We start from the raw sequence: 71,551 nt of genomic DNA, 5'->3' as shown, positions 1-71,551 counted from the left end.
GACACTTTATATGTTCACTCCTTTAGACAATTTTACAGAGAGTGCGACATTTATGGGACCATAGATTTCATATTTGGAAATGCAGCAGTGATTTTTCAAGACTGTAACATCATATCAAGAAAGCCATTGCCTGGGCAATTCACTGTGATCACTGCACAATCCAGAGATAGCCCAGATGAGGACACTGGCATCTCAATCCAGAACTGTTCAATCATAGCTACCCTTGATCTGTATTCCAACTCTAGCAGTTTCAAGAGCTTCCTTGGGAGGCCATGGAGGGTCTATTCTCGCACTGTTTACCTCGAGTCTTACATTGATAACTTCATTGATCCAAAGGGTTGGACAAAGTGGTCTGGTGAACAACCTTTGGACACATTGTACTATGGAGAATATGACAACTATGGACCTGGTTCCACCATAGATAATCGTGTGCAATGGTTGGGCTTCCATTTGATGGATTATGGTGATGCATATAATTTCACAGTTTCGCAGTTCATCAATGGAGATGGTTGGCTTGATACTACTTTGGTACCTTATGATAACGGGATTTGAGGAAATTAGAATAGTGTTATTTTGTTAATGGTTAATCAAGTTTCTTACGATTGTTACTTTCCTCTGCCTCAAGGCCTGTTTGAAAGTCTTATTTACTGGGTTGGCTTATTTGAAATGAGTATGACCAACAGTTAACAAAAATTTAACAGTTAGAAATTGAAGTATGAAGTTCTGAAACTCATTGAATTCTCTTGTATACATTACCTTCTCCCTCATTATATTCAAATCTCTTCAATTAGGTAAACACTGTTTTAAACGGATAGCAGTATACTGAGTGTGAAAAAGCTTATGAAAAAGAAATGACAACAATCAGAGATTATTGGGGGAATTTTGACAACATTTATTCATCAAACGTTAATCAATTTTTGAAATAATAGGGGTTTATTTTTCAAAATGGAAATCTCTAAACGAATTTAGAAAAAAAATGAAAAAACTTTTGAAAATATGGGAAGAAAAGGACCATTATATACTATTTTCTTTTTTCATTTATAAGAAAAAACAATTTTACCCAACATTTTAAGATAATGGTAAAGGTCAATATAATAATATAAATATCAATTTCAAAAATCTAATATGTTTAATTAATATTTTTTTGGAATCGGTAAAAAGTTTCAATATAATACAAAATATATAAATATTATTAAAATTAATATTTAACGTATTTTTAATGATTAAAAAACATATATGAAGTTTAAAGTATCACAATTATCTTTATTATTACAAAACGTTTTGAATCTATGATAATATTAACAGATGATACGAAACTCAAGTTTTAATTTCTCAAATGGTACCTATTTTGATATATGTATCAATTTGGTATTCGTTCTTAAAAAATATCAATTGTGTTTCAACGAGAAGTGTTTCAATTAGGACATTTTTAAAATAAAATAATTAACGCTATTAAAGGTGTGCCACATCTCGATATCTGATTTTTTCCAATTTTTGCAAAAAATTCCGCAACAAAAAAATTGCAACAAATTGACATGTGACACGCCGTTAACGGCGTTAACTAAAATTTTCTAAAATATACCTAATTGAGACACTTCTCAAAAGTTAGGACGCAATTGATAATTTTTTAAGGGTGGATACCAAATTGACATAGGAATACGAAAGTGGGTATCATGAGTAATTAACCAAAACTCAATTAATAATGACCATAGTAATTTGCAATTTAAGTTATTGTATATAGATTTTTGTTGAATTATTATGAAAATTTGTTTTCATCTCTTCAATCCTTTCATCTTGACTACATTATCTTGGTTTATCTTGATTTATTGCAACACTGATTGCTATAAACTTACATTCTTAATCAATGTTTTTATCAAGAAAGCTTTCTTTATAAAAAAAAAATATTCTTTTACCACCCCACCATTTCTGGGTTAAAATTTAATCTATTTATTTTCTTTACAATTGGTATCTCAAATGGTTGGTCACTCACAAACATGAGGGTGCATTTATAAACATACCTCCACTCTTTCTAGAGAAAAATATCTTTTTAAAAAATAATATAAAAAAATATGTTTAACTTTTTCTTTTCTTTTCTTTTTAAGTTTGAGTATTTTTTTTCAACATATCATAAACAAAAACCATTTTATATTTATTTAAAAGTACACTACTATATATATGCGCGTTATAATAACGAGACAAATGATATATGCAACATTATTATAAAATGCGATTTCCTCTGAATCAAAAGAATTTGTTAATAAAATAAAAATATCGCAAAAGTCATGGGTCCAGTAATTTGTGTCTTCAAAACGTTCCAATAAACCTAAAGTAGGAGTCCGCAACGGTGCAGCAATGGCAGCAGTTGTTGTTTTTATGTTCTGCACCAGTTTTCGAACTGAAGCATATTAGGACGAGGTTAAAAGGTGAAGGCTTTTGGCCTTGAGTGTGACTAGAAGTCATAGATTCACGTTTATGCTTCGGTTATCCTAGAAACTGAGACTATAGAGTCTCTAAATTTTTAGAGATTCACTGCAACGAACCTCACCACCGTTTGTCGCAGCGAACTTCACCACCATTGCCTCGTCGCGAACTCCACTGCAGCGAACCTCACCACCGTTCGAAACCCTAATCACTGCGCTGCCTCCATCTTCAACGCAAGAACGATCCAGATTGCGCTTGAACCACCTCTACACCACGAATAGAAGAACGCGAGTTCTTCTCTGCCACAAACACGAACTTTGCACCTCTTAACCACCTCCATAGCACACCTTCAAACCTTTATCGGAGCAACCACATCAGACCATTGCGGGAGCAACCCCTGAATTGTGTACAACCTCATTCTTCTCCGCCACGAACACGAACTCACTGGAACGAACCCACCTTCCTGCACCGTTGATGTATAGCCACAACGCCACAACAAAGTGGTACGGAGCAGTGACAACCTTCGTCGGAGCACAATGGTGGTTGTGGTGGACGGTGGCGCAATGGTGTGACGTAGTGTGGTGGAGTTCGCGTAGGGATGAACAACAACTTCAAGTTTGGGACGAAGATAAACAATGTTGGGTTCGCGAATTTGGAACCCTAAATAAGGGATATGACCTCAGTTCAATTAATAACCGAGGCAATAGGCCTCAGTCCTATTTCACTCGAGGCCAAAACCTCTACTGTTAGTGACAATTTTGAAAATTTGGGGAACCCTGATGCGTTATAGGCCTCGGTTGAGTGATAATCGAAGCATAAAAGTCCTTATATGCTTTGGTTGGATTGGGACCCGAGGCAAAAAGGTTTAAAAATTTTCAAAAATTTTACCGCGTCGTTATAGGCTTCGGTTCCGCAATAACCGAGGCCTATAAGGCAATGTAAAACCGTGATTTTGCACTAGTGTTGGTTTCTCTGCTCAACATTAAAAACACACTATTTTGGTATTTTCAAGATACTTTTAATATATTTTAAAATTTTAAAATTAATGACCATTAGTGTATTTTGAAGGCACAACAGAGGAACAATAGAAAAAAAAGGAAAAAGTTACTTTGACACCACCATTCCCAAATAACTACCATTTGACACCAACTTTTCCTAATAAAATATTATTATTTAAATAAAATATTAATTTATATGAGTGTCAAATGAGAGTATTGGTGTCAAAGTACCACCTACCACCATAAAAAAAAAGTAGAGAAAACAAACTCCCTAAAGTAGATATTTCATGTATTTGGATTGGTCTATAACCACTTTATCAATCTTTGAATCATTGGACCCCGATCGGGATGATACATGAATATATGACTAAGGAGTGTTCTTTACACTTAATTTATTAAGCATAATATCCACTTATTTAATTTCTTTTAAAAATTCAAAATATTCTGAGGTCAATCCTTGTCAAGTTCATTTCTTAAAAATCCAAAATATTCTAAAATCATTTTCCCAAATAGTTTTTTTCTACAATTACGTGGTCTTGATTTTTCATTGTGAATGAAAATACGTATGACTGAGGTTAATCCTTGTCGGGTCCCAAAAATTAAAAAATATGTATTTTATTTCTTTTATACACTCTTTTATTTTTATTTGTAGGGGAAAATAAACATTTATAAACATCACATCCTTTTTGCATATTTAATTAAAGGTACCGTCTTATGACGGATGTTATAGGATGCTAATATCTTCCTTACACATAATTGACTTTCGGACCCATAATCTGATTTTCGTAGACCATGTCTTATTTTATAGTTTTTTCTGTAATTTTTCAGAATAAACTATGATGGTGACTTCAAACTTTATTTTCAACTATTTATCCTTTTGTCGTCGTCCCGTCGTGATTTAGATTGCGACATGTATTAATATTTATCCTTTTGTCGTTGTCCCATCATAATTTAGGTTGTGACACATATTAATCAGATAGCAGAGTGGAATCAATCCTTGTCATCGTAAAAGGAAAGTTAAGCTAATTGGCTGGTGTGGTTTGTAACTATACAAATAATGTTGAATCTCTTACACCTAAAAAAAAACTTCTTCTTGTTCTTTTATGTGGAAAATATGGGCACATCTACATAATCAATATGCCAATGGAGAAAACAAGAACTTTATGCTATGGATGTTAAACAAAGGTTAAAATACCTTTTTGGTCCCAATTTTCGTCAAGTTTTTTTAAATAAGTCATAATTTTGGTTTTGTGTTCAAATAGGTCTCAATTTTTGTCAATTTTGTTCAATTGAGTCCTTTTTTGCTAACACCGTTTAAATTAGAGATGGCAAATAAACCTGTTCCCGTGGGTATTGTCCGAACTCGTTTTTGTTTTGATGGGAAATCCCCGCGTTGACTGGGTATGGGGAATCCCCGACTTTTTCAATTGGATATGGGGATGGGTATGGGGATGTACATATCCCCGCCATAATACCCGTCCCCGTTTAAATTATTAAAATATTCTCAATTAATTATATAACTATATATATATATATATATATATATATATATATATATATTATTTTTTATTTCTTTTAATTATTTGATTTGTCATGAAACTCATTCGCATCTTAATTATATTTTTCATCTTATCATAACCTTTATGTAATTATGTTAAAAAATGTATGTCAATTAAAATTCTTTATGTCTCACATTTGAATATTTCTATTATTTTTTAATATTTTTATTTATTGTATATTTTCCTTTTAAATGAGAATGTTTAATATTCTCAATTTAAGTATTTAATAGAACAAACATTTCATTTACTAGGTAATATAAAAAAAAATCATTTACTTATTATTATTATTATTATTAGTTTTTGTTTCATTTGAAGAACTCTTTTGTTTCACTAAAATATTTTTTGTTATTTCTCAACCACTGAGTATATGTTGATATTTGAAAAGTTTTCTTAGATCTCTAAGATATTTTTCAACTTATCATACCTTTAATTATACATTTGTTTTTCTTTATGCGATTTCTTTCTACAGTCTCTCAAATTGTTTGGAAACATTTGTTAATTTTTTAATATTTTTATTTCTTGTTTATTTTCATTATGTAAAATACTATTTCGATATATTTTATCTAATTATTTTTTATTTTCTAACTCATTATCAATCATACTGTAATCTTTTCAATATAATTGTATAAATAACTTTTATTTACTACAATATAAAAATTTAATCTAATTGTCATGAATATTTTTTTATCACCATCCAACATAATCGAAGTTTAAAAGATACAAGATTTATGTTAAATTATGATTATTATTTGTTCTTTGTATCATTTTGATCAAGTAATGTATTATAACTTTTATTAGTGTATAAAAAAGATATTCATTAGAATTTAAAAGATTGAAGTAAACAAACATTTAAAATATATTTTAATTTCAATATTTGTTTTCCTTTTATATTTTTAAAAAAATATTTTTAAATTTTATCAACTATGTTTCATTAATGTTTGTAAATTTAATAAATGTGTTGGTTCTCATGAAATTTTATTTGGTATTATAATCTAAAATGTAAACAATTATAATTTATTTTAAACTTTTATTACAATTATTATTTGTTCTTTGTATCATTTTGATCAAATGATGTATTATAAATTTTATTAGTGTATAAAAAAGAGATTTATTAGAATTTAAAAGATTGAAGTAAACAAACATTTAAAATATATTTTAATTTGAATATTTGTTTTTCTTTTATATTTTTAAAAAAATATTTTTAAATTTTATCAACTATGTTTCATTAATATTTGCAAATTTAATAATTATTTTGGTTCTTATGAAATTTTATTTGGTATTTAAAATGTAAACAATTATAATTTATTTTACAAGATTTGATATCGAAGAAACAATCATCCTTCTAATATTGAATATTTGATAATATTATGTTTCTTTTATCATAATTTTTTATTATTTTATAAAAATTAATTAAAATTAATATTGAAGTAGTAAGAAAATGGGTATGGGTATGGGTACCAGATTATACCCGTTACCCGGTGGAGATGGGGATGAGACGAAAGTTTGATACCCGTTGGATTTGGGTATGAGGATGGGGATGAATTTTTTTACGAGGATGGGTATGGGATAGTGAAACCCGTGCCCGCCCTACCCCGTTGCCATCCCTAGTTTAAATCATTAACGGCCATGAACAGTGACTGCCACGTGTCACTTCGTGGTTTTTTTTATTCTTTTTTTGAATTTTTTTAAATTTTGTTTAAAATTTTTAAATTTTTTTTTTAAAATTTTTTAAATGTACACGTGTCAACCCAAGAGCGTGCCACGTGTCACTTCATGGTTTTTTTGAATTTTTTATTTTTTATTTTTATTTTTGAATTTATTTTTGAATTTTTAAATTTTTTTAAATGTCCACGTGTCAACTCAGTAGTGTGCCACGTGTTAAAGTCAATATTCTATATTCAATTTGGTCCCTATATTTGTTATTTTTGTTCAATTAGGTCCCAATTTTTATTAAAATTAACCAATTTGGTCTCTATCGAAGATGTGACCAAATTTAATTTTTATATCAAAGTTATAATGACGTGAATTTTAATATATTATATAAAAATGTTTAATAAAAAATGTGAATTTTAATATAAAAGTTAAATTTGATTTTAATTTGGAGAGGGACCAAATTGGTTAATGTTAACAAAAATTGGGACCTAATTGAACAAAAATAACGAATATAGGGACCAAATTGAATTTAGAACATTGACTTTGACATGTGACATGCTATTGGGTTGATACGTGGACATTTAAAAAAATTGTAAAAAAATTTAAAAGAAAATTAAAAAAAACCATGAAGTGACACGTGGCATGTCCTGGGTTGACATATGTACATTTTAAAAAAATTTTAAAACATTTTAAAAAAATTCAAAAAAATCACGAAGTGACACGTGGCAGTCACTATTCATGGCCGTTAATGATTTAAACGGTGTTAGAAAAAAAGGACCAAATTGAACAATATTGACAAAAATTGGGACCTATTTGAACACAACCAAAATTAGGACTTATTTGAAAAAACTTGACAAAAATTGGGATCAAAAAAGTATTTTAACCTTAAACAAATATAGACAGCTGAAACAAACCATCGAGAATTAAGGCAAGAATGATGGACTTTATGCCTCGATTTATATTTAGGCTTAATTAGTTGAATAATACCCACTTTCATTCAAAAGTTTCAGTTTGGTACTCACTTTTAAAAATGTTTCAATTTCGTTCCAACTTTTGAAAAAGTGTTTTAATTAGGTCCTTTTTAGAAAAAAAATTTATTAACGCCGCTAACGACATGCCACGTGTCATTCTCTGGTTTTTTAATTTTTTTAATTTTTTTTAGAAAAAAAATTGTCATGTGTCAAATCCTTGGTGTGACACATGACATTGTTAATGCCATGTGGCAAGGTACCGACACGTGGCAAGGTACCTACCAAGTGTCATTGTCTTGATTTCAATTTAGTTTCCACATGTGTCTATTTGTTTCAATTTAGTACTCATATATTTTTATTTGTTTCAATTTATTCCACGTTCTATTTATTTCAATTTTGTCCAAATATTTTTTTACAAAATAGAGAAATATTGTCTCTTCCTTAAGACCAAATTTATTATTTATATAAATGTTATATTGATATTTGTTATTAAAAATAACTTACAAAATTAATTACTCATATTTATATTAAAATTTAATAGTAAAAGTCATAAATAACAAAATATGAGTATAACAATTTCAATAATACTCATATTTTTTTATTAAAAATGACGTATTACATTTTTTTCTTAATTGTTAACCCATGTTTTGTTATTCATGACTTTTACCACTAAACTTCAATATAAATATCAATACACTCATGAAAAAAGGAGAATCTATGACGACTTATTATGACAGGTATAAGTCACCTATCATAATAAGCTGATCGGTGGAATTTTTGTAATAAAAGTAACAGTTACTTTGACTGGTAAAAAGGGATCTATCATAATAAGTGATAAGGGAAAATTTATTATGACAGGTGCAGAGGACCTATCATAGTATATGGGCACGGTGGCAAAATTGAAATTATGTTAAAAATATATTATGACAGATTTAGAGAAACCTGTCATAATATCTTTAAATCCCTAATTTTTTCCTTCCCTCTTTTCTCTTTCTCTTTCTCGTCCCATTATTTCTCCAGAAGTATACTTTCTTTCTCAAACAGTCACGTTACCTTCTTATTTCGTGTTGCTGTCATCGCTTCATTGGCCACTCCGTTCGCCGCTTTGTTCGCTGCTCCGTTTTGTCCCTTGAGGCAGTGTAGGAATGCTTCACCAAAAACCAACATCGTCTGGCGAACCGACCTCGCTTCCTCGCTGACAAGTACATCGGCTACAACAACACCACCGTCACGGTGTCGCCCTACGGCGACCACTGGCGCAACCTTCGCCGCATCGTGTCGCTCGAGGTTTTCTCAATGCACCGTTTGAACTGCTTCTCGAAAATCTGAACGGACGAGAGCATGAGGCTCGTGCGAAAGCTCGCTCACGACTCGTGCGAAAGCTCGCTCACGACTCGTGCGAAAGCTCGCTCACGACTCGTGCAACGCCTTCGCCAAAGTGGAACTCAAATCTAGGTAAATTTGGCGATAGAATTAAATTAGGTATAAATTATTGAAGACTACATAGCAAAATTTTGATTGTACTCCATATTTTTTAAATTTTTATTATTATTTGTATAATTTATTGAAGCTTTTCAGAAATGACTTTTAACAGTATAATGAGGATGGTGTCTGGGAAGAGGTATTACAGTGAAGATTGTTGGTGGCTTTGGGAGGGGCAAATAACCCTAGAGACTTTTTGGCTTTACTGAGGTGGTTTGATTTTGAGGATTTGGAGAAGAAGCTGAAGAGAATCAATATGTTATGTTAGGTGTAGAAATACTTATGAATGGAGGAAAATTGAAAACATTAAAAAAAATACCCACTTATTATGTTAGGTGTAGAAATACCTATCATAGTAAGTTAGACTTACTATGACAAATTTTCACGATGTCATAGAAAAAGTGCATTTTTTATGACTCCTGCAACTATGATGCCAACATACCTGTCATAATAAATCCTTTTTACCTGTCATAATAAGCTCTTTTTGCACTAGTGATACTTAATTTTGTAAGTCATTTTTTAGTAACAAATATCATTATAACAATTATATAATGATATTTAACACGTGGTGGTACTTTGCCACATGGCACTAACAATGCCACGTATTACACAAAGGATTTGACACGTGGCAATTTTTTTTTTTCTAAAAAAAGGTTAAAAAAATCAGAGGCTGACATGTGGCACGTCGATAACTGTGTTAATAATTTTTTTTTTTTAAAAGAACCTAATTGAAACACTTTTTCAAAAGTTATGATGAAATTGAAACTTTTTTAAAAGCGGGTATCAAACTAAAAGTTTTGAACGAAAGTGGATACTATTCGACTAATTGAGTCTATATTTTATTTTACTTAAGATATTACCTTATATTAAATTAAATCATAAATGAGGATTGCTATCATACTCATGGAAATTTAAGGGGAAATGAAGTTACTTTATAACTTTCGTTCTTTAAATTCAACAAGTTTAAGAAGATTTACAATAATTTATACATCTTTCTCTCTTAGCTCCACTTTATGAGAAATAGTTTCACAATTCTATATGAAATCATCCTCCTCCAGTATAATTTTATCTATAATTATACATTTATTCTTATAATTTATTCTTCATTCTTTTTAACTTATTCTTATCTTCACAATAGTTTAAACTATCAACATTTACAATACACAAACACAATCCATTTTTTATTGGTTAAATAATGCAAATGAGTATTTATCTTTTACTATTTATTTGGGTTCTTTATCTTTTAAATCTTTATTTAGTTTCATTTTTATAATTTTTACTTGATTCAAAATGACTTTTTTGGGTTTGAAATTAATTTTATTAATGTCTTCCTTTCTCATTAATTATAGTGACCGTTTTTCTTTTTCCTCTCTTTACATTTCTTTAGGATGAAAAAATGAACTGGGTCTGACGGACCAGTTCGTCAATTCGTTTAAAATGGGACAGTTTAAATTGGGACAAACCAGGTTAAGAATTTTAATCCATCGATTCATTTTGGTCTGGTCCGTTCAATTCATCAATTTAACAAACCAATTTATTGGTCAATTTGTTTCAGTTGTTGGTCCGTTTTTTTTTTATAATTAAAAAATAATTTAAAAGATTAATTTTTTATATTATATTTTTCAAAAGTGTAAATTTATTATAGTATTATAATTTAAATCATTATCACTTACAAATTAAATTCCAACTAATAATTAGTTATAATAGAGTAATTTAACATATAAATTCAATAATTAATTTAATTTATGTAACTAAAAACATTAACTAATCGATTAAGAGTTCAGAGAATATTCTTGTACTTAAAGAAAGAAGAGAATGAGATGATAATTTCAATAATATATTTCTATCCAAGTATTTTTCTTTTTTAAAAAATCCCAAAAATAATGCAGTGTTTCTTTCTATGCTCTCTTTTGAGTTTTTGTTATTTCATCTGAAAATATTCTTGTACTTAATGAAAGAAGAGAATGAGATGATAATTTCAATAATATATTTCTATCCAAATATTTTTCTTTTTTTAAAAAATCCCAAAAATAATGTAGTGTTTCTTTCTATGTTCTCTTTTAAGTTTTTGTTATTTCATCTTGATTCATGTTTTATTGTTTATTTTATGTCTAGTAAAATAAAGTTAGTTTAGTTTCTATCATTATCCAAGTTTATGAAGATTTGATATTCTTAGTTACTTTTAAACTATTGATAACAATGATGCACATGTCAAAAAGTCAACAATTACAATTTAAAAACAAAAATAGTTACTCGACGTAAAGTGTTACATATATATTACGAGCAATTAGCAGTCAACCTTGCTTATTTACTACCTTAAGCCAAAGGGCAGTGACAATTTCTAGTAGCATAACAATTACCAAACTAAATATATTCTATGATCAGATTCCTAAATCAAAAGGAAAATGAGTAACCTGAAGCCAATCATCGTCATTGATGAACTTTGAAACTGTGAAATTGTTGGCGTCCTCATCGGTCATTACATGGTACCCAGACCATTTTACACGATTGTCTGTGCTGGAACCAGGTCCATAATTCTCAAACTCTCCGTAATACAAGGTGTCCAATCTTTTCTTATCATCATTCCACTCTGTCCAACCCTTTGGGTCAATGAAGCCATCAATGAAGGACTCGAGGTAAACGGTGCGAGAATAGTTCCTCCATGGCCTACCAAGGTAGCTCTTAACACTACTGCTATCAAAGCTAGCATTGATGTTGCATGATTGGATTACGATGCCACTGGGCTCATTTGGGTCATCTCTGGACTGTGCAGTGATGACAGTGGCTTGGCCATGCAATGGTTCTTTCGATATAATGTTACATTCTTGTAGAACCACTGCTGCATTCCCAAATATGAAATCTATGGTCCCAGAAATGTCACACTCTTTGTAAAATTGTCTCCAGGAGTGAACATATAAAGTGTCTTGGTAACCATCCATTGCACACCTGTAAAAGGCAGCAAGTTCTGCACTTACCCTCAAGGCAACTGCTTGTGACTTTGGCCCTGCGCTGTTCTTGAACGCTATATCACGTGCCAGAAATCCTTTACCATTAACCGCTGAAAATCAGACAGCACAATAATCATGTAATTGCATTTTGGCCACATCATAGAAAAACTACCGTAACAACATGAATGAGTTTCACTGACACTACTTCAAGATTTTGATATTGAGTTAGAAAACAATGTTATAAAAAGAAGATCTTTTCATTGATCGATATAATGAATTGCAGAAAAATCAGAAAGGGGTAAAAGGGTTCACCTAGAGTTGCAGATCTGAAAGTGGTCCAGCCATCACCAACGCTTCTGTTACCAGTTATGACAGTGACATCACTTCCATCGCCAATCATCACAATGTTGGTCCTATTGCATGGGATTTCCACGTTTTCCTCATAAATCCCTTCTTTGACATAGATCACTATTCTCTCCATGCTGTTAATTGGAGCAGAGTTGATGGCTTCAGTGATGGTTCGAAAATCCCCGGTTCCATCTACAGCCACAACAAGTTTTTCTTTTGGGTCATACTCATCACCATGCGAGTCATCGAAGAAGCTTTGGTCAGTGCTTGTTAGCCACTCTGGATCACCCTTCAAAGGGTTGTTTTCAGGATCAGTCCCCATCGCTGGGTTAGAGAGGATTGCCAGAGAGTTACTTGCATGCTTGTAAGTGTTGATCACAGCCTTCACCAGAACGGGCTTCATGGTGCCAGTAGCAGAATCCAGGCCTTCTAAACATGTGTTCTTGTTGGTGAGGACTGCACTGAGGTAGATTGCTACGTCAGTTGTGTCCATGTCGGAGGAACGGATGCCTGATATGGATTCTTCCAAAGAAGCCAATGAGGATTGATGGAGTTCCCGACAGTCTCGAAGTCCACCTCCTCCTCTTTGCTTGTCTATGATGTTTGGTTTTCCGACATTGTTGAAGAGATTTATGAGGTTTGTGGTTTCAGATACTGCTTTTTGGAGGGAGTGAATGAGGTAGTCGTTTATGTTTGGATTTGGAGATGGAGATGGAGATGGAGATGCAGACGGAGATGGGTCTATTGAGATGTTGAGTGAACTTAAGCAAAGGTTTGGGTATGGGGTGGTTGCGCACAAATATCTTAGGAAAGAGAGGTCAACTTCAACTCCTACGGAAGCATCGGAAGAGTGGACACAAGTAGTTGAGAAGAAGAGTAGACATAGAAGGGAAAATAGTTTATGAGATGAATCAGCCATGAATAGAATAAGGAGATATAATGGAAAGAAAGCTGAGATGAAGATGTTGAGTATTTTACTTCCTTAAATAAGGCACTTGGGGTAGGGAAGTGTGGAGACATTGTTTTTTAGCTGGAATTAATATTTTTAGCTTCATGATATTTTTTCTTTCGAGTCAAGTTTTGTTAATTTTGTTTCAGTGTTTTTCTTGGAAGACTTTTTTTTTATATAAGATAGTTTCTGAAAATTGTTTGTATTTATTTGTAATATCCTTTCTAATTGAATAATACATGTAAAAATTACATCAAGTCAATATATATTTCATGTTCTCTATATCTTATTGATGAAATTTAATTCTTTTTATACATCGTATTAATGAGATAGCAGAGTGGAATAAGTCCTTGTCATCGTAAAAGGAACGTTAAGCTAATTGGCTGGTGTGGTTTCTAATTATACATATAATTTGGAATCTTTTACACTTCAAAAAGACTTGTTCTTTTTTCTGTGGAAAATATTGGCACATATATACATAATCAATGCGCCAATGGAGAAAACAAGAACTTTATGCTATGGATGTTAAACAAATATAGACAGCTGAAACAAACCATCGAGAATTAAGGCAAGAATGATGGAGTTATGCCTCGAATTATATTTTCTTTATTAAGATATTACCTTATGTTAAATTAAATCATAAATGATTGCTATGATATTCATGTTAATTTAAGGGGAAATGAAGTTACTTTATAACTTTTGTTCTTTAAATTCAACAAGTTTAAGAAGATTTACAATAATTTATACATCTTTCTCTCTTAGCTCCACTTCTTGATAAATGATTTTACAATTCTATATGAAATCATCCTCCTTCAGTATATTTTTATCTATAATTATACATATAAATGGATACATTTATTCTTATAACTTTATTCTTCATTCTTTTTGACTTATTCTTATCTTCACAACGGTTTAAACTATCTAAATTTACTATACACAGACACAAACCATTTTTGTATGGGTTAAATCATGCAAATGGTTATTTATCTTTTGCGTTTTTTATTCGGGTTTTTTATCTTTTAAATCTCAATTTAGTTTATTCTTTTATATAATAATTCAAAATGACTTCTTCTTTTTTTCGGCTTGAAATTGATTTTAGTAATGTCTTTCTTTCCTCATTAAATATACCGACCCGATTTTCTTTCTTTTCTCCTCATACTTATTTAGGAATAATAAAACAGATTGAGTCTAACAGGTTAGTTTGTTAAATTCGTTCAAAATGGAACGGATTGGGTTACGAATTTCAACCTATCAACACGATTTGGTTCGATCCGTAAATTGACAAACCAGAATGCAGGCCAGTCCGATTCAACCGTTGGTCCATTCTTTTTATAATTAAAAATTAAAATAAAAAATAATTTAAAAGATTAACTTTTTATATTATATTCTTTTAAAAGTGTAAATATATTATAATATTGTAATTTACATCATTATAACTTATAAATTAAGTTCTAACTATTATTTGTAATAGAGTAATTTAATATGTAAATTTAATAATTCATTTAATTTTTTGACTAAAAACATAAACATTTCAATTAAAAGTTTAGAAAATATTTAATATGATTAAATATGCTTTTAATATTCATTTATATATATATATATATATATATAAACAAATTATTGAAAGAAATTAAAACATAAAACAAGAAAAAAAGTAACGGTCTGGCCCATTAGTCCATCATAATGAGAACGAATTGTTATTAGTGGCCCATTTTTATTTGACAAGCTAATGTGACCATTTTTTAACTAGTCATTGACATATTTGGCCAAACGGATCGGACTAGTATGTTTCCTCTTACAGTTCCTAAATTCATAGTCCAACTCAAATAACATGAGATAGAAAAAAAGTTATTTGACACTATTTGACAACCATTTCACAAATTTTCTAAGAGTAAAATAGTTTTTATAAAATTTAACTTATATAGTTTTAAAAGGAAAAGAAAGTGAATAATAATGAGGCATAATGTCAGATGGTAGTAAAGAAAAAAATAGTATCAAAATATCATTGTCCCATAAGATAAACCTAATTTTCATTGTAATTTTTGGCAAAAAAATATAAGGTAAGACATACAGTTGTTACGGCATTAATGGTGTTTCAATTCTAGAAGTAAAACTGGTGTTTTAGAAGACAAATGTCACCAAATGCTAATATAAAAGAAAACAAAACCTTCCAATACTACTATAATCCCATCGAATTATTTGATCTCAAAGGACTACAAAACTCGAAATGAAATTAAAATTGAAAAGAAATCAAAATATAAAAATAAAAGCCACCTGGAATTGCCAAGACTGATTAAAATGGGATAAGAGAAAATATGGATCAAAATATCATTGCATCACAAAACTTGCATGAATATTTGGGTTTTCATGATGGTAAAACAGAAGTTTCTATTTTGGTAAAAGTGGTATAACAATTCTGCATGCTGCAAGGTTGTGTTTCTGATACTATCTCCCCTTTCCTCAACTTGTCTTCACCAGTAAGCTACTTAATAAAAAAATCATTACTTTGTTCTTCAGATCAAACCAAAGTGGTGGATTTTTTTTTATCAAATTTACAAAAATGGTTATGGTTTTAAGAAGAATTTATTTTCAACAAATAATCTGGGTTGAAGTCGTGCTTTAGAGTACCGTTTCACTAATTTTTTTTATTTTGTTGACTTATTTAATGGAAGTCGTGTGCAGGAGTTTACATTTTTTTTATCTCAATGTTAGAGTCATGCTAATAAGCTCACATTCAATTTGAAATTTTTTAAAATTTATTTAGGAAAATCGTGTTTAAATGCATGTGTATAAATTATTTATTTTTCTTAGTTATTTTGGTCAAACGTTGTTTCAAACTCAAGATGAGACAATGCAATTGGAGTCGTACAATAAAAAATAAACACAAAAACACAAACCATTATATTCGTGTTAAGCACGATTTTACCAAAAAAATATTTAAATACTTTTTTTAGAGGGTATGTTAAAGCTTATTGAAATATGCAGATTTTAATGAGCATTATTCTAAACCTTATACTTTAAAATCACTATATTGGGAAGAAGAATGAATTATAATGCCCAAACTACCAAAGTACCAAAGTTATTATATATACATTATTCATTATAAATCGCACCTTTATTTAACACTTAATAAATATTTATAATTGTTTATTCTCATCACATATATTTGTAATACCTCCACTCAATTCTAATTTTGATTCTTATATTTTATATAATTTAATTTTGGTTTCTAATTTTCATTTTTTACCTTAATTTTAATCCTCCCTAATTTTGGTTGTCCAAAATTTTACACAATTTTAATTCTTGAATGTTGAACTATTTGTGTCGGTACAAGATAACAACTAAATTTTTGTAAAAAATGAAAATTAGTCAAATTGTGAATAATTAAAAGGATCAAAATTATGTAAAAAGGAATGAAAAAGCCAAAATTATGAATGACTATACAGAAAAAAAATAAAAGTAAATTTACTAAAGCAAATCAGAGAAAAATATTACAAATATTGTAAAATATAAGCAGATGTCTATAATTTTATTTCCGTTATTTGATGTTAATATATCAATTTTTCCTTATCTTGATATATACCATGTTTGTTGTTGTGTTTTTGCCGGTGTCCATGGTGGAACGTGGTTGATGCAAGTGTTGAAGATGGCAACAGAAGAGACTAATTCGGACCACTCGTAACCGCATTAATCTATGAACCCTATGAAGAAGTTCCGAAAATAGAATAGAAACGGAAAAAACTCTGGTCTCCACGTGCGTGCATGCATGCAGAAAGAGTATAAATTCGAGGAAGCTGATGCAAGAAAGCAAAGGGGAAAGAGCCAAAGAATAAAACCTGCTTTACAGCAGAGTCCCCCTAAACGGTTCTCTTTTCTCCTTTGCCATATCCACTGTCTCTTGAGTCTAGGGCAGAGTCCCTCTCTGCCTTAGACACTAACAACCCACCCAATAATGGCCTTCCAGGATTTCGAGCTCATCTCGGAGCGCCGAAGAAACGAGAACAAACTCAGGCTCAGGAAGAAGATCCTCATCAGCGTCGTCTCCGCCGTTCTTCTTGCATGCGTGGTTGCCGCCGCCACATTCGTGGTGGTCCAGAGAACCGGTGGTTCGTCCACGAAAACTGGAACCCCAATAGAAGAAGCCTCCGAGAGGCCACACGTGGACCAAAACTCGAGGCTGGTGGAAATGATCTGCAGCTCCGCGGAGTACAAAGAGAAATGCCAGAAAACCCTCGGCGAGGCTCTGGAGAAGGACCCCAAGCTCACGGAGCCCAAGGACCTGCTCATGGTGTCCTTTATAATTGCCGAGAACGAGGTGAACAAAGCCTTCAACCAAACCACGAGAATGGACATCGCGTCGGAAGATGAGAAAGGCGCGTACAGTGACTGCAAGGAGATGTTCGATGACGCCAAGGAAGAGCTGAAACGTGCGATCGACGAGGTCGGAGAAAACGATGCCAAAGTACTCTCCACGAAAGCTGCGGAAATCAACAACTGGCTCAGCGCGGTTATGGGCTACCAGCAAACCTGCATCGACGGGATTCCCGAAGGGAAGATGAAGCAAGACTTCGACAAGCTGTTCAAGGAGTCAAGGGAGCTTGTGAGCAATTGCCTTGCCGTTATGGCGCAGTTTGCTTCGTTCTTTTCGATCTTCGAAGGAGCTGGGAACATTCACCTTCCATGGGAAACCGACAATAATGATGCACCTGCCCCTGCTTCTGGTTCTTCTGCTTCTGCTCCCGGTGTTGCCCCTGCAGGTTCTGCTCTTGCTCCTGGTTCCGCTCCTCGTCCGGCTCCGGTCCCAGTTCCTTCCATTGATGATCCACTTCCAACTCTGCCTATTCCTACTTGGGCTGGCCCTTCTGAGTTCAAAGGATCAAATGAGAAACCCACACCCAATGTCACCGTCGCACAAGATGGCAGCGGAGACTTCAAAACCATCTCCGAAGCCTTGGCTGCCATCCAGACACCATACGAGGGAAGGTACACCAGTCTTTTCTCTTTCGATTATTTTAAGGAAATATTTGTTATCTGTGGATTGGATTCTCATCATGCAAAGCATTCACTTTTAATGCATGGCAGGTACGTGGTTTACGTTAAAGCTGGAATTTACGATGAGACCGTGACAGTGACAAAGAAATTGACAAACCTAACCATGTACGGTGACGGAGGTGACAAGAGCATCATCACTGGCAACAAAAATTTCGTTGATGGAGTCAGAACTTTCCAAACTGCATCATTCGGTAAGAGAAAACTCGAAAACCCTTGGATTTCTTGAAGGCTATGTTGCTGAACAAAACTGACCAATTTAACATGCACGTTGCAGTGGTACTGGGAGATGGATTCTTGGGCAAAGAGATGCAATTCAGAAACACTGCCGGAGCAGAGAAGCATCAAGCGGTGGCTGCAAGAGTGCAAGCCGATCAAGCAATGTTTTTCAACTGTGTCTTTGACGGTTACCAAGACACTCTCTACGCCCAAACCCACAGACAGTTCTACCGCGACTGCACGATCACCGGCACCATCGACTTCATCTTCGGGGACGCATCGGCGGTGTTTCAAAACTGCACGATGATGGTGAAGAAGCCCCTTCAGAACCAGCAGAACATTGTGACTGCACAAGGGAGACTGGACAAGCAAGAGAACACAGGGTTCGTTCTGCAGAAGTGTGTGATCAAAGCTGCTGATGACTTGGTCCCGTTGAAGGGAACGGTGAGGAACTACCTCGGAAGGCCATGGAAGGAGTACTCAAGAACCATCATCATGGAGACTCAAATCGATGACTTGATTCACCCAGATGGGTGGCTTCCATGGGAAGGGGACTTTGCACTCAAAACGCTGTACTATGGTGAGTTCAACAACAATGGAGGAGGTGCCAGCACCAGCGCTAGGGTGAATTGGCCTAACCGCAAAGACATTGATAGGGATGAGGCAACCAGGTACACGGTTGAGGCTTTCTTGCAAGGGACATGGATCAATGGCACAGGAGTCCCAGCTCAACTGGGCTTGTATTCTTAAACCCTTTATTCTCTTCAATCATGATTCATGAATATACCTCCATATTTATGATCAATTTTTGCATGAGATTATTAATGCTTTTATCTTTCATTCGTAAATAGAAATATTCATAAAAAAAAAAAAAACAAGAAAACTATAGATGTGGGACAAGTATGATTAAACTTAAAAGTAACTACTTCTAAAATAAACATATTTAAAAAACAAAATCACTTGTCCGAAACACAGGAAACTTATTATTTTAAAAGAGGCTATATTAGTAAAATATATAAAATAACTCATAAAATTGGTTATTTTATTAAAAACAAATTTTTTTCAAATAAATATAAACAAACTCACTACTAGTTAATAAAAATGTCACTTATATATGCTATACTTTTTAAATCCTGTGTGTAGAGGTATAAAAATTGTGGAGATTCCCTATATAGTATTTAAGTGGTATATGTAATTTAAGTCTATGTCTATTTTTAAAAACTAAGTATATTAATAAATGATTATCAGCTATTCTCATTTACTATTATTCTTGATTAAAATACAAACTCCGAAACTTAAATGTCAGCATTTTTATTGATTTTCTGTGACCATATTCTTAGTTGTGAACAAGAACCTAATTCAAAAAAATTTGTTAAAAGTGTAAACAAACACTATTCAGGAAGGAAGAAAGAGAAAAAGCACTAAAGGCAAAAGGCATAAAACTATTATTTCTCTCTGTTTTTTTAATAGCCATGGAGTGGTTTATTTATACAAGGGTTTAGACTTAAAACAGATAAAACTAACCAAACAGAAACTGAAAATCCTACAAAGAAATTTAAATATAAGTCTAAATCTTGCGTTAAAATAGAGATGGAACGGTTGAACTTCATATAAAAGAAAATTTATAAAGTTATTGTCTAAATAAAATTGTATCTTTCTATGAGTTCTTCTTCGAAAGACTTACCAAATTGTAACTATGTTGAATTACCACAACAACAAAAATTGAAGAAAAAAATAATATAATAAATTAATAAAGATGACTAATGAACTGTATAAAACTATAGATACATTTGGTGTATACATATGTAGCAATTAGTAATATTTAACTATAAGCCTGACATATATTGTAAAGTGCAATGGCCCACTATCTATGTGATGAGAAATCCTTGGTGTTGTAAAGAGATTTGTGGATTGATGTAAAAGGCAACAAAAAATGAAGAAAAACACAAAGGCAATAATGGACATGAAACACTCCAGAGAGATCGATGCAGCAAACAAAACAACAAAGTTTTGCAATTAATTAAGCCAAAAAAGTTCATACTACCAAATACTTACACGTACACTTTTGGGCCACTTATTCACGAACCTTGTAAGATACCAATACTGCATCATAACGTTCCAACATATCTTCGACAACACGTGTCATATATACTGAAAAAATATTTTGTAGATACCCATGTTCCCCAACCTTAGTGCAAATTAAGAATAATCACTAAAAGTTTGTTCTTCAATAAATGTCTTAGATAAATTTTCTGAGCGTCAAATATTTATGTACAATGATTTTTTTATATAAACAAAGAATGAATTTATTCATAGTAGAAACATTTTGGATCCTCTAACCCATTTATATACTATGTATACACTTTGTTCTTCCATCGTACATTAGGAATAGAGTGTTCTCATCAAAACCATTCAAATCCAAATGCAATACATGTCCTTCAAAATAAAAAAACAAAATGTGTTGTCTATTTCAAAATGTGAGTTCAAATCCAAGTATAGTATCCAAATATCACTATTCCAGTTACCCTATTTCACACTTAACGTTAATTTTCTTGTTCACAAACTATATTATTTCAGTATTATACTTCTATCATCTGATTCTAACTGTTTACTTTGCAGTCGTGTAAAATTTATTTGTATTTTCCTAATCCCTTGCCATAAATTTCTTTGGAGCTTTAGAAAAATGATATAGATGATTGAGGTAGTGCTAATATATATAACAGACTTAATAAAAGAAATACGACCTACAAAAGACAAAAACCTTGATTCTTAAATGGAGTTTTTCTATGACTGCAATTTCGTTTGAGGTTAAAAAGTACTTGTATACATCAATTGGTTGGAAAACTTTGATGAAAAAGTTCTACAACTTTAATTTCTTTTAAAATATTTTATCAAATAACATATTTGTTATAAAATATTTTAAATTTTCTATAAAAATAAATTACTCTTTAAAAATTTCTTAATAAAATACATTATTAGTATGTTTTCTAGTAAAAATCATGTAAGTGGTAAGTAGGGGATGGAATCCAGTGTAAAAGGTGTAAAATTAACTTGAAATTCCTTCATGTATGTTTGTTTGGACATACTTTTCCATAACAACTTTAATGAGACAAAAAAAACGTTAATGGAAAAGTAAATAAACTGTTTTCTAGGATAAAATTTATGTACATAATATATATATATATATATATATATATATATATATATATATATATATATATATATATATATATATAATGGAACTTCGATGAAATAGTTTATACATAAAATAGTTTTATCTTACAAAAAGGTTAATTTATATTTTGTCTCTCTTAAAAATTCTAATGAAATAATCATTCAAACAAAGAGTGCCAGTTAACATTTTTCAATTTCTACTTAGGGATTAATTAAAGGGACTCTATTCCTTGAATTGGTTCCTAGTTCACTCCAAAGAATTGTCCAATAACTATATCTCTAAGGTAAACTACTCCTAAACGAATTTGAAGTAAAAACGATAATCAGCTAAAAGATTATAAAGTGAAGAAATATCATCAAAGATGACGAAAAATTGTAAAGGAAAGTTACAGCTCAACAACAAAAAATCAATCGACAAAGATTAATAATGTAATGACTTGAACATCATATGTATTTGTCATATGGTCACAGCAAAAAGTATAATATTAAAGATAATTTTAAAAAAAACATAAAAGTCCTCTTTTATATATAAAAAGTATAAAATCATATTTAAATTATATATTCTAACGTAAGACTAAAAATTAAGATATTAATTTGACAGTGACTATTTCAACCTGAAGCAGACAAAAAGATAAGAGTCATCAAAGCCTTTGGTGACAAGTAGTAAAATTTAGTTGTTGTTTGATAATTTGTACGAACAAATAAAGGATTTAAGAGGATCAATGAAGTGTGTTCGTATTATTACTTCAAATATAAATGCTGCAGCGGAAAATGGGACCATAAACAGATTTATCCATGTAGCAAATCAGAAGTAAACATCAAATAGAGATTTGAACTCTAAATAATTGAACAAGTATCGAAGAACTAAGAAATAAACTTGAAAAAAAGGAAGCAGTATTACAAATAAAGACACTATATTTACTTTTTGTGCCACCTTAAATAAATAGAATCATATATAATTGAACTTTTCAACTTATGCTACATAGGGTTCATAAGTTCATTGAATTTTTACGTAATGAGTCGACATACGTAAAAATTTGACGCTTCTTAGCACAAGATCAATAGATAATACTTGACAATATAAAGGTTAGTATTTTCTTGTAAACATTTATTTTGTGAATCATTAGCAAAAAGTGTTGATAAATTATATTAGAGAGCTTTCATTGTAATCTCTACAAACAAAGTTTATTTTAAGCCATAAGTAACGAATATAAAATACTTAAGTAAAAATAACTTCATATCAAACAATACTTGTGTTTTATCTCATTAAATATTAAGTGTAAATAAATAAAAAAAAAAACATTTTTTTAAGATAAAAGCAATACAAACTCTATAAAATATTAAAAGTGTAACGTAAAACATTAAATAAAGATTAGAGGCTATAAAAAGCTATCCAAGTAAACTTTGACCTTTTTCTTATCGACAAAAACAAATATAATTAAATAAATAATTATGGTATCCTGACCCATATAAAAAGTAGTAAAAAACAAACTAAAATAAGATAAAATTGTCCCTACAAAATCTTATTAATACAATCTTATGTAAATGTTGTTGCCTGATGTATAAAATGGTAATAGACCAAGTCATATAAAAAACTCAGAACCATACAATAACATCTTTACTTATAAACTCCATTGTCTTATCCACTCTTCAATGATACCTTCTATCTCCTGTCCTTAATTGTTAGTTGGATACGTGTCACTTATGTTCACTTATATCGGAACACACCAGACCTACATTTATACTTAACCATCCATATATATATACATTAAAATTCCATTAATTTAATATCTCTGCTCATTTCAAAAGCAAAACAGATATTTGTGTATATGTATGTTATTAACATTATAGATAATTGGTCTATAAGACCAAAAACATATACCAAAGCAAAATATAGATGGCAACACCTACTTCATACCACACCTTGACCATATATATTATGTTAGTCTCGCATAGAAGTATTTCACATTAATCTTTCGTATGTTGTTGAGTTTTAAAATTATATTAATTTATTTCTTGGTTGATTTATTTCAAGGTAACGAGATTGGGAATGAATTGTGACATTTGATGTGAATATTTGTGGATTGACTATATGTGTGTGTGTTTTTTATAGTTTAGTTTTAATATCACTGTGTGTGTTTTATATAATTTAGTTTAATATCACTGAATTTAAATTTATTAATTTATCTTTGGTATAATTACCGATTTATTCCCTAATTTTTTGGTTTAGTTTAATTTCGTTTTTTTATTATTGGTTGGTTCAATTTAGTACACCAATTATCTATCATGTGTTAGGTTATTGTCGTGACACGTGGCAGTGGTAATAGTTGTTTTCAATTTAATCTTTTAGTTAAATGTTTTTGTTCAATTTAGTACCCATATTCTTTAAAATCATCCAATTTTGTCATCTCCAATTTGAGATCAAATTAGTAAATAAGCTTAATTACAACTTTTATATATATATATATATATATATATATATATATATATATATATATATATATATATATATATGTTACAATAATATTTTTTAATATTCACATCAAATCACTTTACCTAAATACTCAAATTATTTTATTTTTTACATTTTTATCTTTGTAATTTTTTACACTTGTAAAAAATAAAATAATTTGAATATTTAGATGTAGTGATTTGATGTGTAAATGTTGTTAGTTCCATGTCGCATAACCCAAAATTCTATGTAAAAAATGGGCGATGGTATTTTCATAAATATTTCGTCCAAATTCGCGTCGAACCCCTTCACAATAGATGTTAAATTGAAAATTGACGTCAGCTCTAGGGCCAAGGCGTTAAAAAACGTTGGACTACCATAGGTCCGATGTTAATTTCCAAATTGACGTCTGTTGTGAGGGGGTTCGACGTCAATTTGCGTTTTAAAATTTCAAAAATAGCATCAGTGTCCTAACCTTTCTCTTTCTTGTTTGCACAATACCTACCACGAAAGTGCAAAAATGACGGTGCCAACCTCCTAGGAAGAATTTCTTCAACCCATTTCACTCCATTTTGGCGTTATGGTGCTCGTTTGGCTCAAGTTTCCATTCTCTTCGATTCCATTTCGCATTAAGATTGGTGTTTAGCCACTGTTGTGTACCCTAAGGTTGTGTTTTTGCATGTTTTTTGGTTAACTCTATTTTTGTAAAATTCACTAAAAATCCATCGTTTAAGGGAATTGGTGAGACATCGCGCTGGCCAATGCCCAAAGAGAATTGGGGTTTTGAAATTTTCAATAATCCATCGTTGAAGATGTTATTTATTTTCTTTGTATTTTTCACTGATTTTTCAATACTTTACGGCTATATTTGAGATACCCATGCTACTTAGAGAATTTTTCACCAATTCTTAGTATTCTTGGTTTGTATATTGATTTTTCATGGTTTTAGTTTAGTGGAAGAAAATATTGACAAATCTTTTAAAAAAATACGCCACAAATCAATGTTTGTTATCTTTGCAATAGACTTAATTAATGTCTATTATAAATTCAACAGACATTAATTGACATTTGTTAAAGGAAAACAAACATTAATTTGACTTCTGCCACTATAATGACGGATATCTAATTGACGTTAAAAGACTAAAATAACATACGTTAAAGACTTTTTTGTGTTAGTGAAGCTTTATAAATTCTATTTATTTTGTTATTAAATCCTTAGAATGTCGTGGAAGAGACCCCTTTTGGCCCTACGAGCACACCTAGTGAGGTATCCTACCTTAAGTTGGTAACGGAGGATATTCCACTAAAATACTCTTTTAATGATCACTTCCACTTTTTTGTATATCACTTTGTGCGGGAACCAACATTGAGAGCATGCCCTAAATAATAGTGAGACTCAATATATGATATATAACAATGATTAGAGTGACGACCATCATTACCAAGTTCACTCTAATTACAAAACTGTCACTACATTTTATTTTACTATGTAACCGTATCAATACATGTTGTTATTTTTTACTAGTGAACATTAGGGCGGGCAAAATTAATCTAACTGTACTAAATTATAGTTAACTATATTATAATAAACTAAAATAAACTTAACCGTTTGAAATAATAATTGTACTTAACTGTTTTAAGGTACAATTTTAAATAACTAAACTTGTATCAGTTAATTACTAACTGAACTGACTTCCCTTTTATTTTTTTCCTTTCTCTTCTACACGAAATTGACACCTGTTTGATCTGTATAAAAATAAAAATATTTTCTTCTAACTAGAAGAGACTTCATGGGCTAATTCTTGTGACACTTCCATATTTCTCGTAAATATAAAACTTATCACTTTTCCTTTCTCAAATATGTAATATAACAGTTAAATGATGTTTAGAAGTGTATAATTTAAAAAAAAGATTACATTATATAATTAGAAAAAAATGAAATCATATAATTAGAAAGTTATTTATTTTTTACTTTTAAACATAATTTATAAAGTTATGAATATCTTTTAAATTGTATAATAAAAAGAAAAAAAGTCATTTCTGTATTATAGAATTTTGTAATCCATTTCATTTTTTGGTTGTACCTTACTTTCGATCTCAATTAATTAATTCACTAATTCTTTTATTCCTTTATACGTGTAGTCGTCGAAGCAAATCACAAACAGGTTATTTTAGATTATACAATTTGAAAATAAAAAACAACTTTTTTATTTTATGATCTATTTTTTATTTTTAAACTACACAAATGACAAAGTAATAAAAAATACCTTACATTTGAAGATGTATTTTTGAGTAGAGACATATCTTTCTTACCTATTTAGTTTTATGTTTTTTTTAGTTTATGAGAAACCTATATTATGAATGAAGTGGGTAAATACTATCTTTTATAGTTTTAATTGAAATGCAATGTTAGTTGAATAATTTAATTAAACAATTCAGAAATAGTACACAACTAGTTAGGTTCAAAAATATTGTAGTTCGATTCAAAATTAGTGTAGTTTGATTAAAACATAGTACATTTCATTTCAAAAATAGTACAATCCAATTCAAAATAATGTAGTTCAGTTAAAAAATAGTGCAATTTAATTCAAAATTAGTGTAATTAAGTTCAAAATTAGTGTAGTTCGGTTAAAAAATAATGCAATTCGGTTCAAAATTAGTGTAGTTAAGTTAAAAAATAATGTAGTACGGTTAAAAAATAATGCAATTTGGTTCAAAAATAGTGCAGTTTGAAAAAAAGTTCAATTCACAGCAGTTTAGTTCATATTGCAATTCAGTTTATTGCAGTTCAGTTCAATTCAGTTTGTTAAAATAAAAAACAATTCAGTTCGATTTGTCTGAACTGTTTTTCAGTTCAGTGCGGTTCATGTGAACCATTTTTTAGTTCAGTACATTTTTTAATAGTTCAATGCAGTTTAGTATAATTTGGCCAGCCTTACTCAACATCGATTTGATTGACACTTATATATTAATGAAAAATATATTTTTGGAACATTAGTTAGCACACATTCTATTAAATGTTATTAGTTAATTTACATCTATATATTTAGAATGAGTTTAAATTCACTCTATTCTTTATATTTTATATTATGTCGAATCGATTTAACTAATTCTATTAATATCTTTTCTTTTATCATTACTATTTAATGAAAGCTAATATCAGATATTTTGTAGTGAATTAGTTTCGATATAAAAAATTATGGATGTTATAGTCTTTCGACATGGGTCTCTGCTCTCTCTACATAACATAAAGATGGACTAGGGTTCCTCTATTTATCTATATATTACTTTATAAGTATTTTATGTTGCAATGTGAGTGATTTTCTTTTTATGAAATAATAAGAATGAATATTTGTATTTGTTAGTATATACTAAATTTTGAAGCATAGAAACCCCACAAACCTGATCTTATTATCTGCTCATTTCCCTCTTCTTTTTCTGTGTCATTAAATTTCTCTGTTATTATTCTATGATATGTATGCATAAAACATTATCCTAAAAGTGAAAATGTAGTATTATGGTGTCACTTGTTTGTAGGTATACAGTGTGAAACATACACACCGACAGCTATAGAGTTATATATTTAGATTGAAGAAAAGTGGATAATGAGGGTCCCTCAGCTATTAAAAGTAGCAGTGGGAAAGCAATGGAATTGACAACATTAATATGTGTCATTTTCTTGCCTATCAAGCTTTTAAATGGCTTATTTTTTAGATAAAAAGCAATTCGCATTGTGTTAATTATGTGTGTGGTCATGTTTATCAACTCAGATATAATCAGCTTTTTCTTTCATTAATACTCAGAATTTCAAATATAAATATAAATTATAAGTTATATATACTTTTCTTTTAATTTCAATAATTTCAAGAAGAATTTGTTTATTTGTACATTAAGAAACATTCTAAATTTATTAGAAAAATGTATATTAACACACAATTATTTACTATTGTAAATTTTTAGTTAAGAAAATGATTGTAATACTTTCTCTCTGTTTAGAATTTTTTATCATACATTTTTTGTTATTAAAAAATTATCTTTCATTGATTGTCAGTGATACGTAATTGCCCAAATATAAATATAAATTAAGACATATTATTTCTTAATATCTTCATAACAAATTAGCTATATATATGCAAAACTTTATTGTAGAATTTGTTAATAGACATTATTTCTATGTAATTAATTGATCAAGAAGTTAAAAAAGAAAAAGAAAAAGATTTGTCAAAAATTAACTTGCATATGGATGTTTATTATGTTATAAATTTCGGTAAATCTCACTTTATATTTACCTAGTTTAAGTACTAATAATATTTTATGTTTTTTATTTATAAAATTGATCATATTTTAAAAGGTATTTTAACACTCAACAATTTGTACACAAACTTTACTTCCTCTATTTTACTCTTTAATCTCTTTTTTTCTATTTTACAAATGTAAAAGCTAACTTTGACCAAAATATTTCTAAAAGTGAATTGTTAACAAGAGAAACATTTTCCTATTTTAAAATAGTTTACGATAACCCACACACTTTATTTTGTTAACTGAATTAAAGTAACACTTTTAATAATTTAGTTTGAGTGAAATATAAATTAATTAAAACTTTCAATATTTTAGTTAGAATGATTGGATAAATAATATTTTTAGAGAAATAACTATTTATTAATTTTTATCAACGTTTTGAAAACCGTTGTTCCAAAAAAAAAAACAAAAACAATCATTTTCACATCTTTAAATAAATTATTTTTAATACTTCTTAAATAATTAATTACAGGCTGCATTAGACCAACCTTACTGTTTAGGTCGAATAGTCCACCATAATTGACAACCAAACCAAAACCATGCCATGCCCTTTAACATTATAAATTCCATTGGAAAAACCACGAAAATGTTAAGATATAATATAACAGGATTCATTTTAATGCAATATCAACATAGACTCATTCTAAATATAATTATTGTAAAATTTAACAATCCCTAATTATATGATGATTGAATGTCAAGAAAATTAAATCAGTATACTATAATAAGGATCAAAAGAAATAAATCATTATAGTATAAAAGTTATTTGTGATTCTATGTTACGGAATTCAATGTCAAACCTTTTATCTATTTTTATTAATTTAATGTGAAATTATGAGAAGCTACTACAGTTCTACACTCTCACTATAAATACAACCCCCTCTCTCTCAAATTTATCAAACCAGGACATTCTTTAATCATTGCTATGGATAAAATTAGCCATTGTTGTCCTTTTCTTCATCTGAGACTCAGAACTCAGCAATTTGTGGTAACCCTTTCAGTATTAGCCACTGCACTGTCGTGGATCACCACTTCTCATGCTCACAATGATTGCAGTCTTACCAGATATCCCAATCTCTGTGCTCAAACCTTGATGGAATTTGGTTCATCCAATCAAACTGTTGATCATAACATTTTGGTTCTTCTCCACAAATCCATTTTAGAAACTAATTTGCCAAGTTCATATTTTTCTGAATTCAAGACCAATGCTGAAGATGTAGCCCATTCTGTCATTGCAGGTAACTCGTATCTTTTCATATATTTTCATCTCACAAAACAGTTTATATTTTACGAATTTCAGATCAATTTAATGTCGTACGTGCATCTCTGAAATGTCTGGTAACAAGAAAGTTGTATTTGATTAAACTCGTTAATTCTGTCGTCATTCACGTTTGATATGGTATTGATCATGGACGTAAATCAAAATTGTGGTTATGGTGATATGAAAATCTGTGACCTCAATTTTAAGATCATGTTCATCAAAACAAATAATACTGAAAATAATTCTCCAACACTACATGCATTATTTAGGAATTGTTCTATTTTACAACATGGCTCAACCCAATTTCTACGTTGGAAAGGAACAAAACACACACACACACACACATATATATATATATATATATATATATATATATATATATATATATATATATATATATATTCATGCGAATACTGATAAATGGAAATTGATGGTGTTACGCCTTTTAATTCTTGATTGTGATGATACACACACAGATTACTGTGAAGAGCTTAATGGCATGTCATTGAAAAGGTTAGATCAATCCCTGAGAGCACTGAAATCCCCTACAAGAAACAACGATGACATTCAAACATGGTTAAGTGCTTCCATAACTTTCCAACAATCTTGTAAAGACTATGCAGATGCACAGAACAAAACATCCTCTGCAGATGGTCGTATGCAAAGAATGTCCGAAAAAATGGAGTATCTGTCTCAACTGGGAAGCAATTCATTAGCACTTGTTAACCATGTGAGCGAAAAAGGTATCCTCAAAGGGAACACCAACAAAGAGGGACATGAATTTCCGAAGTGGGTATCAGCCAAAGGACGTAAACTGCTTCAAGATGGCACCATAAAAGCAAATGCCGTAGTTGCAAAAGATGGTTCAGGAGATTACAAGACAGTTTCTGAAGCCATTAAGGCTGCTTCAGGGAAAAGGTTTGTGATTTATGTTAAGGAAGGGATTTATAAGGAGAAGATTAAAACCAGCAAAGATGGTATCACGTTAATTGGAGATGGAAAATACTCTACTCTTATTGTTGGAGATGACAGCGTTGGCGAGGGTTCTTCCTTAACTGGTTCAGCCACGTTTAGTGAGTCCTCTCTCTAACTCTCACTTTCCTCATACTAAGATATAAATTAGCAATTACTTGGTACTACTACATTTATAACATTAAACTTTCCTTAAAAATTGAATGCAGTGGTCTGTTATATCTGATAATAATATCACTATTGATTGAAATTAAGAAAATGACTTTGGCATATAGTAATTTAGAAACTGGTGGGGACACCTAAACAATAATATATAAAGAAAAAGTGCATTAGAATTTACTGCTTCCAACATAAACAATTCTTGGATAAATACGATGTAACAATCAACGTTGGCACCATTGGCAGCAATCACCGGCGATGGCTTTATCGCACGTGACATCGGATTCCAGAACAACGCCGGCCCACAAGGCGAACAAGCGGTGGCTCTGAACATTGCCTCCGACCATTCCGTGCTCTACCGGTGCAGCGTATCAGGGTACCAAGACACCCTCTACGCCCTCGCCCTGCGCCAGTTCTACGCAGAATGCGACATTTACGGCACAATAGACTTCATCTTCGGCAACGCCGCCGCTGTCTTCCAGCGGTGCAACCTCCTCCTCCGGCGCCCTCGCAGCTCCGGCTACGACGCCATTCTGGCCAACGGGCGAACTGACCCTGGCCAGAACACCGGGTTCTCCGTTCACAAGTGCATCATATCGCCGACCTCAGACTTTAAGCAGTCGCGCAATGCGTTTCTGGGGAGACCCTGGAAGGAGTATTCGAGATCGGTGGTGATGCAGAGTAGAATCGACAGTGTGATTGCGGCGAAAGGGTGGGTGGCGTGGCCTGGATATGGAAGCTCCGTGTTGAAGACTTTGTATTTCGCGGAGTATGGTAATGAAGGACCTGGTGCTGGAACCTCGGGGAGGGTGGAGTGGAAGGGTTTTCATGTTCTTAAGTCGCAAGATGCCACCAAATTCACTGTTGCTAGTTTTATTTCTGGAAACTCGTGGATTCCCTCTGGAGTTAATTTCATTTCAGGGCTTAATTAACTCTGCACCAGTAGCAGTAGCAGTAGCAGCATCTAGAAGAAGAAGATAAAGATGAATAGTATAGCAGTAGCAGCATTTAGAAGAAAAAAGAAGATGATGATGATGAATAGTGGCAGTAAGGAAATTGTTAAGACTTTTAATATTGATGATTTACAATAAATTCAAATATATGATGAACGGAGAACTAGAAAGAAAGAGATATTGAATTATGTGTAATCATCTTTCAGAAAAAAAAAATGTGTGATTAATGTTGATCCCTTTTATGTACAAGGAAAACATGTGTTCGTGTTTTTTTTCATACACTATGATTATGTTTTCTCAGCATATTCCTGAGGGTTTTTTTTTTGTAATTTGGGGTCGATTTTAAGTCAAATTTGTAAAAATAGGTTCATTTAATTTTTTTTTTAAAACAGGGTCAAGTCGTTAGTGTGGAGGACGACACCAGCAAACCGGTTTTCCTTTTTTTTATGAAAAAGTGAAATCGTACTTGAGGTGACCGGTTTCTATTAATGTGAAAAGTGAAGTCGTCCTTACACGTAACGACTTCACTTTTCAATTTTTTTTTTAATTTTTTTCATTAAAGCTGTACACATTCGTTTACATGGGAACACCAGAATAATGTCCTTGCTTGGATACTAGCCTCCCTGTACTGCAACCGTGCTCATACACTTCGGCAAGCCCAAAATCTCCAAGCTTTGCATTAAAATCGGCGTCAAGCATTATGTTGCAGCTCTTCACATCCCTGAAGGTAAGTCACGAAGGTAAGTCACAGCAACTGCAACCCTGAGAACAATATTCTCCTTTGCCTCCGTGAAAAAACAATGGAAAGAATTGATGTTACTGTACAGGACTTTCTTCAGACTCGTAAAAACTTATTGTGATTAAAAAAGAAAAACTGAAAAGTGAAGTCGTTATATGCAAAGACGACTTCACTTTTCACATGAATACAAATCGGTCTACCATAGTACTATTAGAGGAAGAGGTGATATTTAGAAGAGAGAACTCAAATTTCCTTGATTGAAAATGCCAAGTACAACGAGGTATTTATAGGAGCTAATGGAGAGATCTAGACTCATTTCTAGGAGCTTCTCTAATTAATGCTCCACTATGGAATTTTCTACATCTTTCATTAATTAGGACATTCTAGAATTTCTAGACCTTACTTAGGGAAACTAAGAGACTTCTAGATAATTCTTTATTTCAAATTACAATTAACATTTCTCCCCCTTAATTTGAAATCTTCTTTTGCACACCAATATTTGCTCTTAGCCTTTGAAAATCTTCAAACTTTAACGGCTTCGTGAAGATATCTGCAACTTGATCTTGAGTCTTGACATACTTAAGCTCCACCTCTTTTCTATAAATACATTCTCTTATGAAATGATACATTGTGTCTATATGCTTGCTTCGATCATGAAATACCGGATTCTTTGCTAGTGCTTGTGCAGACTTGTTATCTACGCATATCTTCGTAGCTTCCACTTGTGGTAAATGAAGTTCTTTCAATAATCTCCTTAGCCAAATCGCATGACAAGTGCATGAAGTTGCTGCCACATATTCTGACTCACATGTTGAAAGTGTGACAATGGGTTGTTTCTTTGAACTCCATGAGAAAGCACATCCTCCCATGAAGAATATAAAGCCACTAGTGCTCTTTCTATCATCGATATCTCCGGCATAATCACTATCACAAAATCCATGGAGTTTGAAATCATTAGAAAATGAATAAAATAACCCATAGTCAAGAGTACCTTTTAGATAACGGAGTATCCTCTTAGCAACTTTCATATGAGTAGAAGTGGGAGTCTCCATGAATCGACTCACTACTCCAACCACATACAAAATATCGGGCCTTGTACATGTTAAATATCTCAAACTTCCCACGAGGCTTTTGAATAGAGTGGGATTCTCCTTTTCTCCATCTTCAAACTTGGATAGCTTCATCCCACTTTCCATAGGTGTATTCACTGGATTGCAATCAAACATTTTAAATTTCTTCGAGACCTCCTTTGCATAGCATTCTTGAGAAATGAAGATACCTTCCTCCAATTGCTTAACCTCTAGGCCCAAATAGTATGACATGAGCCCTAGGTTTGTCATCTCAAACTCATATGACATCACCTTCTTAAATTCTTCAAACAAGCTTGGATTGCTACCAGTGAATATGAGATCATCCACATAGAGACAAACAATCAAAATATCTTCATTATCAAAAGTTTTGATATGGAGAGCATACTCGTTAAGACATCGAACAAAGCCATTATCTTGGAAGTACTTGTCAATGCGACTGTTCCATGCCCTTGGTGCTTGCTTTAATCCATACAAAGATCTCTTCAATTTTAGAACCTTATCTTCATGTCCTTCAACCACAAAGCCTGAAGGTTGCTCAATATAGACTTCTTCTAGATAACCATTCAGGAACGCAGACTTCACATCAAGTTGATAAATCTTCCACTTCATTTGGGCCGCCAAAGAAATCAACAAACGGATCGTATCCATGCGAGCGACGGGTGCAAAAACTTCATCATAGTCTACTCCATGCTTTTGCTTGTAGCCTTTTACAACTAGTCGTGCTTTATATCTTTCCACCTCTCCACTAGCATTCTTCTTAGTCTTGTACACCCATTTCACTCCAATTGCTTCATGACCTTTGGGAATAGTTGCTAATTCCCAAGTGTCATTTTTCTCGATTGACTTGATCTCCTCTTCCATGGCATGTCTCCACCTTTTATCTTTCACGGCTTCCTCAAAATTCAATGGCTCACAATCTATTTGAAGGCAATATAATTCTTCAAGATTACACGTTACTTCATTAGACCTCTCATAGATGTCACGTATGTCTCTTGTCTTCCTTGGCCTTTCGCTTGTACTTTCTTCTTCTGCATGAGATGTAACAGATGGAGGGGGCGAATGAGGAGGAGTGATATCTTGAATTGCAGTTTCTTGATCTTCTTCCTCTTCTTCAAGATATGGAAGAAAATCGTACGTCTTCTCTTCTTGAGCCTCCCAATTCCACACAGCTTCTTCATCAAATTCAACGTCACGACTTACTACCACTTTGCCATTGCTTGGATTGTATAATTTGTAGCCTTTAGATTGAGCATCATAGCCAACAAAGACATATTTGGCACTTCGATCATCGAGCTTCGATCTTTCTTGTTTCGGTACATGGGTGTAAGTTATACTCCCAAAGACACGCAAATGATTAACACTAGGCTTCCTTCCACTCCATGCTTCTTGAGGTGTTTGATCTTTTAGATTGGACGTTGGGGAGCGGTTAGATAAATAGACCGCATAAGAAACAGCTTCAGCCCAAAACTCCTTGGGCATATTTCTAGCTTTCAGCATGCTTCTAGCCATGTTGAGAATGGTTCTGTTCTTCCTCTCGAATACTCCATTTTGCTGTGGCGATCTAGGAACAGTCAATGGACGACGAATTCCATGAGTTGCACAAAATTCATTGAACTCCCTTGAAGTGAATTCTCCTCCACGATCAGATCTCAAAGCTTTGATTTCAAAGCCACTTTCTTTTTCAACAAGAGCTTTGAAATTCTTGAAAGAAGAAAATACTTCTGACTTTTGTCTGAGAAAATACACCCACGTTTTTCTACTGAAATCATCAATGAAGAGTAAGAAATATTTATTCTTACTGAATGATGGTGGATCGATTGGACCACACACATCGGCATGTACAAGTTGAAGAGGCTTGGTTGCTCTTGAAGCAGCTACTTTTGGAAAGCTTTTCCTCGCATGCTTTCCAAGAAGACACGCTTCACACAATTGGTTAGGACTGTTGATTGCAGGCATCCCTTTCACCATCTCCTTTTCTCCCAAACTTTTAAGAGCTGCAAAGTTTAGGTGTCCAAACCTCATGTGCCAACACCATGCTTTATCTTGCACGCTTACCTTCAAACACTTTGCTTCAATGGTTTTTAGATTCAAGATAAACATTCTATTTCTTGACATGAGCACCTTAGCAATCAAATTTTCATTTTGATCTTTAAGCCACAAACATTTATCTTTCATAAGGATCTCATATCCTTTTTCAAGAAGTTGGCCTAAACTCAAAATATTGCTTTTTAATTTAGGCACATAATAAACATCATTGATCATCTTATGACTGCCATCTTTGGAAGAGATTAGGATTGTACCTTTTCCTTCAATTATAACTTTGGACGAGTCTCCAAAGGACACATTTCCACTCACATTCTCATTAAGCTCCACAAACTTCTCCTTGTACCCACACATGTGGTTGCTGGCACCATTGTCCAAGTACCACGAACAATTGACATCTTTATCTTCACCTTTTAGGGTTAGCAACAAGGTTGACTCTTCTTCTTCATTAATAAAATTAGCTTTTTCCTCCATTTCATTAAGACGACATTCCCAAGAGAAATGACCAAGCTTATGACAATTGTAACATTCAACTTTAGATTTGTCATACCTTCTTTCGTTTTGAGAATAGCCACGGCCTCTTCCTCTTGCTCTTCCACGGGCTCTTGATGATGAGAAACTCATTTCTTCATTGTTTGAAGCATTGTTACCATTTCCTCTTCCTCCATATGCATGAACATGTTCTCTTTCTCAACGACCATGACCTCTTCCTCGTCCACGTCCTCGTTGACTCCTAAATCCTCCATTATTCTTCAAAGAAGCTTGAGCTTTAAGGGCTTGCTCCAATGGCTCTTCGTGTCTCCTCTTCATTCTTTCTTCATGAGCTTGTAGAGAACCTTCCAACTCTTCAAGACTCATGGAGTCAAGATCTTTAGATTCCTCAATCACACATACCACATAATCGAACTTTGGAGTCAAGGAACGAAGGATCTTTTCCATCACACGAACATCTTCTATTTTATCTCCATATCTCTTCAATTGATTGACAATTGCCTTTACTCTTGAGCAATAATCCGATATTGATTCGGATTCCTTCATCTTCAAAGCTTCAAAGTCACTCCTTAGTGATTGAAGCCTTATCTTCTTCACTTTATCGACGCCTTGGAGGGATTTTTCCAAGATCTCCCAAGCTTCCTTCGACGTAGTAGCATAGACAACTTTCTCGAACATATGATCATCCAAACATTGATGGATGAGAGTAAGGGCTTGTTGATCCTTCTTCCTTGTCTTCAACAAATTCTCCATCTCTTCTTGAGATAAGCTTTCTTCATCTTGAGGCTCTTCATAGCCTTTTTGTACAATATCCCACGCACCTTGAAAGCCTAATAACGCTTTCATGCAAAGACACCATTTTTCATAATTCTCATTTGTAAGACGAGGAAATTGGAAGGTAGTATACCCATTGCTTGCCATCTCTCAACTCTCTCTCTCTCTCTCTCTTTTTCTTTTCTCTCAACACTCATTTTTTCTCTCTCTCAACTCTCTAGATCAAACCTAGCTCTTGATACCACTTTGTTAGAGGAAGAGGTGATATTTAGAAGAGAGAACTCAAATTTCCTTGATTGAAAATGCCAAGTACAACGAGGTATTTATAGGAGCTAATGGAGAGATCTAGACTCATTTCTAGGAGCTTCTCTAATTAATGCTCCACTATGGAATTTTCTACATCTTTCATTAATTAGGACATTCTAGAATTTCTAGACCTTACTTAGGAAAACTAAGAGACTTCTAGATAATTCTTTATTTCAAATTACAATTAACAAGTACTACTTCACTTTTTGAAAAAAGAAAAAAAGAGACCGGCTCGATGGAGGATGACTTCATCTTTAATATCGTCCTCCACCATGACGACTTGACCCTATTTTATAAAAAAAAATTCAACTGACCTATTTTTACAAATTTAAATTCAAATCGACCCTAAAATAATAAAAAAAAAAAGCCTCCTGTGGATAAATTCAGTTATTAATTTTATGAAAAGATCGACATGAACCCTTTTGTTAGCTGCAACTCATTGTCTTCAATTACTACAATTGACCGTCACTCTATTATAGCTGACAGTTTTTTCTTCAGGTGGGGCTATAATTAATTGGCTTTGTCAGTTTCAATTTCGTTAAATCTTATAAAGTTATGCAAAAAGTGCATATGTTAATGAAAACGACATAACCAAAGTGTTATAATATTCAGTTACCTTCAATAAAATTCTTGCTCTTGATGTTATAATGACTTTTGACATAATCAAACTTAGAATAATTCTGGTCATCATTTCACTGTATACCTTTTCTTATATTAAAATAAGTTCAAGAGAACATCATGTCTTATCAGTTATATATTCACACTCAAGACCACTTTGTAATTGAAATTTTTAAATTAAAAACAAATTATTGTGATATTTTTTTTCTCAATTCACAACCCACTGACATGAAATATGTTTTTTTTTTCTTTAGATAATCTAAACATATATTTTATTAAAGATTACAAATTTATGCAACTCACGTACTCTTATAAATTTAAACAACTCATGTATTGTGATTATTTCCTCTCTTCTCTAATTTTTCTTTTTGCCGCTTTTACATTTAAGAATATGACATCAATTGGTGCACACCATTTGATCACATAAGAATTTCCGAAGATTGGATCGGAGGTGGCCCAACAACAAAATCGAAAGCAGCCCAAACATTGGAGGAACAAAGGCCCGATTTAACAAATTATCGGTTACATTGACCATAATAATTATGAAAAAAAGGAGTTGAAAAAGAATGTACATCTCTCACTAAGCCAAATTAAGATTATTTTAACATAAGTTGGAGTGCCAAATTATTTCTTGTTTTCCATTCTGATTTGATCAAGAAACCTTCCGACCACTGTCATGAATGGGAACTGTGCAATTGTACTTTTTGTTTTCCAAATGAAACTATAGACATAAGTGGTTGTACGAGTCCAGATTTTCATCAATTTTTTTATATTATCTTTACGAGATATTAAAAATATGTTAATATTTTAAATATTTTTTTAATATATTTAAAATTTTTAAAATTAATGACCATCAAAATATTTTGAAAACACAATTAAATAATAACACAACAAATTCAGTAGATAATCTAAATGTGTGGTTGTACCTTGTATGTTCCCAACTTGTGGTCTTTTTATTTTTTTCTACTATCAATAGTTTTAGGATCTTGGTAACAGGATCTTGGTAACATGAGTTTGACCACTTCACCATTTTAGGTTCTTGTATGTTCTCAAAACTAAGGATTCTACCAAGTTGTCGTGACAATCCCTATTTTAACATCTTTAGGAGCTCATACACAGTTTAAGGATTTCACAACTAATAAAAAAGAAGTCCATTTGGGTTAATAAATGAGAGGGGCATCATTATTTTCACATCCAATCAATTTTTACAATACACTTCACATCCATTATTTTATATTTTAATCTCTTTCTTTTTTACAAATGTAAAATTTAATTTTTTTTAATAATCAAAATACTCTTAAAGATGAGTCCGTAGAATTTGTGTTACAAAGATGCATCAATACTTTAATATTAATCACATGTTTAATATTTTAGGATATTTTACTGATATTTAACAATAAAATATTTAATCTATAAAACAGTAATAATTTTATTATAATAATAATTTATAATTTTTTATTTTGACAATATTTAATATATATGATTTTAATTTGGATTCACACAAAAATATTTATATAGTTTTCAAATTTTAAGAATTTCTGTATATTTTTTAATATACTGATATCATGTATTGTATTCTATTATTTTTAGAATAAATGTATCGATTTATCAAATACGTATCGTATTCGATAGGCGTATTTGTGCATGATAAATTATCAATAGTATAAAATAACATTTTCCTTGTTACAGCAATGGAAAAGACTACTTAAAACCAAGATATTTGCACGTCATTTTTAAAGATACATTTATTTAACAACTCCTTTCATTAAAATTAAAATAATGATAATAAATTTTTAAAACTTATTATGTTATTTGTTTTTATCCATACCAATAATTTTTTTAATCACCTTAAATATCGTATTTGTATTTTAAAATGTTATCCTTTAATAAAAAAATGTAATTGTCTTAAATATAAGTCTGACTTCTCATAAAAAATAATTGTCTAATTTATCAACTTAAAATAACATAACATTTTTTTTAATTAAATCATTCATTGGAATTACTTTTGTAAATTGTATTATCTAAATTAAAAGATAAGCATGGAGTTATTTCCGCTGGATTTAATAAAGGAAGTGATTAGTAGTGGATATTGAAAAGAAACTGTCAATATATAATTATATTAAATATAGTTCACAAGAATTCAACAAGTTTAACATGTGACATTAATTTCCCAAGAATTTAACAAGGTAATAACCCTAGTTCTTTATTTACATACAAACACAAGATTTTTGTGAATCTAAGTTACACTTCTGGTCTGAATGAACAAGAATGGCATAATATATACAAGTTCCAACACAAGAAAAAGCTACAGAGAAGGATCAACCAATGAGGGTGGTGAAGGAATCGGAGTTGGCCACCAGGGGAGCAAAACTGGGATCACCGGATAAAACAGCAAGGAGAGACCACCGTATTTGCAAACCCTAAACCTACGAGTTAACAAATTGCAGCAAATGATGTTATCACCAAACTTCAGAAACACACTGTCCTTAACATAGGGATGAAAAGCCAGAATCCTACTGCAACCCCTCACATATTCAACCTCCAAGGCTTTCAACTCTTGAAACATTGGCCCAATAATCTCAGGGAGACAAAACTCATGCACCAGTTCCCACCTTCTTTCTTCTCCCTTCTCACAATATTGCAGATCCCAAACTCTCCCACTGTAAGCTTCAAAGGCACTAGAGGGTGATATAGGGAACTCAGATAACTGCAACTTACCGCAACAAACCCCAAGGCACCCTCTATACGCTTCGCCAAACCCACGGGGAAGTTCAATCACAGAACCCACACATTCTTCATCATAAGGGTCATACACAAGGACCTTCCCTCCACCCATGAAGTACAACTTCCCTTCATGCTCAACGCTCGATGACGTCAGAAAAAACCCGCACGCAAACCCCTGCGGACACGACACCAGAAACCGCTTCCATTTCCCTGTCTCGGAAGAGAAAACCTCAACATCAAACGCAAGCCTCGTGTCGCTGAACGCAGGGATGCGAACCACCCTGAACCTGCGTTCGGAAGTGGGAACGATAGATACGCCGGAGTTTTCGTTTGCAGGGTAGTAATAAGGGTCGCACATGAAACCCACGAGAACCCCAGCGTGGTCACAGAGAGTTGGAGCAGAAGGGAGTTTCAATGAATCCTTTGTGAGTGGGTTACGTACGTGGTACACGCATTTGTGACGTGGACGAGGGTTTCCGTATACGAGTAAACCGTTGGAACATGCAAAAACGAACTTTAACACAGAGCGTAGTTGTGGTACAATGTTGGCAGGTTCGAAATCTGAGCCTAGGGATGTTAGAGAGAGGTGGTTTTCGAGAGAGCCAAGTTGGAGAGAGGGTAAGTTTGGTGCTATGACGAGGGCATTGTATGGCTTTAGAATGAAACTGGGTTGATCAGGGTCTTCTCCTTGGGATTGCATTTTCTGGAAGAGGGTGTGTTGGTGAGTGAGATATAGGGAATGGAAATTGGGATTGGAAATGAGTGTGAGCCAATGCTTTGAAACGCTCTTGCATGAGAAAAGGGATTTGCATGGGAGTTTGCAGAAGATTTCGGTGAGGGAATCGTCGAAGAGATTGTTGATGGTGGTATTGGATTTGGTAGCAGCCATGGATATGATGGCTGATCTCGAGGGAAGAACATGAGAAGAGCTAAATTGATTGATGATGAGGATTTGGAAATTTTGAGACTATAAAGTTTTCTAAATTTGTTACTGTCCCTTCAGCCAAAATTATTTATGGTGCTGATTTGCAGGAGAAATGGTGGTTTTAAAAAGGTGGTTTTAGAATTAGATTTGCCTAAATATCACGGAAAACGATGGATTTGTAAACCATTTTTAGATTATGTGTAGATTTATGCACTTTGTCTTGGATACTTGTGTTTGATATCATATCAGCGATTTACACGGACAAGTCTACGTATCTTTGTTGTGAAAATATATATAAAAAAGGTACCTTTATAACCATTGTTATATAAGGGATTAAATTGTTAAAATTGGATTACTAATTTTGAAGTGCAAATCATTCTTGCTTTTGGTAAGAACATTTACTGACCATGGACACCACTCATATTTTATGGTTAAGTTGGAATAAATCTCTTCTTTATGAAATGATGGGATAGAGCTTTCAAAGACAGTGACAATTTCAAAAGATATACGAAGAATCTAATTTAAAAGAAGGATGAAACAGTACAGAATGAAATTGTAGTCATAGAGTAGTTGAGTGAAGAGATAATTCAACAACTGGGTAGAGACCAAGAGCTTGTCCAATAACAGCATTGAAGTGACCTCCAACTACACATATTGGAAACGATCGACGAAACGCAGTCCTCAATACTTCAAACATGTCATTGAATCCCAAATCCAACTAATCAATATAGCTCTGCTTTCTCTTCTCTATAAGATCGACAATTCTTTCCCTTCTCTGATACCAAAAAACAATCAACTGAGTTTGTCATGCAACAACACAAATGCTCATTGCAAAGAAAAAGAATCCAAACAACCAAGGGTAACTATTGTTTCCTACATTATGGAAGTTTGGCTCCCACGCAAAGTTACCGTCAAAGACCATTCTTTCACTCGCGATGGTTGTCATTCTTCCTTCTAAATGGAAGTGCCTAAGCATTAAAAGATATGAGAGATAGACCAACCCGAACGAACACCTAAAGGCCTACAAGACACGATCAACCTTTATTTTTTAAATAATGTTGTTATTCATTGTAGAATTTTTCCAAGCACACTCAAAGGAACGAGTCTTGCAGTTGTATTATAAGTTATCACCAAACTCAATTTGTTTCAAACTTTTTACACAAGTTTAAAGCGCAGTTCATTGTTAGCCAACCAGATCTGGCTCTAGTTTTATGTTCCTAGCAAGGTTATCAAACTCGAGAGTCTATGTAGACTCGTGAGAGCTTCATAGACTCGACTCGCAGACTCGACTCATACACTCGTAAGAGTCTACTTCATCTGAAAAGTTATATATAGTACCATACAAATTCAAAATTTCATCACCATAATTAATGCAAAAAGTAAATAATAGTTCAATAATTCTAAAATAACTTAGTTCAACACACATCCCTAGTTATATAAGTTAAAAGTACACCAAATACATAAGTTAATACAAATCACAGCATAAATAACTTCAAATTTATGGCTCCAATCCTCTAATTATATCATCTCCAACATCATCTTCTTCTTCATCATCTTCTCCATTACCATCAAGCTCTTCCTCAGATGATAAGTGTGCATCATCAACATTGGCATCAAAAACTATATTATCAAGATCAAATGCTTCTAAAGTAGGATCAACTAACTTGGCCCAACTATGTCAACATTTCCCTCGTCACCTTCACCTTGAACAAGCTCAAACCCAACATTATCTCCATCTCCCGTTATCCATTCATCATCAGACTCAATATCATCAAATGGGAGAGCAACCGTTTTCCTAATTTGTTTACTTTTGAGCTTCAAGTTGTACATGACATAAACCAAGTCATTCATCTTTTTTTGATGCAAACGGTTTCTTCATTTTGTGTGCACCTATAAAAAAATATGAATGTTTACAAGCCAAAAATTAGAAACAAAAAATAACTTAACAAAGTTGACTTACCATTTCAAATGAGCTCCAATTACGCTCACACCCATAAGAACTGCAAGTTAAGTTCAAAACTCGAATAGCAAATCGCTTCAACTTTGGAGTTCCATCTCCAAACATCTCCCACCATTCTCCAGGAAGCATAACTTTCCTACAATCTTTTGCATTTTCCATTGAGAAAAGTCCTTTTGCAAAATGAAACTCTATAAGCTGCAAATTAATTTTTTTCCTTTCTGCAACATCCTTGACCAATCTTTTCATGCATTCATACAACCCTTCATTTACCTCAACATCATCATTTCTAAAATTAGGTTCATAGTGCATGTGAGGGTTAAGGTAATATGCAGCCGCATGCAAAGGTCTATGAAGTTGATTATTCCACCTCTCATCAATTATGTTCCAAACCGGTTCATAACTACAATTATGCAATCATGCAATGTTAGAAATAATTACACAAAATATGGATTGAGAATTTAAAAGAGATAAGGTATATAAATATTACCTTTTCTTAATATTATTGAAGTTAAATTTGATCTTCTCTTTTGCAGAATCCATTTCTTCATAAATGAATCCCATTGCGGATTTTACATCTGAATCCACTAGTCGAAGGATCACCATCAAAGGAGCAGCAACTTTGAGACAAGTGGTTACATTCTTCCAGAATCGGCTATCTAATACCACATGCTCAATTTTTCTCCCTTCTATTGAAGTTCCAAATTTGCTTGATTTCCACTCATTAGAGCTAAAGAAGCTCATTAATGATGCTTTCAATTCATGGAGACATGCAAGAGTTAAATAAGATGTGGCAAATCTAGTCATACTTGGCCTTATCAAGTCTCTACCTTTGGTGAACTTCTTCAGCATGCTAATTAGCATTGCTCTACCATAAATGTAGGTAGTGATTCTTCTCCCCTTCTTAATAGTAATTTGATGGACCTTTAAATGTTTCTCAAAATCTTCAAAGATTAAATCAATGCAATGGGCAGCACATGGAGACCAATACAAATGCTCCCGTTTTTTCATCAATAACTCCCCAGCTGCCTTGAAATTTGCAGCATTATCAGTAATCACTTGAACCACATTCTCCTCTCCAACAAATTCCACTACATCATCCAACATCTTAAACACTTTATCTGCAATTTTTGAGATATCTGATGTATCCAATGAATAAAGAAACACGGTCCCTTTAGGACTATTCACTAGAAAGTTACAAATTGAACGTCTTTTCTTATCAGTCCACCCATCAGACATGATTGTGCAACTGGTTCTTTTCCACTCCTCCTTAAACTCTTTTAAAATCAAGACCCATTTCAGCAGTACTGTGCCACCCATTTCAATTTTAACACTTTTAAAATAATCTCTGTAACCCATTTCTTCAAATGAAAATATAAAATGTGAACTGCGAAATCAGAAAATCCATTTACGAAGACCCGCTTACCACTAAACTACGGACGCAGAGATCGGAGCAGCTGGTCGGAGGTCGCAAGCTTGGTCGGAGGTCACGAGGCTTGGTCGGAGGTCGCAAGGTTGGTCAGAGGTCGCGAGGCTCGTCGGAGGTCGCGAGGGGAGGTCGCGAGGCTGGTCGGAGGTCGCAAGGTTGGTCGGACGGAGGTCGCAAGGCTACAATCGAGGTCGTGAGGTTGCGAAAATGTCGACGCTTTCACCTTCGAATGTCGTCGGGGCTGCTTCGATCTTTGCTTCTTTTTCGATTAGGGTTTGCGGGGTCTGCGGTTTGGGCTTCAATCAGTGATTTCAGATGAGTATTCAATTTCTGATGTTGGGGCTTTTTTTGGGTTTAAAATCTGCATAGGAGCGACATATTTTCATGTCGTTTTGTCTCCCATTACAAACTCGGTGACTCGTTTCGAACTCGCGAGTCTGTTACGAGTCCACTACGAGTCTGAAAAAAAAACGAATTTATGAGCGAGTTAACTCGTGAACAGTGCACTGACTCGCAGACTCGTACGGGTTTACGAGTCAACCCGCGAGTTCGATAACCATGGTTCCTAGACAATAGGGAGAAAGCGAACATATTTAAGAAAGAATATTATATTATAATTTTCATTTTTTTTATTTTAATCTTTTTACTTTTTGACGTGATTTAGTATAAATAATTGATTATTTTTTAAAAAAGATAATAATACATTAATCAATTACTCATACTAAACTACATAAAAAATGAAAAATGAAAATAAAAAAGTGAGAGTCTTAATATCATTATCCTTTTAACGATATACAAATATAGGGACAGATTCATAACAAGTCTCTCACAATACCAAACCTTTATCAAGTAGTAGCCAACGCCATTAATGAAGAAGTATTCGTTCGATAAATTATAAAATGTAAGTATTTCTCAACCATGATAGTGTGAAGGTTATACATCTATTATTTACGATTTGAAGAACTGGCAACGACTGTATCTCAAAAGTGAAAAATTACATAATTGTTTTAAACCTTTGTTCTTATATAAAAAGAAAATCATGCATAATTTGTTACATGATGATTATCTCGTCATGATTGGAGAAATTGAGTTGGATAATTACAATATTTGTCAAGGAAGTGTGACAACAAAGTATAGAAGTATTAATATTCATAATTAACAGTTAGGTGCATGAAATTGTTATCCTACCTAGTATTTCAATTGTTGTTTTAATTAGTCTCCTGGGCATTGAAGATCCATCTCGAAAGTGAAAGTGTAAATATTATGGGGCCATGATGTAGTATAGAGAGAGAACGCAGAAAATTTGAAATCCTACAAATCCCAAGTTTACCTTGTGTCGTTTACAGGGCAAAGTTATACTACCATGTTGGTTGCAACGTGTGGGTACCTGACTAGTAAATTTATAAGAGAATATACTGTTTTAAAATAAAACTACTTGACAAAATACCAAAGAATACAAATTATAAGAAGCAAAAGTACATTCGAATCTAAATTATAACATTATACTTAAAAAAGATATAGATAATCCACATATACATTTTTAAGTTGAGAAAGGGAAGGACCTGATTCTACACCTATGTTGCCACCCTCCACTGCTTCAAATAAATAATCCTTTATACTTCTCAACTCAATACAAAATGTGAGAAACTTTAAGCAGCCAATACCATGTCAATAACCAAAATAAAACATTCCCTACCACAAGTACCTTCTGAATGACAAGGATCCACTTGAACCCACCAACAAAACACAAATAATCAATATACTCCCTTCTTTCCAAAATAAGTGACGTATAAGGTGTTCTACAAATATTAAGAAAACTAATAAATAAATAAGTTGAACAAATTTCCTAATTTATCCTTATAATTTATAATTTATTCTGTGATAAAGACTATTTCCATATTCATAATTTATAAGGGGAAAATAGAATAAAATATTGAATGTTTATTAAAATCCTAAATTGGGACTGGTAGAAAAAATTACTGAATTAACACGTCACTTATTTTGGTATGAAGAGAATACTTTCTAACACACTCTTTTCAATACATTATTATTGAGTAAAAATCACATGAGTTCCGATAAATGATATGGGTCTTCCCTAATTTAAAGAATTTAATTTATTATTCAGGAACACATGAATTATACCCAATAATAAACAATGTGTTGTGAATGATGCGTTAGAATGTGGATTTACTGGATCACAATTAAGGTTGGAGGCCACCAGTGAAATTTTGAAAGCAAAATCAAGTCAGGGCGATTTTTCAAGATAAAAAACCCTGTTGGGCTAGCACTTTCACCTACCTATCTTTGCATCGCGGGGTTTCACATGGAGGAGGAGGTACCCCAAATACCCAATCAAGGACATTCAAGTATTTGGATTTAAACACTTCCCTTTCCTCTGCATAACAATGCATTATGATGGCTGTTGACAAGCTGAAAACCACCACATCAGCCCTCTTGATCCTTCTTGATTGTGGCAGATATCCTGCATCAGCTACACATGTAAAGAAACTCTCAATCGCCCGGGCAAGGCAGTATAATGATATTTCCATTCGCCTGCTTTTCTTCTCAATGGCCAATGCAATGCCAGTTGGAAACTGCACGAGAATGCAAACTTCAACTTTGACAAATAAATTGCTATAATGCAATTGAAATTACATACTGTCTCCAAGAAATAATACAATTAGAAATAACTTAAATCAATAATAAAAAAATGTATGCAGTTAGTAACATACCGTTCCCATGGCCACCATTGGAATGTTACATCTTTTGAAAATCCTAAAAAGAAAGCATGTCCACATCCTGAAGAACAGAGTCATTTGTACATGTCTGTCAGTTTTAAGTTTATGAAAAAGACATGTTTAAGTAACTAATGTGCCCAAGCAAACAAGAATAAGAAAAAGAAAAGGCTAGTAAATGCATATCTCATGCGCCATCTAATGCAAAAGCTTGAGCTATTTACCACAGAATCATGAATGATACAAAGACCTAATTGTTTGAATCGTGGATGATACAGAGACCCACTTACCTTCGCTGAAATTCAACTTTTTATTAGAGATATAGCAACAAGGATGAACATTTTAGACCACTTGATTATAGAGGATTTGATAAAATATTAGAAATGAACTCTAAAAGCTATTTTAAGGAAGGAAGCTTGTCGAAATCTTACTATAAGAAGTATTTTAACCATATTATAAATGTACACTTAATGCTGGGCTATCAGCAATTAATAGGTCATTAGATGGTTCATAACATGGTATCAATCATGAACCATTTGAGAAAGAACCACAATGAGTTAAGATCCATTGCAAGATACGGAATTTGAGTCTCACATTGGACATATGGGATTCTAATGTGGTTCATAAGGCTTTGGGCTCCTATACTACAACCGCAGCTTGCTTTTCTAGTGTGGTTTCCTCAAGATTCTTATCCTCTAGTATCAAAGCCTTCACCCAAGTCTCTCAACTGCAATCGAGCAGTAGGGGTGGTGACACCAGCATTGAAGTGTTTGCCTGGGACTGGTGCAGAGCAAGCCCATGTGATTGTTGAGGCTGGAGAGCATGGTGGGAGTGCTAGGATCCAATTGCTACGTATTGGACGTAATGGTTTTACTTTTACAAAACTTCTCTAATAGCACAGACAAAAACAGATGAACATAAGAAATATAAGTATTTAAAACCAGGTGTTCTCATTTCATCTCTCAACAGAACCATATAACTTGAATTGAAGCTGGTGTAGAAATTCTTCTGAATAAAATCAATGGAGAAACTCTCATTTTAATTAGATACTGGTATCTGTTTCACCATTATACAGCTGAATCTGTTTGTTTTATCAGAACTACATACAGATCCTTTAATTAATCAGTAATTGTATTCAAAATAAACTTATCAATTCAACTAACACTTTTATGCGACCATATTGACCCTCATATCTAGAGGTGGCAAAACATGTTGCCCTGCCCGGCCCATATTCTAAATGGACTGCATATTTAGGTTCAAACTGGCCTTATGTCAGGCCAATGGACCACCATTTTGACCCATTTAAAAAGTTAAAAAAATAGTTCTATATAAACAAATTAAAAATAAAATGTATTTTTAAAATTTAGGTCATATTAATGAAATTAATTTTAAATTTAGATTTAATAATGTGATATATAAATATAAATTGTAACACGAGTACACGTTTTAATAGACTTTTTTAATATTCTTACTATAATAATTTTATTTTTTTGAAGTATAATTATTATTTTAGAAAACAAGCTGGACCATAACTATGGTTTAGGCAAAACTATGGCCCGATTTAATTTAGGCCACAAACTGGACTAACCCATTTTCTGGGCTTTTCAGGTCTGTCCATCGGGGCAAACGCAATATGACAGCTCTACTTATATTATATCCCACATGGAAGCATGTTATTTCATTTTTCAACATGATTGGAAATATCAAACTCAACTAGCAAATTTAGTAGTAAGACAACCAGTAACAATATAGTAGTGCTAGAACAAACTTTCTGATGCTTACCAAGCAGAAGCACAATACACAGACAGAAACAAGCTTGATCTCGCTGTGCCCAAAAGACCCTTGGTTAATATTGTGCTAGGCCTGCACATTTTAACAATGGGAATAAGAGATGATCTGTATAACCAAGTGACACAGTATGATCTTTATATTGTGGCAATAGACAACACCCTCTTTTGAACTACCATTATTGACTTGGAAGTCACACATTTCTTCTCATTTAATGCCTCTCTATCTGATTTTGTAGTTTTCAATATATTTCAACCATAATGAAGGGTGTTGCTAGCACTCCGTTTTCATGAGAAAAAACAGCACATATGCTACTGATAATATACACACTTCAAAAAGCTACTATCTACAATAAAACTTATCATAGCTCTCATAGAAATTTAATCCTGATATAATATGTTTTGCAAAAGTACCGCATAGAATCAGGCGAAGAGTAAATCGGTTGCAGTGTATTCCTTTTAGATCATCACCTTTCTAAAAGTCCTTTTCTATGAACTATAAGTGCAGGTATCAGATAAACTGGAAGATAAACAGGTAGTGCTCTTTGGTAAGCTTGAAGGAGAAAAGTGAAGATATGTCCAGTGCATGATTGATTCCCATGTACAATCTGCAAAATATCATTGATTTTAAATGCCAGAAGAGACAGAAATCACAATTTCTATCCTGGCTAACAATTAGATTTTGAACAGATCTAGATGACATGGTTCAAAGTGAGATTCCAGAATGCATGGCTCAAAATAACGCTTCAGGTGACAGGAAGGTAAAGTTGAACACAACCCAGAAGAAAAAAATCAATATAATTAGTCACATTAAACTCGATGTGCATTTTTTATAGGGCCTAGAAGAGAAGAGAAAAGAAAAACTATATATTTTTGCCAACGTGAAGACATTTATTAAATCCAGTTCACTTTGTATTTCACAAATTAAATGAGTTAGCATTTGTCGTAAGAGCCAGAATTCCTACAATTCAATCTCAATGAAGAAATTGAAATTACTGTTATGGTGCAATCAAATTCAACGACAAATTTCCTCATGAACATAATGCTCAAAAACTGTGTTTTCTTTATTTATTTGCTGCAGGCTAATTAAAATATCGATAGAGAAAAAAAAAAAGGAAAAATCACAGTATTCAGTATTTCATACCGAGCATGGGACTTTCATATCTGGTTTTAATTTCACATTGACACCCATGGTCTTGTAGTATTTCTCAATTGCACCCAAATTAGTGAAAGGCTTGCCACTCGCTATATCTTTTACACCTTGTAAGATAACTGGATCCTTTCCACCATGCTTATTGAGAAAGGATTTATATGAAGCTGGTAAACTGTCTTGCTTTAATATATAAGCAGACCTGAAACCAAAATTTTCCATTATCATTCATTATTAGAACACAAAAGTAGGGAGAGGGCAAGAGGGATACAAAGAGTCTAATTTCCAGAAGCATGGCTCAGAAAAGAAACTATCAAGGGTATCGTAGCTGTAAAATGAAACATCTTCATTCACATCAATTTAAGTGGCATCCAAAGTTTTCTTAGAATATCAAAATTAATGCATCATCGACATAACATAAATCTCAAGGGTTACCAAAGGGAATTTTAAGGTGGGTAACAGATTTATCAGTAAGATTTCTTTTCAGTTCCTTTCATTATTTCTCCTATTTGTCTAATAACATTATATTTACCAGACTATTATGGGGCCACATGTATCATATGGTTTGTAACAAGCATTGTGCACATATATATCCAATTGTAAGACAACCAGACAAGGTAACCCCGGACCTTCAGTCTCTCAGCACAAACCATGGATATCTAGTCACAAAACTGATTACTAGTCACAAACTTTTTTAGCATTAAAATCAAAGTCCATATATAGCGAGGGCCCACTGGATTAGCTATTCAGCCCCTCACATTATACAAATTAGTTACTCGGACAGGATCAGGTTTTCCCGGAGTGAGCATATAACCATTTTTATATAATAAAAGTAATGCATCACACTTGGACTTAAGTACATACATGCTTTATCCATGAACTGAACAAAATAACTTGGATCCATCCACACAATCCAGCGACCTTAAACTGTGTTAAGTCATCAAGTCAAACACAGACTATGTTACACAAATCACAAAACTAGGCCATAAAATTTGAAAGACTAGATAACATACTCAAAAAGTGATACTAAGCTAAAAAAAAGAATAAACAGGGATAGTCATTTCATAAAAGTAAGATCAGAACAATTTCCTCAGTAAAAATTAACTAACCAAAAAACATATAGAAAGGGTAATTAACATGATCACATACAATATCTGTGAGGAGGAGAGACACATGAGGAAAATGTCACCGTGCTTCCACGTGAGAGGCTTACAAATTTTTCCAAACCGTTTGCTCTTAATCCCACAACGAGACGCCAAGACAGCAGCACGCATGAGAATGTAAATCGCCAAACTCGTGTGCTGATCTTCTAACCCTGTCAGAAGCATCGAAGACCCGGCCACCGCCCCTGCTACCAGAGCCCTCCACTTGGCAGTCCTGAACCACAACAAAAACCCAATCACCACCACTTCCACTCCACAAAACCAAACAACAACAACTTTAAAGCACAACATACTAAGACCCTGCTTTAAAGAACTTAAAATAGAGGGGAAATAAACGAATAGAACTTTGTTCCATTAATTTAAACCAACTCATGCACTTCATCGTTCATAAAAGTTCTCTGATATAACTTAGCAAAGTACATAAGTAGGATAAATTGATTCCAACTCACCAAAAGTAAGTGCTTATTTGAAACTTTATCCAACCGGAGCTTAATTCAATTACGTGTCTCAAATCACAATTACCAACCACTAACATGCAATACTCGTAACACCGAGTTTTGAATCAGTCCTACAGAGACCTACATCGAAAGAGTGCTACGCGCATTTTAGTGAGAGAGAGAAAGAGAACATGCCTACGGTGACCAGCCAGAGCACCGATAACCTCGTCGGTGGACACGAACGTTCCGGCGAAGGTTCCAAGGAAAAGACCGTATCTCAATGTTTCCTTCAGAGCGGCGACAATTGCATCGCTGTTCGTCACCACAATCCCCTTCCTGAACGAACGAATCGCATAGTTACCGATAAAGCGCTTGAGAGAAAGCTAAGCTGTTATTTATTACTTTTCTTTTTTGGTTTTCTTACCTAGGCGGCTTTTTCCGCGTCAACCGCGCAATGATCGCGAAGATAGCGAGGCCTCCCTTGATGCCGGCGCCGATCGAGAAACCCTTTGCGGACGCAACTAGGATTCTACGGAGCTTCTCCCGCTCGTTTGCCGGGACCGCGTCGACGATATAGCCGAGCGTCGACGATGCCGTGCAAGGAGTGGCCATTTCCGCGTGGTCATTGGCGAAGCCGTTGATTTCTTGCCGGGAGCAGCCAAGGTCTCCGCCGTGGTCGGCGGAAGACGGCACCATTGAAAGTGAAGCAGTGTGTGTGGGGGTGTGGGTATGGGGGGGATTAATTTCAAAGAGTGGAGAGCAAGGATGATAAAGTAAACTACATTTATAGGGTGGCGTAATCTGTTACATGTGTATGGCTCCTACAGCTAGCCATGTTGCAAATTAAATTCCTGTTTTGCTTTCTGTTCAAAAATTACATGGATTTCAAAGTTTTTAAATTTTTAAGAGTTTGAAATCTTTAAAATTTAGTTTTTATTATTTTTAAATATTTTGTTTTAATAAGAATGATAGTTTAATTTTTATTGTTTTATCAAATGTATTCTCTGCATCAACTAAAACACTTTTGAAACCACATGTTGTAACCTAACGATAAGACAAAAAGAATAATAATATGCACAAATAAATGCATATGTACGTCCTTTCACTTTTCAATACTCATTTCCATCCATAATTTTTTAAATTAAGTATATGCAGAAATAAATATATAAATGTATCCGTCCTTTCATTTCTCGATCGGAAATTATATTTAGACATATATTTTAAATTTAATTTTGACATAGTGACGTGTCAATCATTTTTTTATTTAAAAATTTGTTTTTTTTTTTTTTGAAACTGAAACACGTGTTGGAGAAGATGGGGAAGAGGTTCAACAAAGAGAACCCATAGTTTTCTCATTTGGCAGAGAGAACTGCAACTTGAGAGAAGAGAGAAGTAATGTCTCGCGACGTCATTGAACAGAGAAGTAAGGTCTGAGGTTTAGGTTCTCAACGACGATGGGTGGTGGTTCGTTTTGACTTTATTCTTTGTTTCACTCCCACAATCACCAATGATTCATTTTCGTTCAAATGCCATATGTAATTGAAATGTTTGTGGTTGGTTGTTTTGTGCGTGAGTTGTAGGGTTTTTCCATTCTATCGTTGTTGTTGGTGTAGATATCATTTAGGATTTAGGTTTTTTCTGAGTTGAAGATGACGACACTAGAACCACTCTTAACGGAAAAAAAAAATATGACAGCAGGAGTCACACGATATCATTTAGGATTTAGGTTTTTTCTGAATTGAAGATGACGACACTAGAACCACTCTTAACGGAAAAAAATATGACAACAGGACTCACACGATGTGGGGATCTATGTGCAAATAGGTGAGGAGTTGCGCTAGAGTTTTTGTACAAATATTGGACAGTTCTGCAAGTATGAGACATCATGTTCAATGTACCTAATATGAACCATAAAATGACATTGAAGTCCTTATGAAGAACTAAAAAGTCTGTTAGACCCAATCTTAATGAAAAAAAATATGACAGCGGGAGTCACTAACATGTGGGAAGCCATGTGCAAATAAGTAGGGAGGTGCGTTCAGGTTTTTGTACAAATACTAGACAATCATGTAAATATGAGATAACAACTTCAATATACCTAATGTCAACCACAAAAATCACATTGCAATCCTCATGAAGAACATAAAGCTTCATTGGACCCAATCTTAACGAAAAAAAATATAACAGCAGAAGTCACACACATGTGGGGAACTATGTGCAAATAAGTAGGGAGTTACGTTGAGTTTTTTGTACAAATATTGGATAGTTATGTATTTATGAAACATGTTCAATGTTCTTAATATGGACCACAAAAATGACATTGCAGTCTACATGAAAAACAAAAAAGTTTGTTGGACCCAGTCTTAACGAAAAAGATATGACAAAGGGAATGTCATTGCACATGGTTCCCCACATGTTTATGATTCCCTTTGTCATATTTTTTTCGTTAAGACTGGGTCCAACAAACTTTTTTGTTTTTCATGTAGACTGCAATGTCATTTTTGTGGTCCATATTAAGAACATTGAACATGTTTCATAAATACATAACTATCCAATATTTGTACAAAAAACTCAACGTAACTCCCCACTTATTTGCACATAATTCCCCACATGTGTGTGACTTCTGCTGTTATATTTTTTTTCGTTAAGATTGGGTCCAATGAAGCTTTATATTCTTCATGAGGATTGCAATGTGATTTTTGTGGTTGACATTAGGTATATTGAAGTTGTTATCTCATATTTACATGATTGTCTAGTATTTGTACAAAAACCTGAACGCACCTCCCTACTTATTTGCACATGGCTCCCCACATGTCAGTAACTCCCGCTGTCATATTTTTTTTCATTAAGATTGGGTCTAACAGACTTTTTAGTTCTTCATGAGGACTTCATTGTCATTTTATGGTTCATATTAGGTACATTGAACATGATTTTTCATACTTGCAGAACTGTCCAATATTTGTACAAAAACTTTAACGCAACTCCTCACCTATTTGCACATAGATCCCCACATCGTGTGAGTCCTGCTATCATATTTTTTCTGTTAAGAGTGGTTCTAGTGTCGTCATCTTCAACTCAGAAAAAACCTAAATCCTAAATGATATAAACACCAACAGCAACGATAGAATGGAAAAACCCTACAACTCACCCACAAAACAACCAACCACAAACATTTTAATTACGTATGGTATTGAACGAAAATGAATCATTGGTGATTGTGAGAGTGAAACAAAGAATAAAGTCAAAACGAACCACCACCCATCGCCGTTGAGAACCCAAACCTCAGACCCTACTTCTCTGTTCAATGATGCCGCGAGGCATTGCTTCTCTCTTCTCTCAAGTTACAGTTCTCTCTGCCAAATGAGAAAATTATGGGTTCTCTTTGTTGAACCTCTTCCCCATCTTCTCCCACACATGTTTCAGTTTTTTAAAATAAAAATGAAACAAATTTTTAAATAAGAAAAATGATTGACACGCCAGCTATGTCAAAAGTAAGTTCAAAATATATGTCAAAATATCATTTTCGTTTCTCAATACTCATTTCCATCCATATTTGAATTATTAGAATACCACAATTTATTATATAACCTAATATACATATATATTATAAGTTATTTATCCTATTTTATTCCTTAATTTTTCTTCAAAAAGTTCAATGAATATATATCAGTGATGCAAATTTTAATTAAAAGATATTTTTATGTTGAAGATACTTGGAAAAGTTAAAAAGTTAAAATATTTGTTTAGAGTTAAAAGCTTGAAATATTGTTAGGTTGTGTTAATTTTTATTTATTTTATTTTGTTCCTTTAACTTTTAGACATAGTTCAAATGTGGCAGTTGTCTATAAAGAAAGTGGTAGCAAAAACTTTGTTACTACACCAATCCATGTTAGGCTAACGACCATCCTACTTATAGTTATTGTTGAGATAAACGATGATCATTGTTGATACTAATTAGAGCTCTTGCTCAAAGCAAACCCATCATTTCTTACTCTCTAACTTCTACCTACATGTTTTTCCACGTATATTCTTTACGGGAAACAATTTTATTTTAAACCCCATCTCTCTTATTCTAGATGCAGTTTTATTTAAATTAAAATTATTTTTTATAACACCAAAATAATTATAACCAACATCAGATATGTAATCCCACATTCTGCATTACTTTGCAAGATTTTAAGAGGTTTTTCCTTCACCCTTAACTTCTTTTTATTCATTTTTATTCTAAGCACAATAAAGAGAGTAGCATTAAACAAAATAGGAGGGAACAAAATCTTCTTTTTTTTTCAATTTTGTAAGCTCTTTGAGAATGAGTTTCAATAAGTTATCGAGACCAAAACAAAGTCTAATATAGTATATACCTCTATAAAATTTTGAACTTCCAACAATAAGACTAAATGTCAAAAAATATATTCATTTATAAACAAATACTTAAATATTGACTTTTACTTATAAATTTTGTCTTCTAGTATTTGAGTTAATAAGTAATAAGCAATCTTATTTAATTTCAAATAAAAAGATTATATGAAAGTTTGAGTTAATATGCAATAAACAATCGCATTCAATTTCAAATAATGAGACTATGTCAAAGTATAAATATCTTGGAGGTGGGTACGCAATTAAAGCCTTCCAGGTTGGAAATTTGAGTAATTATTTTAAATAAGTATAATTTTGATAATATCGCCGGGGCACCGTGAATGAGGCACAAATGAGAGTTTAAAAACAAATACCCCTTATCTAGTTTTACCAATCTAAAAATAATAACATAACAACCACATGGTATTTAAGACCCTGTCAACCAAAATTTCTCAATGAAACATTTAATGGAAGTTGTACACTTGTAAAAACAAAATTATATCCTTACTCTCATTTACCATACTCGAAATTTTCAGATGATATGACAATTTAATCACGATGATATCAGCTGAACTAGAATACGACAGAAGTCCAAGCATCAATGCAGTCCAACTGATAAACAAAATGAACAACGCAGACTATAACTTCTACACTTGATATAGTTCTACCATCCAAGAGGGAAAAAAGAAGAAATTTATGGTTCTATCAAGTTAGGAAAAGACTTATCATTCTTCATCAGATCCTGAACTTTCTGCACCTTGACCATGTTTAGTAACGGTGCCATTGGCAGCTTGATGCTTATTTTTTGTGTTTTGATCATCTTCTTCATCTTCGCTGTACTCACTCTCATAGTCATCATCATACTCTCCATCCTCATTGTCCTCATCCTCCTCAACTCCATCCTCCGTGATAGGTCCTTCATCGGCCAAAACAGCACCCCTGGTGCCAGCCCGAGTCCGTTTCAAAATTTTGAGCTTCAAATTTGTCCTTCTGTCACAGCCCAACCAAGAATCACACAAACAATAGCAAGTCAAACTGTAGTTACCCTCTGAAGGGGCCTGAAACTTGCCCAATACCAATCTAGAGCCCCCTTTCACCTTCTCAACTGCTTCTGCAACTGCCCTACTTGTCTCCTTCACATTTGCTCCTGACCCCTCCATAGATTCTTCAATTGCCTTAGATGCAGCAGTTAGAGCAGCAGCTTCATCCATGAAACTAACCTTCTGAGAAAACCACACATTATTTGAAGTAGAATCTGCAAGCAAAAACCAGTAATTTTCTTCTTTCTGAAATGGGTAGTATGGGGCGTGTGGAAGAGCACCAATCAGGCCATTGCCCCTTTTAACATTTATCCAAGCATGGATTGTCACAATGTCACCCTCTTGTATACCCTCTTCACCTTCGGTCTCACAAGTTACCTCAAGTGTCAAGGAAGGCATCATGTCCAGTACAGTCTCAATGTCTTGCACTTCAGCAGAAGATAAGCCACCTGTTTGAATAAGCAGGTCAGCTCGCTCCTGAGAGTCCTTGTCATGAAGTTCCTGAAATGTTCTCACCTTCTGCATATCAAGAAGGAAAATGCAAGTCAAACACTCAAGGTGATGGGATCAATTGGGAAATTCAATGACCAAGTAAAAACAGAAAAAAGAAATTCAACATTTGAATTTCAAATAACCAACAATGGTCACTATACAGTATAACATAACTTCGGGCTAATTGTGCACACCAGAGACATCTATGCATTTAAAAAAAAAAAGATCACTCATTAATCCAAATTAGTAATTCAGCCACTAAAGAAGGATCCAATCCAATAATATTGCCGCATTTCAAAATTGGATGTAAAGGTTTCCTGTCATCTAGCTCCAAGTAGTTACACTAAATTAAAGTAAATGGTTTCATTTTCAATTCTGTAAAACCTCTAAAATATAAATATCAAGATTTACTCTTTACTCAAGTTCTCAATAAAGACTAATCACCATTTCACCAACGTGTTCTTTTTTTGTAGACTTTATTCATTTGAATACTATCCATTTGTCAATCTAGAAAGCACTTGGCATTGACACGAAAAAACTTCTATTAAATTGGATAAAGCAAGTAGCTAATTAGCTACAGATAGATCCCCTGGACAAATGTGTATAAAAAGGTTCGTTGATATCTTAACTCGGGCCAATGTTCCGATATCTTTAAACCATGAAAGTATGAGTAAACAATCATTTACAATTGGTTGGCAAGATTAGGTACACAATGTTGATATACCTTGCGGGCCACCTTCTTAATAATAGTCTCACTAACGTGTGGCAACTGCAGAAAAGGTGCAATGCCTTCAGGTGATCCACCAGTAGATTTTCTAGCACTGAGAGGAACAGCCTGCATAGGAGGTAATAAATCATGAAAAGCACATCCTATAAATGTTGTTTTACATAAAAGCAACGAAAACAAATATTAATTGATGATATATTTGGTTAAAACGCTTGGCTATTACAAGACAAGAAAAACAATGAGAGCCACAAATTTGCATACATCATAAAATTATACCAATAAGACATCCTTTCAAACTACACTGAGAACATATTTATATGTGCAAAATTTGTGTAGCATAATCGAATTGTGTTGTTCTTGAAGAGATGACGTTACACCAATAAACATCCACATATGAACCAAAAGATGCTGGAGGGAAAAAAATGAAAAAGACTTTTGGTTTACTCAACAAGCACAGGTACATCTTAAATCCTTTTAACAAAAAAAAAACATATTAGCCAGGTGTGACAAATAGAAAATCTGTACATGTCATCTTAATGTGTGTGCAAGATATTGAGATATTTCTCCTATAGTCTAAAAGAGACAAAACGGAAAATGTGAAATATATTATATGCATATACTAGAAAGTGGTTTTCTTTGTCACTTTAACTAACGTAAGTTAAATAGTATTTCCTTTTCTCCTTATATGATAGAAGTATAGGGGTGGCCGAAGTTATATCATTTCAAGATCATTTATAAACGAGCATGGGATAGAGACATGACAAAAAATTACAACTCAACTTACAAACAAATGACGATAAAGAATAAAATGAATACTATCCCACAGTATTCAGTATTGTGAGAGTATTCTGTAAATATTAAACATGATTTTTCAAAACTGAATATATCAGAAGATGCAATTGGAGAAATAACTGCATATGGCAAAGTCGAATTAGATTCATCACCTGGATGATACATTGAGAAAGTTCAACAACACCAATTGCAGGCCTCAGCCATCCATGGCCCTGAGCGTTTCGGGGTATAACTGCCATCTTTTAAAAAAAAAAGTAGAGCATTAAGAATGTACAGAATACAAATATCACAGCTTCATGACTAAAATCCAGAAAGAGGGATATCATATACATCATACAAGAGATTCATCACAAGCAAAACTAAATATTACAACGACCAACCAATATGTATAATAAGCACATTTTCATGATAGGTTATGATCTAGATTTGGTACTGCAAATCTCAGTAACCCGCTACCCTACTTCCATACCTTTTTTGCAGTAGCATAAGGAAAACACAAAAAGCTACCAAAACTATTTTTAAAAACACAAAATAATAGCTTAAGAGAAATAACATATGGCCTGCATCTTTTCATTTAATTAGGTTTTCAGATATTTTCAAAGAAAGTGATGCCAAGACATTCGTGACTGATTTTGTGAATATGATGTTGTCATATGTAGCAGCATTATTCTTTACATTATTCATCAATAACAAAAACCACACAGCTCATGAAATTATTTATTAGCTCTAATCAGTTCCCTTTTACAATATAACCTTTTTCCAGTTCACTCATAAGGGAGGTAAGCTGAAAATTTTCCACATGTTTGTTTGATTAAGGTGTTTAGATACAATTTATTTTGCTTCTACCAAAAGGGAAAGAGAACATTCCCCTACTAAAAGTTAACAGCATAAAGTATACTTCGATAAATAAGGTGAAATAGTATGTCAGACCTTCATTAATTCTTCAAGAAGGCGAGGTGCTGTTTCTAAAATTCTTCTGAAATCACTTTGTAAAGATGGAGACAAGGATGCAAATTCACGGGTCAACTGAGCTTGAACTAACAGCTCTGTCTGAAAGAAAATGTGAAAGATGTTGGCTCATAATGAAAGATCAGAATAGGACACTTGCGCTCCCAGAAGGAAAAAAAAATACGGAAAGCTTTAATAGGCTTAGCCATACAAGAAGATACCTTAACTAGTGGAGGATGCTGCTTCCAAAACTTAGCCTGTTCCTGCTTGATGTTCTTGAGGTCAAGATTCAACTCACTTCTTACCAACATAAAAAGCTTCTGAAGAGGTTCATCATCAGTTCTACGAACTGGAATTTCCATATATTCGGCAGCTTTGATGAAAACATCCATGACTTTGCTGTACAAAGTCACATAATAAACTTTAAAGTTTAGAATGGGTTAAATAAAATAACCAACTGTTTTATTTTAAATCTCAGATAAGTAATATTTTCAATCCCAATTTTCCATCAACATTGCAACACAATTTAATCTTGTAAGTTCAGTATGAAACGGAAAGGGGTTTTAAAATCTTATTTATTTTATATAAACACCCTTTTGCAAACTAACACCGGTGATATTTCTAATTGAACTTCAAGCTAATTAAATATATAAAGAAATAGAAAAGCATACATCAACAACAAAACCTAATGGATGGAAAATTTTAATGACTGACAGCAAAAAATTCAGTTCTCTGTATCCTCAAATAATATGGATGAAAATGAAGACCGACCGAGTTTAACAGAAAAACAATGTACAGACCTGGGGGCCAAGGAAGGCTTCATGAGGTAATAGTAAGTGGAAAGTGTTTGATGCATCACATAGTTGCCAGTATACTTTGACGATCTGGAGAGATAAACAACAGCAATAACCAGTGGCAAGAGAATGCACACACCAACAATCCAAATCAGAAGTATTCCCCCAGATGCCCCATCAATATTTAGCAGGAATTGTGGAAGAGCTATGCCCATTTGAAATCCCTGCAATAAAATATCATGTATATTTCAACAGTGTAAAACAAAAAGATAAAAGCGTCTTAGCATTTTTACATAACCTTGTGTTTTTTACCTGTCGGCCATCAGGATGGCCATATTTTTCATAATTTTCACGAGCTATTGGATCTGTAAGAGCTTGATAAGCCTTGGCAATGTACTCAACAAAGTACTTGTGTGCCTCTAAATGAAAGGGGTCAAAATATATCAGTTACATGGGTAATTGAAGAAAGCCTGCATCCCAGCAAACATCAGAGTTTGGAATGCAACAACACAAAAATAAATAATTGAAACACCTTCAACCTGGATCCGGATTTTTATCTGGATGGTATTGAATTGAAAGTCTCCTATACTTTTTCTTTATTTCAGACTCTGCCGCTCCAGGCTCTAACCCCAGAATACTAAATGGGTCGAAAATTTCAATCTGCACAAAATTTACAGGGAAAATTTCAAAAATGTGGACCGTTGGAACACTTAACCAATGAGTAAAATGCTACAGCACAAATACAAGATCCCTCATACTAATCTTAAATAACATGCAGTGGAATAGCTAAATTCATTTTAACCTATTTATTGTTTACCTCACGACTCATGGTCTTTATGTAATAGACCAGAATAATCATAATCACCCAAAGCAGTAACAACGTCATATTACTACATGTTGACACATTCGAAATCTGCAAAATCAAAGGGTAAAGAGCACGAGTAAGAATGAGAAACAAGACATAATACCAGAGTTAGATTAAACACCACAAGTAAATAACTAAGCAATCATCTAAGACAATGAAATAAACATGATCTGACCCTCTTGAATATCGATTTATGGTACTTCCCCGACCGCGAGCATTCAGAGCATTGACAGTGTATGCTCTTTGACTTCTTAGAGGCAGCTCGGCACAACTTTGTTATTGTATATGGAACTATAGGAATGGCCATTATTGTCAAAATGAATATTGGGAACAGTGCACTATTCTCCTCTGAAGCTGCCATCGTTCCCTTCTACACTCAACAACCTCGATAGTTACCAGACCTGCAAAGAAATTTCTCTTCATTACTCACAACCCAATCTTCAGACCCAGTCCCAGTCTTTCATCAGAAAAAAAAAATCAACACCCACACAAAAACACAAGAATCAGAACCCACACAAAAGGTTCAAAATGGTTCCAATAACGTTTACTGTGGGCAGGAGACCTGACAGAATTCTAAGAAATCAAGATTATCAATTAGTGTCCCTCGTCAGAAACCCAATCTGCGTTTCTACATAGAGGATTCTAAAAGCATCAGATGTGCGAATGGAAAAGCACGAATCATCAAATTCGAATCGAAACAGCAACACAAAAACTAATTCCCCTTTCCTCACATACACACACGACTCATAGCAGCTTCAATTTCAGTTGAAGACTAATAAAATATATATACGTTTCAGCAGTCACAGGTAGCAGAAAGTGAAAATGCGCGGTTTCAAAATCTCCAAAAACCTAATTACCAACAAATTAGGATATCCAGAGGTTTAATTGAGGAAAACAGAGGTCGAATCGAATTGAAACAACAAGGGAAGCAATCCATACGAAATGATAGAGATCGAAAAAACAAAGACATGCAGAGACAGAAAGAGAGAGACCTGAGTCTTGGGATTCGAAATGGTGGAATAAAAGGTCAACTTCGATGGGGGAGGGAAATTGGAGGAGATGGGACCTGAGAACACAGGAGTGAGGGAGATGAGATCGCAGCAAACACAGAAACACAGAGGACAATTAAATAATTTTACGCCTTAAGTATTATTTCAGTCCATATGAAATTAATGAACTCTTGATTTTAGTGTCCCTAAAAATAAATTAAAAAATAAAATCGTATTTTTAAGTCTTTCAAATTTCAATTACTCAATAATGTTCCATGGTGCACACTTATTTTCCGTCAAATAAATTTAACTGTTGTTTAGGCCTGTCTTAAAATATGTAAAAATTACTCTTCTAAAATATATAATTATTATTTTCATCTTTTAAAATAAATATTTAATCAAAGCACACGTAATAAATGTTTAAAACTCTAATTATTTTTATAAAAAAAAACATACTTTGTCTTTTAATTAAATTATAAATTATAAATTAATTCAATAATGTAAAAAAAAATTAATGTCATTGAATAAAAATATAAACATTTGAAACGTTTTAATAAAAGTTTAATTAAAAACAGACAAATTATAATTAAAGTTTAAATTATGTATTTTTGTTTTCTACTTAATTAATAAACAAAATTAATATTAAATTTAAAATTTAATTAAAGAGTATACAAAATTTAAAAATTTCTAATATAAATTGAATTAAAGAATAAATAAATTTGTTATGAATTTACTACTTAATCCAATAAGATAATTTCCATACTTTATGATCACATTTCAGTTAATTAAAAGAGAAGATTATTTTTGCATCTCTTCACTTTTCCAATCAAATTTTATTGCTCAAATGAATGAAATAAATATATAATTATTTTTCCAAAATTAAGGATTTAATAATAAGTATAAGAATTTATATACATAAATCAAAAAAAATAAATAACATGTATAATATCTTACTTTCATGTGTCACTATATCATATCCAAGTAATTAACAATACTAAGTAGACGAGAACTAAGTAATGTGAATTATTTTTAAATGACTGAAACAGCAACTGCGTTTTTGGAAGACCAATTTTTATAATTTGTTAAAATATTAACAATTAAAAATATATACATTATATTTAAGGACTAAAGTTATACTGAAATCTATAATTAACAACATTAAATGAGAAAAGTAAGTTACTCTAGAAATAACTTTCTTACAAGTAATTTTCTTCTAATCTCAACAACATAAAAATTTGTTTACTCAAGCTATTAGATTAAAAAAAAAAACAAATGAAGGATGTAAATCAAAAACCGCTTTTAGGAAATACTATTTATTTTTATTTTATAATTTTTTTTTCATTTTCTCTATCATATATATAATTACCTTGTTACAAAATCTCACTATAAATTATGATTTTAACATATGTAAGTAGATTGAAACTTCGCACTATAATTCAGTTTTATAAAAATAAGTTAAACTAAGATATGAAAATCAGAAAATCATCTAAAATATATATTAATAAGATTTCTTTGTTTGTTAAAAATATTATATTATTAGTTATCAGATTCATTAATATTTAATCTTACATTCCATAAATATATATCAGAAAAATGTGTTAAAATTAATTATTTTTAAACAATTAAGTACTATTTATATGAATTTAACGTAAACAAATATACTTTTAGAGACATCATTGATATTAAAATTATAGCTATTGTTTTAACATTTTAATGATTATTCAAGTAAATAGTTCAAACACGCTCTCAAAATATTAACTAAAGTTAAAGTTTCAAAAAATATATTAAATAATAATATATTAATTTTTATTTATCAAATAGAAAAATAATTTATAATTAGAAATATTTTTTAAGAAATAGTTAACATAGAAATATTATAAACACCGTATTCAAATTGTCTTTTATAATACTCACAGATCATGCATTCAGAAAATAGAGAGAGAGAAAAGAAAAGCATAATAGGGTGTAAATTAAACCATTCAAAATATCTTTAAGAGTTGAAAATGGATAAAATTAAAAAACATAAAATACGAAATAAATGTTTAATTTGGTTTTCAGTTTTTTTCTAATTGAATTTAATCAATGTTCTTAGTATACTTATTGATTTGTAATGACCTTATTTGGAAAGTAATTAATATTTTTAAAGTTTTTTTTCTAAATAGGATATAATCATTTTTAAACATTGTGGTTATGTTAAATTATTAGTTTATAATATTGATTATATCATTAACTGAATGCATATATTATATTAAAAGTGAAGATAGGTTAGGCCAATCAAGATTTTACTCTTAACATGTACGAATGGATCAACTAGAATAATTTAAACTTTAGGGTTGGGTATATATTGTTCGTAGACCGTGTTTTGAAAGTCTTTGTTGAACTCTTATAGAAACTTATCACTTATATTGAAACGTAGATCTGTGATCTGTTTAATTGGGCTCGGAAATATACTCTTAAGTTTGACTTGTTGAGTTACTCTACTTAAATAATTATTATATATTGAAACTTTTATATAACTCTTTATTCTTATTAACTTTTCGTTTTACTTTTTTATGGGAATTTTAAAAAAATTACACAAGTAACAGAGAATATTTTTATTTTTATTTATCTATAAAAAAACTACATTCAGTTTTTAGAAATTATTAAGTTTTACTAAATTGTAAACTTGAATAGAAAATTCTCAACAATCACTTAGAACCAAATGATTTCATAAAATTTTTATGTTATTTTTGAAGCAACTTCTCTGACTAATAATATTCTAGAACAAGGTAATAACATATTATAAAACAAAGTGTCTTAAATATATAAAATACGATGGTTATTTAAGATTTTTTTTAAAAATATAACATTTTATGATTATATATATATATATATATATATATATATATATTTTTTTTTTTTTTGTGAAATATAATTTATTTACGTGGTTGTGAAAAATATTTAATTTGTTAAGTGTTTTTTATTATTTGATGATTGTAATATACGAAGGACAAGAGATTCTAAAAATGTTCACTCTTACGACCATTTTTATGAAATCAATACATTAAAATTGTCACACTACATAAATATTTACATTTGGTTAAGGTTCATTATATCACTTTCATAAAAGTATGGTCTAAGACAGAATTTTATTGACTTTAATTATCTTTTTCTCTCAATATTAATCTGAATTAATTAATGTATTTTCTCTAAAAAAGAATTATCTTGCACTTTTGATATCAAAAGATGAGATATGAGTTCGGCTTACACATAAAATATTGATATCATTTTTAATTTAAAAGACATCATCTCTAATCCAAAAAATCTTAAGATAATAAATTTATGGATTTTCATTTTTTATTATGCTCAATTTTTTTATTTTCTTTTAACGTGGGACTTAAATCACATTTATATTTTTAACAGAAATAAAATTTTGCCATATATATAGAACATGACTATTGAGAAAAAGGAAAGGGGAGCAAAAGAAAAGAGATGAAAAAAGAGATAAAGTGAGAAAGAAAAGGAAGAATGATTCCCAATTTGGATCATCGGATGAATTTTTCAAGTAAATTTATTTTTATGTTACTTTCCTCCTTCCATTATTATTTACCTCTAGTTTGTTATTATCGTCAGGAATATAGGTAGGTTTTGTTAAACCAAGATCAGATGAATTGATTTTTAAAAGTTTTCTCAATTAAAATCTTTTTTCTCAATTAAGATATTCAAGTGAACAAATTTTAAAAAGACAAAACAATTAATGCATCAAATAATTCATGTTTGTATAAATTAAGTTACAAAAACAGTGTTATATTGAATATGTGAATCTATTAGCTTTAACATTAATTATTAAGTTTGATCCTATATATTTTTTCTTAACTATTCAACCTAGGTTAGCTTCATTTGAGTTCTCAGTATTTTGTGATTCATGTCAACAATGATGTTAAGTAATGAATTAAACATAACCTTGCCAAGAAACATGCAGTGTAATGGTAGCTGGTACCCGAATTTAATCACTTACAAATTGAATTATTTTATCCAACTATAACATTTTTTTTTATAAATTTCTCCGTTCATAGTTTTGTATTATCTTGTCCCATCCAAATCCTTGAAAAAAGACATGTGAATCAACAACATATATAATAATGTTTGTTTATATGAGATTTACTTAAAGAAAGTGCCAATTAATACTTATAATTCTCATAGAGTTTTTACATCCGTTAAGTAGAAAAACCAGTGTAGTATGAGCTTTCAAAAAATACAAATTAAAAAAAAAATACATATTACATCGGTTAGAGATAGATGTAATATGTATTTTTTTCACCCATCTTAATTGATTTATCTTTTAGAACTGTTCTAATATTTATTTAATTTACATCAGTGGAACAATTAATATAATACGTATCATTTCCATTCGTAATGTACAAATATTTAGTCAACTACAACATATAAATTTATAATTTACACATACGTTTCTTTTTACGTGAAACTTTTAATTATCTGTGTTCAGAAAATTTGAAGACGATATTAACTATCTATGTTCAGAAAATTTGATGGGTATCAGCGTAAGACTACCTTTTTCAATACAGAAAGACATGCATGAAATGATGGAAAAGATAGAGATAAAAAAATATATTATAGATGAAAAACATGAATACATTAATAAAAAATATTAACTACCTTATTATAGTCTTTTTTTAAATTAAATTACATTGTGACTTTGACGTTTTTTAACTATATAAATATATTTATTTTCTTAAAAATTCTTCAAAAAAAATCATTTATTTTTAAAGCATTACATTGTGACTTATTTTTACACTAACATGTGTTTTCTTAAATTCCGAAAACTTAATAGTTACACTCGTAATAAAGAAGATTATTATAACAGTAAAAGAGAGAAGTGAAAAGTATAATCTGAAAAAAAAAACTCAGGAAATATTATTGTAGTTTATTTATTTGTTATATTAATACACATCTTAGTCTTAATCTTAATATTTAACCTCGAATATATTAGAAGAAGTATAGGTTTTGTTCTACAAATATATAATATATTGCAATATCAGACACAATTACTGTTTCTTTGCAACAGAAGCACGAAAAAAACAAAACAAAAGAAAATTGAGCCACTTCACTGTATAACTTTTTAACTAAGCAGAATTAAATTTTTTAATGAATGATATAAATAGCTTTAAATGTTACAACAAACTAGTGGGGGAAAAAGTGAAGAAAAAGTAAGAAAATAGGAGCAATGATATGGTAGAAGGAAATGAGCAAATATAGGATGAGGCCACTTTGGGGAAAAGGACAAAGACTCAGCCTCCAATCCAAACACAAACCTCCTACACAACCTGCTCACAAACCACAACACACCAATGCCATCACCCTTCACCAACTTTACCACTACAACCACAACCAACACCTCCTCTTTCTCTCTCTCTCTCTCTCTCTCTCTGCGTTATTCTCCACGACACAAACAAAACCAAACACGTAACAGAAACACATTACATGCCACCATTCTTCTCCTCACAAACCGTAACACACAATGGCTTCTTCCAATTCCGCTTCTTCTCTCAACGTCGTCGGATACACACACACTACTTCTCCACCAAGCAACCACCTATCATCGCCATCACACATCACTCTCCTAGCCCTCACGCTCCTCCTCCTCGCCGTTACCGTTTCGCTAGCTCTTTATTTCCTTCTCCGTTACCGTAACCGTTTCCTCCATCGTATCTCTCCCTCATCCGCTTCATTATTCTCGTCCGGGAATCCGATATCGTCGGACACCGCTACGCCTTCTATCGTCGGCTCTCTACCGGCGTTCTCCTTCTCCTCCGTGACGCGACGCTCCGCCGCATCCGGCGGCGGCGAGGACTGCGCCGTGTGCTTGTCGAAGTTCGAGCAGCACGACCTTCTCCGCTTGCTACCTCTCTGCTGCCACGCGTTCCACGCTGAATGCATCGACACGTGGCTCCAATCGAACCTCACGTGTCCGCTCTGCCGATCCGCCGTCAGCGCGTCGGAGTCTGACCTCGCTAAGGTCTTCCACTCGTCGTCCGCCGGCGGCGGCGAGAGCTTTCGGCTTGAGATAGGGAACATCAGCAGCAGCGACCGCCGTGGAGCGGCGGCTGGCCAGGAAACGCGCGGGAGGTCCTATTCGGTTGGTGCGTTCGAGTATTTCATCGACGAGGAGGCTGCGGCTGAGGTTGAGGTTGAGGTTGCGTTCGGTTATGCCATCCAGAGAAGCGTTTCTAGCGAGAAACATGACGGCGCTGCGGTGGAGGCTGCGGCAGATTCTCTGCGGAGCTTGGCTGGTGAGGTAGCGCGTGGAGGAAGTTGCAATAGTAGTGGCTGGTTGAAGGATTACGTTGATCGTCTTTCGAATACGATGTCGTTTCGAAGTTCTGGAAGGTTCTTCACTGGGAGTAGCCGCCGAAGCGACGTCGTTCAGGGTGGAGATTACGATGCGGAAGCCAACCGTTTAGGGGATGAAATTGGTGAAATGTTTCGATGGCTCTCGGCGGTTTGAGATGTAAATCAACGGAATAGTTAGTCCAGATTCAGAATTTTATAAAAGTTTAATTTGATTCAGTGTTGCAGGATATATGCATTCATCTTCGTTGCATGAATAGCATTTCCCGGAGCACATGAAGGTATAAAATCACTGAAATTGCAATTGTTTTTCTCCTTTCTTCTTCTTCTTCTTCGTTGTTTCTATTGCTTTTACTTTACACTGCAAAACTACTGATTGAGAGATATTATGTATACTGCTTTATGTTGCAGCAGAAAACTAATTTCCGTTTTCTTTCATCCGAGTAAATTCTCTACTTCTAAAATTTTAAGGACTTGAATTATTATTTTTGTTTTTTAAATTTGTTGTTAATTTTTATACTAAAAAATATTATGTTTAATTTCTAATATAATAAAATAAATCAATATACCAAATATTTTAATATAACGTTGACTAATCAATTTAAATAACTTTGAAATCGGTTACTTTAAAAATTAATGAATAAATTCTTTTATCTATCAAGACAAATCATGAACATTTACTTTTAAAACTTATATAGCGTTATATTAGCTTCAACGTTTAGTAGAACCTATTTTATCACAATTAGCTTTGAAATGGGAAAAACTTACTGTATCATATTATATTAGCTTCAATGTTTTCCTTCGGAGAACCTTATATAAATTATCACAATTAGGTTGCAATTAATTTTTAAATAGAAAAAACTTAATACTCTTACTATCACATTTATAATTTAGAGTTCATGTATTTAATAAAATATGAGTTATACAAGTAAATTTTAAATTTTAATAGAAAAACAAACCAACTGTAACGATAATTAATAGATTATTAAAGATTTGTCTTTTTTTTTTTTAATTATAGGATATCTAATTATCATAACAGTGATTTTTTTTACTCTTTACTATGTGTATGCTACCAAACGCCAACTCTTTTTTCTCATTTCAGAAAATTGCATTTTCATCTCATGAAATTAATATATGTTAAACTTTAGTTTATTTTAGTGTAAAGGAATAGGTGAGCAACTATGAACAAACCTCTCGATAACATTTTTCTTTTCATTTCAAATTCTAAGGTGAAGGTGACTAATAAGCAATAGCTAATTTTGATAATCATGTCATTATCGTCATTAGCGTTTAATAATTTATCTTAAACACCAAAATACATATTTCTTAAAAAAAGAAAGTGTATTTATATTTCGTAATATTGATCAACATTTTTTTCTCTTTCAAAATAATTAAACATCCACATATGATTTGCTTCTATGTTTTAATATATGGTATAAGTGTGCGCTATCAATTTATATTTGATAATTAAATTTAATTTATCTTTAAGTTTTAGTTTATTTATTGATATGTGTAATATAGTGTATGTGTTTTATATAGATTGAATAGGTAGTAAACAAATTTATGGGCATCGAGTGGATGGGCTGAAAAATAGAATAATAAAAGCAACGAGAGTGAATGTGAGTTTAGAAATAATCGAGAGGGTGCCACTAGAAATCTTTAATTATTCTTTCAACAAAAAAAAAGGACACTCTGTCACTCTTTTTCCATTTTTTCCATTCTTCTAAGAGAAATTCTTCCAAAAATTGAGTAAAAGAAATTTAGAGTCCTCAATCTTAAAGCTTTTCTTAAACTCCTATCTCTTTGAACTAATACTACAAAATGGGGTTTAGCTGGGAAAGAAGGAGATTTGAAATTTTGAAGTTGAACCATGATAATTAATGGTTTAGGTTTTTACTTTTGAGTGGTCAACAAGTTCTTTCGGTATTTTTGGTTTCATTATCCTTTTTCGCCTTACATATCT

The 71,551-nt window shown here is 32.5% G+C and overlaps 10 protein-coding genes across 10 annotated transcripts in view; 4 read left to right on the top strand and 6 right to left on the bottom strand.

The window, feature by feature from the left end:
- LOC114162238 (probable pectinesterase/pectinesterase inhibitor 12) overlaps positions 1 to 733 on the top strand; it is a 2,257-nt gene extending 1,524 nt beyond the window's left edge. Inside the window, exon 2 of the mRNA XM_028046065.1 lies at positions 1 to 733. This exon is cut by the window's left edge and continues 137 nt beyond it. Within this exon, the coding sequence (XP_027901866.1) occupies positions 1 to 552 (552 nt within the window). The 3' untranslated portion in view covers positions 553 to 733.
- A 10,684-nt stretch (positions 734 to 11,417) lies between these two features.
- On the bottom strand, positions 11,418 to 13,299 carry LOC114164829 (probable pectinesterase/pectinesterase inhibitor 12). The gene is made up of 2 exons (XM_028049602.1): positions 12,345 to 13,299; positions 11,418 to 12,142 (listed from the first exon to the last, which is right to left on the bottom strand). The coding sequence occupies exons 1-2, from the start codon at positions 13,297 to 13,299 to the stop codon at positions 11,466 to 11,468; spliced, it is 1,632 nt and encodes a 543-aa protein (XP_027905403.1). The 3' UTR covers positions 11,418 to 11,465.
- A 3,855-nt stretch (positions 13,300 to 17,154) lies between these two features.
- On the top strand, positions 17,155 to 19,383 carry LOC114163017 (putative pectinesterase/pectinesterase inhibitor 45). Its single transcript, XM_028047063.1, has 3 exons — positions 17,155 to 18,312; positions 18,412 to 18,572; positions 18,656 to 19,383. The coding sequence occupies exons 1-3, from the start codon at positions 17,282 to 17,284 to the stop codon at positions 19,345 to 19,347; spliced, it is 1,884 nt and encodes a 627-aa protein (XP_027902864.1). The 5' UTR covers positions 17,155 to 17,281; the 3' UTR covers positions 19,348 to 19,383.
- A 10,887-nt stretch (positions 19,384 to 30,270) lies between these two features.
- Positions 30,271 to 32,022, top strand: LOC114164751 (pectinesterase). The gene is made up of 2 exons (XM_028049507.1): positions 30,271 to 30,856; positions 31,161 to 32,022. The coding sequence occupies exons 1-2, from the start codon at positions 30,283 to 30,285 to the stop codon at positions 31,844 to 31,846; spliced, it is 1,260 nt and encodes a 419-aa protein (XP_027905308.1). The 5' UTR covers positions 30,271 to 30,282; the 3' UTR covers positions 31,847 to 32,022.
- A 4,408-nt stretch (positions 32,023 to 36,430) lies between these two features.
- On the bottom strand, positions 36,431 to 37,153 carry LOC114162741. Its single transcript, XM_028046705.1, has one exon. The coding sequence runs from the start codon at positions 37,151 to 37,153 to the stop codon at positions 36,431 to 36,433; it is 723 nt and encodes a 240-aa protein (XP_027902506.1).
- Positions 37,154 to 40,235: 3,082 nt separating this feature from the next.
- On the bottom strand, positions 40,236 to 41,543 carry LOC114162740 (F-box protein At5g03970-like). The gene has a single exon (XM_028046704.1). The coding sequence runs from the start codon at positions 41,541 to 41,543 to the stop codon at positions 40,236 to 40,238; it is 1,308 nt and encodes a 435-aa protein (XP_027902505.1).
- A 1,403-nt stretch (positions 41,544 to 42,946) lies between these two features.
- On the bottom strand, positions 42,947 to 45,320 carry LOC114162700. Its single transcript, XM_028046658.1, has 3 exons — positions 44,027 to 45,320; positions 43,540 to 43,939; positions 42,947 to 43,469 (listed from the first exon to the last, which is right to left on the bottom strand). Exons 1-3 carry the CDS (start codon positions 44,893 to 44,895, stop codon positions 43,455 to 43,457), a joined length of 1,284 nt encoding a protein of 427 aa, XP_027902459.1. The 5' UTR covers positions 44,896 to 45,320; the 3' UTR covers positions 42,947 to 43,454.
- Positions 45,321 to 46,441: 1,121 nt separating this feature from the next.
- On the bottom strand, positions 46,442 to 53,011 carry LOC114162698. The gene is made up of 8 exons (XM_028046657.1): positions 52,662 to 53,011; positions 52,433 to 52,573; positions 51,787 to 52,014; positions 50,632 to 50,839; positions 49,959 to 50,095; positions 49,483 to 49,563; positions 47,698 to 47,764; positions 46,442 to 47,559 (listed from the first exon to the last, which is right to left on the bottom strand). Exons 1-8 carry the CDS (start codon positions 52,931 to 52,933, stop codon positions 47,260 to 47,262), a joined length of 1,434 nt encoding a protein of 477 aa, XP_027902458.1. The 5' UTR covers positions 52,934 to 53,011; the 3' UTR covers positions 46,442 to 47,259.
- A 4,018-nt stretch (positions 53,012 to 57,029) lies between these two features.
- Positions 57,030 to 63,403, bottom strand: LOC114163246 (dnaJ protein ERDJ2A). Its single transcript, XM_028047430.1, has 11 exons — positions 63,244 to 63,403; positions 62,427 to 62,652; positions 62,204 to 62,299; positions 61,926 to 62,046; positions 61,699 to 61,805; positions 61,393 to 61,610; positions 60,814 to 60,991; positions 60,575 to 60,694; positions 59,797 to 59,883; positions 58,850 to 58,960; positions 57,030 to 58,152 (listed from the first exon to the last, which is right to left on the bottom strand). The coding sequence occupies exons 2-11, from the start codon at positions 62,610 to 62,612 to the stop codon at positions 57,319 to 57,321; spliced, it is 2,058 nt and encodes a 685-aa protein (XP_027903231.1). The 5' UTR covers positions 62,613 to 62,652; positions 63,244 to 63,403; the 3' UTR covers positions 57,030 to 57,318.
- Positions 63,404 to 68,522: 5,119 nt separating this feature from the next.
- LOC114164229 (E3 ubiquitin-protein ligase ATL4-like) lies at positions 68,523 to 69,902 on the top strand. The gene has a single exon (XM_028048818.1). It carries the CDS (start codon positions 68,759 to 68,761, stop codon positions 69,743 to 69,745), a length of 987 nt encoding a protein of 328 aa, XP_027904619.1. The 5' UTR covers positions 68,523 to 68,758; the 3' UTR covers positions 69,746 to 69,902.
- The last annotated feature ends 1,649 nt before the right edge of the window (positions 69,903 to 71,551 follow it).

This window comes from Vigna unguiculata, chromosome 9 (assembly GCF_004118075.2).
Source record: "Vigna unguiculata cultivar IT97K-499-35 chromosome 9, ASM411807v1, whole genome shotgun sequence".
Taxonomy (NCBI): Eukaryota; Viridiplantae; Streptophyta; class Magnoliopsida; order Fabales; family Fabaceae; genus Vigna; species Vigna unguiculata.
Note: the sequence above shows the minus strand (reverse complement) of the source record. Positions and strands in the feature narration are given on the sequence as shown.

Excerpts from the sequence above, each read along its gene's own strand:
- LOC114164229 (XM_028048818.1), top strand. The coding sequence starts at position 68,759 with ATGGCTTCTTCCAATTCCGCTTCTTCTCTCAACGTCGTCGGATACACA.
- LOC114162700 (XM_028046658.1), bottom strand. The coding sequence starts at position 44,895 with ATGGGTTACAGAGATTATTTTAAAAGTGTTAAAATTGAAATGGGTGGC. Across the intron at positions 43,940-44,026 it reads TTCAATAATATTAAGAAAAG|TTATGAACCGGTTTGGAACA; the intron begins GTAATATTTATA and ends GCATAATTGTAG.
- LOC114162740 (XM_028046704.1), bottom strand. The coding sequence starts at position 41,543 with ATGGCTGCTACCAAATCCAATACCACCATCAACAATCTCTTCGACGAT.
- LOC114162741 (XM_028046705.1), bottom strand. The coding sequence starts at position 37,153 with ATGGCAAGCAATGGGTATACTACCTTCCAATTTCCTCGTCTTACAAAT.
- LOC114164829 (XM_028049602.1), bottom strand. The coding sequence starts at position 13,299 with ATGGCTGATTCATCTCATAAACTATTTTCCCTTCTATGTCTACTCTTC. Across the intron at positions 12,143-12,344 it reads TTTCAGATCTGCAACTCTAG|CGGTTAATGGTAAAGGATTT; the intron begins GTGAACCCTTTT and ends TCTGATTTTCAG.
- LOC114164751 (XM_028049507.1), top strand. The coding sequence starts at position 30,283 with ATGTCATTGAAAAGGTTAGATCAATCCCTGAGAGCACTGAAATCCCCT. Across the intron at positions 30,857-31,160 it reads AACTGGTTCAGCCACGTTTA|CAATCACCGGCGATGGCTTT; the intron begins GTGAGTCCTCTC and ends CACCATTGGCAG.
- LOC114163017 (XM_028047063.1), top strand. The coding sequence starts at position 17,282 with ATGGCCTTCCAGGATTTCGAGCTCATCTCGGAGCGCCGAAGAAACGAG. Across the intron at positions 18,313-18,411 it reads CAGACACCATACGAGGGAAG|GTACGTGGTTTACGTTAAAG; the intron begins GTACACCAGTCT and ends AATGCATGGCAG. Across the intron at positions 18,573-18,655 it reads TTTCCAAACTGCATCATTCG|TGGTACTGGGAGATGGATTC; the intron begins GTAAGAGAAAAC and ends TGCACGTTGCAG.
- LOC114163246 (XM_028047430.1), bottom strand. The coding sequence starts at position 62,612 with ATGGCAGCTTCAGAGGAGAATAGTGCACTGTTCCCAATATTCATTTTG. Across the intron at positions 62,047-62,203 it reads TAAAGACCATGAGTCGTGAG|ATTGAAATTTTCGACCCATT; the intron begins GTAAACAATAAA and ends AATTTTGTGCAG. Across the intron at positions 58,961-59,796 it reads TTTCTCAATGTATCATCCAG|GCTGTTCCTCTCAGTGCTAG; the intron begins GTGATGAATCTA and ends CCTCCTATGCAG.
- LOC114162698 (XM_028046657.1), bottom strand. The coding sequence starts at position 52,933 with ATGGTGCCGTCTTCCGCCGACCACGGCGGAGACCTTGGCTGCTCCCGG. Across the intron at positions 50,840-51,786 it reads CTCTCCTCCTCACAGATATT|GTCTGCTTATATATTAAAGC; the intron begins GTATGTGATCAT and ends TTTTGGTTTCAG. Across the intron at positions 50,096-50,631 it reads ATATGAAAGTCCCATGCTCG|ATTGTACATGGGAATCAATC; the intron begins GTATGAAATACT and ends GATATTTTGCAG.